At 40.3% G+C, this 72,089-nt stretch overlaps 1 protein-coding gene across 4 annotated transcripts; it reads left to right on the top strand.

The window, feature by feature from the left end:
- Nucleotides 1–13,421: 13,421 nt before the first annotated feature.
- On the top strand, nucleotides 13,422–66,910 carry MAK (male germ cell associated kinase). Of its 4 annotated transcripts, none has more exons than XM_039231817.1 (15): nucleotides 13,422–13,470; nucleotides 19,968–20,294; nucleotides 27,663–27,717; nucleotides 28,396–28,517; nucleotides 32,742–32,821; nucleotides 35,568–35,700; nucleotides 38,855–39,026; nucleotides 40,232–40,399; nucleotides 44,820–45,134; nucleotides 49,775–49,947; nucleotides 52,853–53,001; nucleotides 57,838–57,969; nucleotides 62,629–62,748; nucleotides 64,075–64,104; nucleotides 66,500–66,910. In XM_039231817.1, exons 2-15 carry the CDS (start codon nucleotides 20,194–20,196, stop codon nucleotides 66,652–66,654), a joined length of 1,905 nt encoding a protein of 634 aa, XP_039087748.1. In that variant the 5' UTR covers nucleotides 13,422–13,470; nucleotides 19,968–20,193; the 3' UTR covers nucleotides 66,655–66,910. The 4 variants fall into 4 exon arrangements, with proteins under 4 accessions (XP_039087748.1, XP_039087750.1, XP_039087751.1 ...); XM_039231818.1 differs by lacking the exon at nucleotides 13,422–13,470 and adding an exon at nucleotides 13,553–13,632; XM_039231819.1 differs by lacking the exon at nucleotides 64,075–64,104.
- The last annotated feature ends 5,179 nt before the right edge of the window (nucleotides 66,911–72,089 follow it).

Below are 72,089 nucleotides of genomic sequence, written 5' to 3'. Positions count from 1 at the left end.
AAAGATAACAAGGAAATATTATGAACAACCGAAAGCCAGGAAATTAGACAACTGGAATGAAATGAGAAAATTCCTTGGATAACAAACTGACCGAAACTAATGCAAAGGGAAATAATATTTATGAATCCCTCTGTGTTTATTAAAGAAGATGAACTTGTAATTAGAAACCTTCCCATAAAGAAAACTCCAGGCCTTGGTGATTTCATTGATGAAGGCTAACAAACTTCTAAACAAGAAATAAAACAAGTCTATTCCAATGCTTTCAGGAAATAAAAGAGGAGGGAACACTCCCTGGCTGTCTTCATGAGTCCAGTATGGCCACAATATGGTAATCTGACAACACACTGCAAGAAAAAAAATTTCAGGCCAATATTCCTCATGATGGTAACAGAAAAACCCTCCCCCAAATATTATTAAATTGAATCCAGCAATGTATAAAAAGCATAACACATCACTTTCAAGTAAAGCACATCACAGTTTAATTTTGATTTACATTTAAAAAATTGACATACACTGGATATCCACTTTGGGAAAAAAATGAACTCCAACCCTACATTACCCTCTATACAAATATTCATTTGTGATGTGGTAGAGACATATATGTAAGAGCTAAAACAATAAAGCTTCAAGAAGAAAACATAAGAAAATGTCTTTGTGATTTTGTAGTAGGTAAATATTTCTTAGAACACAAAAAGCACTAGCTGTCAAAGAAAACAGTGATAAATAGGGCATCATCAAAATCTAAAACCTCAGCTCATCAAAGGACACTGTTAAGAAAATGAAAAAGCCAGCCACAAAGAGAAAAATATCTGCAAAATGTGCATCTGACAAAGAACCTGTATGTAGAATATGTAAAGAACTCAAGTTGAGCAGTAACAAGACAACACAATTTAAAAAATTGCCAAAAAGCTAGAATGAGTGTTTCACAAAAGAAAACATATGAATGGCCAATATATACATGAAAAGGCGTATTGGTTGTCAGGGAAATGTAAATTAAACTAAATGAAAGATTTTGCAGTCAGCAGAATGGCCATTTTTTGTTGTTTTGTTTTTTAGTGGAGAATGCCAAATGTTCAAGGATGTGGAGCATCTTAAAATTCTCATGCGTTGCATGTAGAATCATTAGATGGTACAATGACTTTGGAAATCTATTTGGCAGTTTCTTTTGAAGTTTAACATACACCTCCCTTATGATGCAGCAATCCCCCTCCTAGGTATCTATCCCAAAGAAACAAAAACATATTTCCACAAAAGAGATTTGTGCAAGAATTATTGTAGCAGCTTTATTTATGTGAATGTCCATCAACAAGAAGATAAATAAATAAATTACAGTGAATTTGTACAATGGAATACTATCCCATAATTTCTAAATTGAAGAAACCACAGTAAATTTCAAAACATTCTTTTGAGTGCAAGCAGAACACAAAAGAGTATATTCTCTATGATTCCATCTACATGAAGTTCAAGAGCAGGCAAAACTAATCTAAAATAACAGATATCAGGGGCGCCTGGGTGGCTTAGTCGGTTGAGCGTCCGACTTTCGCTTAGCTCATGATCTCGAGGTTCGTCGGTTCGAGCCCCGCGTCAGGCTCTGTGCTGACTGCCAGTTCAGAGCCTGGAGTCTGTTTCGGTCTGTGACTCCCTCTCTCTCTGACCCTCCCCTGCTCACACTGTCTCCCTCTCTCTCTCTCTCCTAGAAATAAATAAAACATTTTTTAAAAAGTTTAAAAATAAATGGAAATCTTACCTCAAATTTTTAAAAAGTGAATTTTTTTTGGATTTCCCAGATTAAAATAGTAGCCTGCATATGTATATATCTCTAGAAATGAAATAACTTCAGAAAAAGGAGACTAATTTAAAGTAAGTCCTTTATTCCTAGTGAAAGTAAATTGGTGAAAAACTGCTATATTCTTTTTTTAATGTTTATTTATTTATTTTGAGAGAGAGCAAGATAGCACAAGCTGAGAAGAGGAGCAGAGAGAGAGGGAGAGAGTCCCAAGCAGGCTCCATGCTCAGTGCAGAGCCTGATGCTGGGCTCAATCTCACGACAGTGAGACCATGTGACCTAAGCTGAAATCAAGTCAGACACTTAACTGACTTTGTCAAGAAAAACTGCCATATTCTTGAAGATGTATATCCATTAGGGGTAACTCAAATATACTTTTAAATTTTTTTAGGTTTATAGAAGGAATATTGATTAGGCTTACACACTGTGGATCACTCGATGTCCCACTGCAGAGAGAAATATGTAGAGGTCCTGCACATTTAGATGCTACAACTTTCTCTTAAAATGATTGTTTTAAAAGGGGCACCCGAGTGGCTCAGTTGGTTGAGCATCCAACTCTTGATTTCAGCTCAAGCCATGATCACAGGGTCGTGGAATTGAGCCTTACATCACACTCCACTCTAAGCATGAAGCCTGCTTAAGATTCTCTCCTCTGTCTCTTCCCCCCCTTTGCACGCTCTCTCTAAAAAAGTAAAAAACAAAGGGGGGAGGAGGGGGCTCCTGGGTGGCTCAGTCGGTTGAGCGTCCGACTTTGGCTCAGGTCATGATCTCACGGTTCATGGGTTCAAGCCCAGCATTGGGCTCTGTGCTGACAGGTAACTCATAGCCTGGAGCCTGCTTCAGATTCTGTATCTCCCTCTCTCTCTGACCCTGCCCTGCTCACACTGTCTCTCTCTCTCTCAGAAATAAATAAAAACATTTTTTAAAAATATAAAAAAAATTTTTTAATGATCTTTATAAGGCAAGTGAAACCCATTGATCATACTCAATGATATTCCTCCCCCAGAACTTCCCATTTGGCTTCAAGCATAAATTAAATCCATATTTACAAAGTGAATGTAGAGATGAAGCCATTGTTGATATAACTGAAGTGGCCCCAAATTAAAAATCTGGAACTGTGTTTGTCAAGGTGGGGAAGCAGGGAGCTGTTGAATCGTTTACTCTCTTCAATTCTAATAAAAACAAAAGCAACACATTTTCCAAATGTTGTTTCTCGCAAGTAAATATTTGTGGGTCACCTTTGCTTTATTGTATAATTATCTTTAGCTTGGCTCAGCTACAGGGACAGGGTAGGCTCAGGTTAGGCTTGGCTCAGCAGCACATATTTCCAGGGCTCAAATTCTAACCATATTTTAGCTGGCTCTCAGATGGTCCCCTAAGGAGCCAGACAACATAAAGAGTCCCTTAGAGTCAGTATTTTCACATCCTCACTGCAATAAGCAATGTGACAGAAGCCATTACAGTTTGAAAGCTAATTTTATTTCTTTTCTAAAAGTAATTTTTCCTTTATATAGTATATACACAAAATACATATATTTTAAATATATGCATCAAGAGAACATACTATTTTTACTATGTGTATATGTGTATTGTGTTATATATTTTATTTTATGATGTAGAGTAGCTTATATTAAATATTAATATGTTAATATTTTATATATACAATAAGCTTCCCAGTCCCTGGGCCATCCTTCCCAATTTCGGATTCCCACTACCCTGAAGCAACCATTTTCAAATCTTTAAAGCATTTCTTCTGGTGTTACATATTTCTAAACCACAGGTTTATACTGCTGTTTCTTCCTTCTACCATTTTCCTGGGAGTTTTTCCTCTCTCCTGTATTAGATCCTCTTATTCCAAGATCCTATATCTCCTTTTTTTGATTTATCTCTCCTATCGGGAGCTCACATTTTCTTTTTCTTTTTCTTTCTTTTTTTTTATTTATTTCTAGGAGAGAGAGAGACAGGGTGAGCAGGGGAGGGTCAGAGACAGAGGGAGTCACAGACTGAAACAGGCTCCAGGCTCTGAGCTGGCAGTCAGCACAGAGCCCGACGCGGGCTCGAACCCACAAACCGCGAGATCATGACCTGAGCGAAAGTCGGACGCTTAACCGACTAAGCCACCCAGGCGCCCCTGGTAGCTCGCATTTTCAAGCATCCTGAGAAAGGATGCAAAGGAGGGTTCTTTAGGAGAAAGAGCGCACATCTCAAACTGGAGTGTCAACTACAAGGTGGAAATCAACTTTTCCTGAGATTTTGAGGCCATTGTTGTCTTTTGTTTGCTTGGTATTTTCCCAGTTTCCAGCATCAGCTACCGCTGTGATTCCTAATCGTATGTTTGTGACCTCTTTGTTTGTTTGTTTAAATGTTTATTTTGAGAGAGAGAGAGAGAGAGAGAGAGCTCCCGACCAAGTGGAGGAGGGACAGAAAGAAAGAGAATCACAAGCAGGGAGCCTGATGTGGGGCTTGAACCCACAAACCAAGAGATCATGACCTGAGCTGAAGTCAGATGCTTAACTCACTGAGCCACCCAAGTGCCCTGTGACCTGTTTTTGTTTTTGTTTGTTCTGTTGTTGTTGTTGTTTTTTAATCTTTTTGGAAGCTTTTAGAATCTTCCATTTGTCATTAGTTTTTGTTTTGTTTTGTTTTATTGAAATTTCTCTGTGATGTGTCTTCATGCCCCCACTCCCAAATCTTCTACTGGGCATTCGGTGGGCTCTTGCAATGTGAAAACAAGTGTCCTTCAATTTTGTATTATTCTGCATTATTTCTTTGATTTTTGATCCTGTTTCCTCTTCTCTTTCTTCTGCTCATTCAATAGTTAGATGAAAGACTCCACCCTCTTACTTTCTACCCTTTCTCTCCTGCATATTTTATGTTTTAACTATATGTCATTCTGTTCTGATTTCCAGGAGTTTTTCTTAGTGTATCCCCCATATTTTATTAATTTCTGCTTATCCTAGTTTTATTTTCTAACAGTTCTTTTTTGTTTTCTGTTTGTTATTTTTTATAGAATCATCTTCGTTTCATAGATGCATCACTTTCCATTTGTGTCTTGGAGAATATTAGTCATTGTTTTGGTTTGTTTTGCTTGTTTTTGTTTGCTTTGTTTCTTTTTCTTTTTCTTTCTTTCTTTTTTTTATGTTCCCTGTGCTATTTTTCTTTCCTCTGAGTCAGAGAATTCCTTCAGGTTTCTCACATTCCTTAGTTGGGCGGCACTTGTGAATGAGGGGGATTTAACTATCAGGGTCTGCAGGGTTTCTTCTTGTTCCAATCCACTTTCCCAGAGAGTAACGTTCTCCTCTATTACCTATGACACAAGCCACATGCCATCTTTCTGGAAACCAAGCAAAGAAGGTGGCCTAGAGTCTCATCCCTCTAGGGATGCAAGTAACTCTCTTAGTCTGCCTCTTCCAGCAGGTGCAGCGCCCGGCCTTCTACCGTCCGAGGGAGGGGCGGTCTCTGGTTGGGAGCTAGAGAATAAGATCTAAGGATCTTCCTTTTACAGATTTTTTTTTCATTTTTTAAAATGTTATTTATTTTGAGAGACGGAGAGAGAGAATCCCAAGCAGACTCCACACTGTCAGCACAAAGCCCAATACAGGGCTCGAACTCAAGAACCATTAGACCATGACCTGAGCAAAACCCAAGAGCCAGAGGCTTAACCGCCTGTGCCACGCAGGTGCTTCTCCTTTACAAATTTTCAGCCAATCCTCCTTTCTTCAGCCACACCCCAGCCACTCTCTGGGGGCCCTCGAAACATCCGATTGCTACACTTCATCTGAATGTGGCAGCGTGAATCCGCTTTCTGGTGCTTTTACAGTTAGTCTTGGCAGTTACAGTTTTCCCTGGAACGGGTGAACGTTTATCCTCAGGAAAAAGTACTTTACTTTTCTCGATTCACTCAAGATTTAGGGTTTGTGAGATTGTTCACAAGTAAACAAAAAATAAGCATGGGTTGTTAAAATACCAAGTGGATTGGGCTAAATCTAACCTTTAATTTATAATGGAACAAGCTCTTTTCTGTTAAAAAAAAAAAAAACTGTTAAGTCTTGACACTTAAACACACATCTAAATAAATACCTCTAAAATCTCCTTATGAAGCTGATTGAAAACCACACTTACCAATCAAAGACTTGTGTGGTGTTTTTAAAATATGAAGCTTAAATTTACCTCCTGTAACTAAAAAACAAACAACAAACAAACAAACCCTGCGTTGGTTTCTTGACTTCTGTTTTTAAAGATAACCTACCCCCTCTATGTGACCCGAATCAAGAAGTATGCATTTAAAAAAAATTTAAAAAGTTGGGAATTAAATTTGGAATGTCAATTGACACGTGTCTTGATCTTGTCCCGCTGGTATTTTTAAAATTTTACTGCAGAGGTTTTTCAACTTCATATGGGGGCAGGAACTTGATGATATATCATCTTACAATAAAATCTTCTAAGTCAGTGAATAAAAAGTATAAACAAAGTTGCTGGACCTAAAAACATATTGATAAAGATCTGTTCCACAAATCCATTTGACAGAAACAAACATACTTGAAGTGATATAATTTATTGCTTCCTCCGGAGCAGGACAGCCTCTGGACTTATTCGTGAAAGAAACAAAGTGAACTGAATAGTCCGGTTACATGTAATGCAGGGAAGCACCTGCTTCTTGACAGACAGGCCGGATCTCACGTTCCGATTCTTGTCCTCTGGTCCTTCAGGACAGGTAGGGTCATCCACAGGGTGTTTTGTGCCTAAGGCTCCAATCAAGTGTTTTGGGTTTAATGTCTTTTGATCTCCTAGATGTGGGCCCTTCCTGGCAACCTCTGGGACCTCCCTGAGGTGGATGCACTTAGTCAAGTGCACCTGAAGGCACTTAACCAAGATGTTTTGTATATCAGTCAATGACACCAATGTCCTTGCTCTGGTAACACAGGCTGTGAACACTGGTAGAAATCAACACGTCTACACATATTCTTGCTTTAGTGGAAAATCTGCTTACATGGTACTACAGAGTGGTTTTCTTTGTTGTAGTGGCCACTGTTTGCTTGACGAAGTGATACTAGCTTTTATTGTATAATAAGATTTTTGCTCTAAAAATAAAGTGGAAAGAAATCCAGCAAAATACTACACAGTAAAACATGGGAAGATAATACATATTTTCTCCTTTTAAACTTGCCCAAGTTTTCCGATTGGTTTATATTTGAAAAAGTGAAAATAAATGTTATATTTTTAAGATAAAATTTTAAGTGCTTCTATTGCAAAGCAGTTGCTCAGAGAAACAAATCCAAGAAGCAATTTGTTAAGAATCTCTCTATAAAAACATAACTGAATCAAACCCAAAAGATATAGCATTTACCAAACTGTACACTCCTCTGGAAAAATTCAAATTCCTTTTTTAGAACATGAGCTGCTCAAGGACAGAATCTGTATCATTCATTCATTCATTCATTCAACAAATGTTTACTGAGCACATACTCTGTGCCAGGCACACTTCTAGATGTCATAGAAACGACAATGAACAAATCACATAAAATCCCTGCCCTGTGAGGATTATAATCTCATGGGGATGGAGGGAAAAACAAGCAATAAGCACAATGAGTAATTAATTATATCATATATTACAAGGTGACATGTGCTATGAGGAAAAATAAAGCAAGTGGGGTCATTCTTAAAATTATGACCATATAGAATTCGCTTTGACTTTAGTTAAAATTTGACCATAATCTTATATCGTTGATAAATTTCTTTAAAAAATAATTTAATTTAAATCCAAATCATTTGAGGTTGGCTGGATCAGAGTTGGGAGCTGAGAAGAAATCCAAGGAGGACAGTGTGGTAAAAAGTGTATTGAAGCAGGAATGTTCTGATCCCTTTGTCATTCATTGAACTTCAGGGCTACATACTTGGCATTGAGACTGAGGAAGGGGTCAAGTAGGGGCTGGATGACCCTATACTCTGCATTCCAGGGTAACAGGGGAGGTATGGTAAGATGGAGCAGCTAACTTCAAATACTGGCAGGGTCAACATGTGGGAGAAAAAGTAAGTCATTGGGGCGCCTGGGTGGCTTAGTCGGTTGAGCGTCCGACTTTCGCTTAGGTCATGATCTCGCAGTTCGTGGGTTCGAGCCCCGCGTCGGGCTCTGTGCTGACTGCCAGCTCAGAGCCTGGAGCCTGTTTCAATCTGTGACTCCCTCTCTCTCTGACCCTCCTCAGCTCGCACTGTCTCTCTCTCTCTCCTAGAAATAAATAAAAAAAAAAACATAAAAAAAAAGAAAAAAAAGAAAAAGTAAGTCATTAAGGGATACTTTCAACTGAAAATGGAAGTAAAAAATCAATGGAAGTAAAATGGAAGTAAAAATCAAATGACTAAGCAATATGAGGAATTTTCTGGCTCTTGCAGGTGAAAAGACCAAGAATAGATTCAGGAATAGTTTTCTATAGGTGCGCAAATGCTGTTGTTTGGAAAGGGTCTCATTCCATCTCATCTCTGCATTCGACTGTGTTCATCCTCAGCAAGGGCATGCAGCAAAGATGTCCCCCAGCCAGTCTGGGCCTTCATTTTATGCTAAGGACCCCTTGCAGAAAGAGTACCTTTTCCCCAGTATCTCCAAAGCATGTGCCCATCTACATTAGCCAAGCTCTGAGACTGAGGGGCCTCACATGTCATCCCAGAAGCTGAACCACAGAGTCAAAAGGATCAAGGTGTCTCCCCAAGGGAAAATCGGGGGTCACCTGACAAGAGGAGTAAACACTAGGCAGGCAAAACCAAGAAATCCACTGCAGATCGTACAGGGTAAAATTCAGGGTATGGTCAGGAACTACAAAGGGACACGTTGCCATTCAATAAAAGGACGATGTAAACCATCGAAACCATCCCAAGTTGAGACAACGGGAGATAGTTCTGTCATGGGAAGTTCAATCAAAGACTTGCATTTCTAAGTTGCTCAGGTTTCAATCAATCTGCTGAATCCATCAATGGATCACTTTGTGACCGGACACCGCAAAGCCTCCCTGTCTCTACTGCTTTTGTACTTGTCCATTCTACCATCATGTCTTAACCATTCAACGGCAAACTCCTCCTCCTAACTCGCCATTATTCCTACTCCCCGATGGCCCCCCTACAATTCATTCCCTGGAGAGCAGCCAGAGGAAATGCCCATTTATGCACTCAGCAAATATTTATTGAACACCTGCTTAAGGGACAAATCCATTGCTCACCAAATACATGCATCTCTGTCTTCAGGGAGCTTCTGTTCAGTGGGAGAGGCAGAAAGAAAACAACGTGAGCCAGTAGAATATATATAAAATGGTGAGAGCTGCTAAAAAGAAAAAAACTAAAGCAAAGTGCATGGAGTATTTAGCAGTGGGGTAGGTAGTTGGGATGGTCAAGGAGCACTTTGTGGAGAAAGTGATTTAAAAAATTTTTTTAAATATTTATTTATTTTGAAAGAAAGAGAGAGAGAATGATGATGATGATGATGTTAATTGTAAGGGCCATATAGATATTAAGGACTGACTAATATGAGCTGGGCAATATTCAAGTTCCTTTAACTATTCAAAATTATGCATCATTAGCCCATTTCACAGAAAAGAACATGGAGTATCAGAGATACTATGTACTTTGCCCAGAGAAAAATAATAACCATTGTCAGTAAGAGGTGGTAGAGGGATTAAATCAAAAGTCTACATACTTTCAACCAAACCAGCTTTCTCCCCTGAAATATTTATCCCTGAGGCCACCAGCAAATTCTAAATAACGATTCCAGTGAACACATTTTATTCCATTAGCAAGATGTAGCCTAAAGTATCAGAGAAGCCTAACTAAGAATAGTTATTTTTTTCGTCTGGGAATGCTTAAAAATTTTGTGGTATAAATTAATGGTAATTGTGTCTTTGCTTATCCCATTTTGGCTTACAAAACTTTTCATAGGAACACTCTCCTTTTGTATAGCAGGGGAAATTTGTATTGTGGTTTATATTTTCAACTCCAAAAATTATTACTGATTACTAATTATTAATAATTATTATTTTATACTGAGAATACTTTTACATTTATATATGTGTCAGTTTCTTTGCTCATATTATCTTTTTGCAGTTCAGCCCTTCCTCCTGGGATTATGCTCTTTCTTCCTTAAAGTACATTTTCTATTAGTTCTTTTAGAGTAGGTCTGTTATAAAATGTCTCATTTTTTGAAATCTGAAAATGTGTCTATTTGCTGTGGCTCTTGAAATATAATTTTGTTGGGTACAATTCTAGTTTGACAGTTATTTCTTCTCATTACTTTGAAGTTCATTGTTTTCATTTTCATATGATGGGAAAGCTTCATTTCATCTTCTAGTGTTCATTTTTATCACGACAGATCTGCTGTCAGTCTAACTGATCTTCCTAGGTCATTTCACTTTTCTCCCTGGCTGCTTTTAAGTTTGCTTTGTCTTTGACATTCTATGCTTTTGTCACTTTGTATCTTGATGTGAATATCTCTTACGTAACTTGCCCTGCTTGGCATTCTTTGTGCCTTCTTTAATTGTGGATTCATATTTTTTTTATTTTTATTTATTTCTAGGAGAGAGAGAGAGAGAGAGAGAGAGACAGCATGAGCAGGGGAGGGTCAGAGAGAGAGAGAGTCACAGACTGAAACAGGCTCCAGGCTCCAAGCTGGCAGTCAGCACAGAGCCCGACGCGGGGCTCGAACCCACGAACCGCGAGATCATGACCCAAGCGAAAGTCGGACGCTTAACTGACTAAGCCACCCAGGCGCCCCTGTGGATTCATATTTTTAATCGGTTGTAGAAATACTCCGCCATGATTTTGCAAAAATTGCCTCGCCTCCAATCTCTTTATTCTCTACTTCTTGGACTCTAGTTAGATATATATTAGACTTTCTTGCCTTTCCATATCTCTTAGTCTGTCATTAACATGTCCTTTTTCATCTCTTTGTGCTACATTCTAAGTGGTTTCTGCAGATTTTGTACCAGTTCCCTAATTTTTTGTTTCTAACATGCTGTTTACCTCACTTGTTTTTTTAAATATCTTGATAATTAGGGGCACCTGGGTGGCTCAGTCAGTTAAGTGTCAGACTTGGGCTCAGGTCATGATCTTGCAGTATGTGAGTCCAAGTCCGGCATCGGGCTCTGTGTTGACAACTCAGAGCCTGGAACCTGCTTTGGATTCTGTGTTTCCCTCTCTGTCTACATCTCGCCCTCTCACGCTCTGTCTCTCTCTCTCTCTCTCAAAAATAAATAAACATTTAAAAATAAAAAAATAAATATGTTGATAATTATTATGTTCATTTTAAACTATTTTTTCTCTAATATTTCTGGTCAAATTTTTGTCCATTTTTGTGATTCTGTATTCTTTCCTGTATACTTTTCCTACATAGCTATTGTATATTCAAGCTGATATCTCGGATTTCTGAAATCCTCAAAAGTCTAAATATATTACTGCTTTTTTTGCTAATGTGCATTTGCAGAGCTCCATTTTTCATGCGGTTATTGGCTGTTGTGAAAACCCTGGGCACTTAAACTGAAGATGCTTTCTCCAGAGAAGGTTTGTGTTTGTTTCTTCTGGGATTTGGATGATGCTACCGCCCACTTTGGCCCCTTCCCAGTTTCTCAGGTTAATTTTTTAGTCTCTGGTTCAGCTCAGCCCCATGGCCACTGGTTCAGGGCTCCGTCTTTTTCTTGCTGTATAGATGGTGGATCTGTCTTTGGGCCAGTTTTGTCTTTCACACATGTTTATTGTTCCTAGTCGAGTATCAGGTACCTCTTAGAAGGAGTTGGGAGTGCTTGGCGATCTTCTATTCTTCCTATTGCAACGATGAGATAAAAGTTGTTTCTTAAGCACGATGGAGTTGTTTCAAACAAGAGGGCTCTTCAGAGGATCTAGTCTACCATCCTTCCCTCTTCTTGTTTTCTGCCTTGCTTCTTTTTTTTTTTTTTAACCTACCTTTTAAACTTCTGAAATACCTTTTTTTTCGGGGATCTGCTACTTCTCTGAGTTTTCTTTTTCAGTCCTTCTCACTCCCTCACCTCCATTTTTCTTCCCCACTCTTTCAAATATGGAGTTTTCCAGAATGCCAGCTCTTCTTTCTTCTCAGTTGATCTCATCCACATGCTTGGACTTCAGCTGTACTTCTAGCTCAGACATAACCCTAAATTATACAACTATATTTCGAATTACCCTCTTGTAACCCCCATTTGGATTTTCCTCAAACTCAAAAATTTCAAAACTGGCTTTATGATCTTCCCCATATTCTGCCTACAAATCTGCTTCTCTTCCAACATTTCTCAACTCCGTTTTGGATACCACTATCCACCGCTCACCTAAGCCAGATGGTCCTGTCAATTTTAACTCCTAAATATCCCTTAAATTCTTTCTCCTTCCTCCTCTGTTTCCATCATCACTGCTGTAGTTGGATCTTCATTACTTCTGCCTGAGCAGTTGCAATTGCTTTCTTTTCTTTCTTACCTCCAGACTCACTGATGAAATGTGCCCTACCCAATGCTGCTTTCGTGATCTTTCTGCGATGCAGATATGAATGTGTCACTCGTCTGTGGAAAATTCCTCATCTGTTCCCCCATTAATGCATGGTTAAGTCTTAGGCTTCATAACTGGGCATGTAAGGCCTCCATGATCTAACTCAAAAAACTTAACTTTTCTGCCTATCTTTCTTTAAGCTGCAAAGAGGGCCATGAGAAATCTGTCTTGTTGACTTTGGCTAGTGCCAAGCCCAGAGCTGATACTTAATAGATAATTATTAAATGAGTACATCACTGCCCTATCTCAATCCACCTGATTCATAAACCCCTTTTCCTAGCCAATTGGGACATTTTTTGCTGTAACACAAGTTTGCCCTCCTCGCTCAACTGTAGGCTAGTTACTATTTACTCATTTATTCACACTTTCATTAGTTTATCTTGGAATTACCACTAAGACTGTAACCGGTACTTAGAAGGTTCTCTGAATGAATAAATGAAAACAAACTTAGAAGTGTGGCCTAGGAGGTCATAGTACATGAAGAATTGACTACTATAGGGGCGCCTGGGTGGCTTAGTCGGTTAAGCGTCCGACTTTCACTTAGGTCATGATCTCGCGGTTCGTGGGTTCGAGCCCCGCGTCGGGCTCTGTGCTGACTGCCAGCTCAGAGCCTGGAGCCTGTTTCAGTCTGTGACTCCCTCTCTCTCTGACCCTCCCCTGCTCACGCTGTCTCTCCCTCTATCTCCTAGAAATAAATAAAATATATATAAAAAAAAAAAAGAATTGACTACTATAAAGGACTGCACTCCAAGAGCAATTTTTCCCCCACGTGGTTTATGCATAAACAAATAGAAGTACAGGCAACCTGTATCTTTCTCCTGCCCTTTCCAAATCTGAGAACCAGATATAATGAATCAAGTTCTTCTGTAGAATGAATCCAAACAAAACCAAAACAAAGGGCAAACCAACCTCCTACAAAACACTGAAAAGGTAATCAAGACTTTCCCAAGCACTAGCTCAATAGGCGCCCAGGTGTAACGGAAGCCCCGCCCCTAGGGAGGCGGGGCTTGAATGGCGGGGCGGGGGTTGTCCGGATCGACCACGCCCTCTGTGGGCGGGGTGTAAGCCGGCGGGCCGCGCAGACGCCCGCGCACCCCCGCGGTTTCCTAGGAGACCGAACACACAGGACGCCAGAGCTTCACACGGGAGCTAACGAGGTAAGAGGCCGGTGCGGACAGGTAATCCCAAGCGGGCCGCGGGGCTGCCGCCCTCTGTCCGAGCCAGCCCGAGCCTGTCCTGCGAGGCCCGCCCGGCATGTCCCCTCGGCGCCCTGTCCTACTAGGGCCGAGCTCCGCCGAGAGAAGGGGGCCTGGACCCTGGTACGGGGAAGGACCGGAGGGAGGCGGATCCGGCGGCGGGGGGTGGGGCGGGAGGGGGCCCTTCTGCGCCTGCTGCGATCCGCGTCCCCCCAGGCCCCCGGGACCACTTCTGCGCGCTCCCAGACGGCGGGGTGGGCTCGGGCTGGGAGGGTGACGGCGGGCTTTCATCAGTCTGAGGGCCCCCGGCCCCCGAACCTCTCCCTTAGGATCCCCCCTACTTCCCCCTTCCACCTCCCCCGTCTTCCCCCTTATTTCTGCGGCTGGGCCCGGAGGGGAGACTACTTTTAGGAGTGAGAAGCGGGATCGGGTCTCGGGGAGGCAGCGGAATTGAGTTCAGAATGACTACAAAATTTAAAAAAGGAAGTAGAGAGAAACTGGATCTAAATTCCATCCCCATTCGTGCATCCCAAATGACTCCCAGGTAAAAGCGGGATCCCGGCTTAGGGCCCTGGGACGACCCCTTTCCCGCACGCCCGCAGGACCCCGGCCCCAGGAGTCTTTAAGGCCCCAGTTTGCGAAAAAGGAGGAGAGTCGGTTTAATGAAAACTTTCTTACTGCAGATAATATTTTTAAATTTAGGGACAGAGTCGGGGGCGGGGAAGTGGGGAGCGATAAAACTGATTTTAGAGGCTTGTAATATCAATTCTAAAAGAGATTATATTAATCATTATATTATATAATCATTATGTTAAATAATCATCTTAAATGAGCAGACATCTGTCCTGATGACAACGAAATTCTCACAGAGTCAAAGTTATCGGACTTCCTTTATTCAGAAAACAACTCATTTAGGGGCGCCTTGGTGGCTTAGTCGGTTGAGCGTCCGACTTTCGCTTAGGTCATGATCTCGCGGTTCGTGGGTTCGAGCCCCGCGTCGGGCTCTGTGCTGACTGCCAGCTCAGAGCCTGGAGCCTGTTTCAGTGTGTGACTCCCTCTCTCTCTGACCCTCCCCTGCTCACGCTGTCTCTCTCTCTCTCTCCTAGAAATAAATAAAACAATAAAAAAAAAAAAGAAAGAAAGAACACAACTCATTTAGTCAAAGCAGTGGTGGAGGTGCAAGTTCGGCTTTCCTTTACGTTCCCATCCCCCAGTTCACCGCGGCAACTGGGGAAGGGAGAAACTACCTGCTTCTCCTCCACCCCAAGGCGGCCACTTAACTGCCGTTGCGGAGCTGGCCTTGGGCAAGGATGCTTGATTTCCCCGTTGGGGTGGTTTTGGGTTTTGTTTAGTTTTAGGATAATTTGTGATATTAGCACACAGCACAATTTCTTTTTTAAACCTGGAAGCTTTGTTGTCCCGTTGTAAAACTCTCCTTTTAATTTCTGCAAATACATATCTTGGTAACTTTTGAGGTCTTTTTTTTTTTTTTCTGTTTTGCTCTTCAAACAACTTGGTGTTTTTAAGACATTATTATTTTTTTTAAATATACACAATGCCAGCCTTAGAGTGATATAATTACAGTAGGTTCTACAAAGACAAGTTGAAGACTTCCAAAGGCTATCTGTTCAGTAATTGGCAGACAGAAGTTTTACCCTCCATTTGTCCTCTATGTTAATCTTCTTTAATCCTATCTAAATCCCTTTTAGCTGGCAGAAGCCATTGAGCTTAAGTTTACACTAATTGTACACTCAAATAACAATACAAAAACTATAATAGGAGAGAAATTATAAGGGTGTTTATTTAATGTAGGTCTATAATTGAGCCTCTAAATCTTTTTCCTTTAAATCAAAATCTAAGGTTTGTTTAGCCATAGGAAAGTCACTAAATATTGTAGCCTGATTGTAAACAATTCCAAGTTCATAACAGTTCTGTTAAATAAGGATCATAGTTGTATTACATTTACTTGTGTTCTGCCTTGTTGCATATACATACATATATATGGAAATAAATATACAATTTGACCCTTGAACAACATAGGGATTAGGGGTGTGAGTGCCCAACAGTCGAAAATTCTAGTATAACTTTTGAATCCCCAAAAAATTAGTAGTCCACTGTTGACCAGAAACCTTACTGGTAACATAAAGAGTTAATCAGCACATATTTTATATGTTTTATGTATTGTGTGCTCTATTCTTCCAATAAAGTAAACTAAAGAAAGCAAAACATTAAGAAAATCATAAAGAAAATACATTTACAGCACTATATGGTATTGATCGGGAAAAAATCAGCATATAAGTAGACATGTACAGTTCAAACCTATGTTGTTCAAGAGTCAACTGTAGAGATGGAAATAAATACATAAGAAGTCATGTTGATAACATCTCTATCTTGCAGAATTAGTCTTCTATAGATGAACAGAGAAGAATAAATGTAGCCTATAGAGAAATATTATTGTGTGTGAACTGGGGACCCATAGGCAATCTATGTTTTCTTAAATTACATCTATTGCTTTTGACTAGTAATTCATTTAGGGCCTTACTATGCTACACTGATGAAAGTAGTCGTTTATGTGCTATAGTGAGTAGATACATGGGGGAAATTATTTTTAAAAAACCACAACAACCACCTTTCACCTTGATATCTATGCCTCTTTACATTAAGCCATTGTCTTTATATGTTCAGGGGGGATTAGGGGACAGTTGAAATGGTCAGCTTCTAACTCTGGAGAACTATTTATTTTGTCATTAAAATGGCTCAAAGAGGCCTTTCTAAAGTTTTACTTAAAGGCTAGGTAGGGTTTAAACTGGACAGATTCTCTTGAGAGCCACAAATCAGACCTTTTTAAAAATCTTTGTGATACCCATAATCTTCATCACTCCACCCCTTAAATGAAAGGAGGTGGGAAAGGCCCATGTTCCGTGTTTACTCTACCCTGAATATAAGTAGACCCTATGTGATAGCCACCCTCACTTGAAATAAACTGTTTCCAGGGCCACGTGGGTGGTTCAGTCGGTTAAGCGTCTGACTCTTGATTTCTGCTCAGGTCATGACCTCACAGTCGGTGGGATCGAGCCCCATGTCAGGCTCCACACTGATAGCATGGAGCCTGCTTGGGCTTCTCTCTCTCTCTGCCCCTCATCCTGCGTGCATGTGCATGTTTTCTGTCTCTCAAAAATAACCCAAAAAACGGAAAACAAAACGGTGTTTCTAGTGTTTATTTGGAAAGCGGTTGGTTAGGCTTGGAATGCATTTTCTACAGTTTCCATTGCAAAAATGGTTGGGTTTCCAGGCCAATGCAGAAAGTCATCAATGAGTGAATGATCTGAAAAGCTAATCCTACTGGTGATGGTGGTGGTTGATGGTGTTAATAGTGGAAGAAGAAGGAAAATAAAGATTAATTCCACTTTTGGAAGTTAAGTCACCGAGAGGTAGAATTTTGACTATTGTTTTCTTGCACACACTCACCTCTGCATTTCTGTTCCCACCCTGGCAGCTCCCTCTTTCATTCCCTTCTCAAGCAATATGTTCTTTTCCCAGAATTGCCTACATTCCTTCCTGCCTATCAGACCTTCCGTGCTTGTCCCCAATGAGGTCCTAACATGAAAGAAAAGATGATGCTATCATCCCACTGAAGTTAATTAAGAAATTAATTTTCATAAGGGAGCCCAGTTAGACTCTCTTCCTCCTGTGCTCCTAGTTTCTTTCCCTCCACTGTTTCTGGCCTGTATTTTACGGTGTCCTGGGCACTGGGCCAGATGCAGCCTCAGGGTCTAATAGGGTAGAGAGCACTGCTTGCAATTTCCATTCAGTCAGTAGCGTCTTGGTGGTTTAGGGTAAGGAATTGGGTTAAGAATCTGCAGGTGGAGGTGGGAGTGAGCAGCTTTCATAGTGGGGCAGAGTCTGCATGGTTTGGAGGCAAAGAGGGGGTGGGTCCTTGAGCTGCAACTGTGATTGTAAAAGCCAGTATGAATGGGTTGGTTTGAAGTTGGGGACTACCCTACAAAAAAAACCCAAGCAGCTTCAAGCCTAATGCAGGTACTAGACTGAGGCCATCATTGATTCTGAGTGATTACAGATACATTATTTTATAGATTAGAATCCTACTGATACAATGAATATATTCTCTGTATTGTTACTTAACCACAAGGGATCAGTAAACCCATAGAGAGCGCTTTTCCTTAAAAAGGAGAGAAGTGTATGTCTTCTTTTTTTAAAATTTTTTTTAATGTTTTTACTTATTTCTGAGAGAGAGAGAGATAGCTTGAGCAGGGGAGGGTCAGAGAGAGAGGGAGACACAGAATCTGACACAGGCTCCAGGCTCTGAGCTAGCTGTCAGCACAGAGCCTGACGCGGGGCTCGAACCCACGAATCTTGAGGTCATGATCTGAGCTAAAGTTGGATGCTTAACTGACTGAGCTACCCTGGCACCCCTGTCTTCTTAAATAAGGTAACTAGAAAATGTGTCAAGCAACGTAACACGTTGCTAATAAACTGCAAAATGCTGATTTAATTAAATTCTAAATGATAAGAATAAATACATTTTAGTCCATGTTTTGCTTAATCATAGCACATGGTACAAAACAACCAACCCAGGGGCTCCTGGCTGGCTTAGTCAGAAGAGCATGTGACTCTTGATCTTGGGATTGTGAGTTCAAGCCCCACGTTGGGTATAGAGATTGCTTAAAAATAAAATTTTAAAAAAATCTTTCAAAAATATATTTCCTTATACAGATAAAGGAAAAATTAAGAAAAGCAAATACATGTTTTGAATTGTGCAGAAGGTATGTTCACTCTATATTAATGCCATAATATTTTCTTTTTTATTTGAGAGAGAGAAAGAGAGAGAGGGAGAGAGAGAGAGAATCTCAAGTAGGCTCCACACTCAGCACAGAGCCTGAGGTGGGACTCGACCCCATGACCCTGGGGTCATGAGCTGCCAAAATCAAGAGTTGGATACCCAACCAACTGAACCACCCAGGCGCCATTAATGCCTTAATATTTTGAATCCATGTATATGTATGATGTAAAGACTACTTACAAAAAACTTCATTTTTAGGCAAATGGGGAATCATTTGTTGGCATCCATTAAGCCCATTAGCTCAGACTGAAGCTGAGAAAGAACTAAGTAGATGGAGAATCTACTACCGTGATCTCTTTTTTAAGATCCTGGCTACAGAGTTAGCACAACCTAAATTAATTCGCATGTGACTTTGAAGGGGTTATGATCTACATGAAGAAAAATAAATGATAAACTAATACACACTCCCTGTTATTTAAAAGCCCCACAGGGTTCTTCCCACATTTCCTGTGGACAAATACATTCCTGTCATAGGAAACAACACTGTTTTATGTCCTTCCCTGCACATGTTTGTTTTTTTCTCCAGAAAGTCTGCTTTTGGAAGCATCAGGTACTTTGCCAACTATAGCATAACTTTGTGGGTCCTAAACTTCTGCATATAATAGAGAAATGATTCCTATGATTTTTTTTTTTGTGTTAATGAAACAGTGCTACAGTGAAAGAAAAGTAATCTTTGAAGGAAGCACCAAATTATAACAGGCATTTTAAAACCAACTATTTTAATGGTGCCAAGCATTTTGCTATTATCTGCAACTAAGCGTAAAGCTGTATAACAGAATGACAGAGATTTTTAAAAATCTTTATTTATTTATTTTGAGAGAGAGAAAGAGCACAGGTGGGGGAGGGCCAGAGGGAGACAGAGAATCCCAAGCAGGCCTTATGCTGTCAGCAAAGAGCCCTACACGGGGCTCCAACCCACAAACTGGAAGATCGTGACCTAAGCTGAAATCAAAAGTCAGATGCTTAACCAACTGAGCCACTCAGGTACCCCCAAAATGAAAACTTTTTAAATTAATCTGTACAAATTTGCAACAACATTAATGCCATTACAGCCTTCATTTATTTTCATGGGTGTACTTTTCATATATTTTTCTGCAGCTATATTAAGATGCTGTTTGGGAGATGTTACATATGGTATATTCACCATATGACTTTTCTAAAATGTGCAGATTCCTGGATTCTGAGCACATCTGGCCCAGAAGTTTCACATAAGGGATCATGGGCCACATAAATGTAATGCAAAAACTGATTCAAAGAATGGATGTAGAATAGATGCCTGATTTTCCGGTGCCTGATTTGGAATAATGTAGGTTATATGCAGTATACAAGAAATTATACAAATAATTACTCCAGTATTTACTGAATATTCAGGGGTTAAGTAATACAGTACCATGTAAGTGAAGCCTCCATAAATGAATATTACTGGTGTGTTATACATAAACTCCATTCCACATAGCACAAAGGACTTACTAACAAATGTTTAGCACATGGTATATATATTATAATTCTTCCCTGTGCTTAGGTTACCAGTAAATGTTTTGAAGAGATTCTTTAATGAAAATTCTTTTTATTCTTGTCCTTTTTTTTTTTCCTATAGGGTGTTCACAAGAATGGAAGCACTGTTTCCTTGCCAGATTCCTTATTGCTACATTTCATGAATCTACATAATCTTGGGGAAGAGCCTGCATTCAATGATGACACACCTGTCACCAGTAGAACAACCACAGTCCCAGGGAAAAAGATAAAAATAAAGAAGTCTTTACATTTATATTCAACAAAGGAGTCATTTCCATCAACAACTTCTGCTGCGTTATTTTTCCAAGATGAACCGATACACGACCATGAAACAGTTGGGGGATGGCACATATGGCAGCGTGCTGATGGGCAAGAGTAACGAATCCGGGGAGCTGGTGGCCATCAAAAGGTACCGTGTGCGACGTGGCCAAGGGTGAAAGTTGGATCTTTCTTTTCCTTTTCTTCCGAGAGAGGTCTAGCTTAGACCCCATTGCTTGCCTGGCTAATGTGGACGGCCATTCTGGAGAAACATTGCCAAAAAGGATTCCCCATGTACACAGTTTGTTTTCTGGTTTGTCCAGCTACATTGATAAATCAGAAAAATAGAAGTGCTCTGCTTTTAATGCATAAGAAATATGAACTGAAACTGAAGGCAATGTTTGGAAAGTTTTTTGCATTTCCTTAGTCTTTAAAAATTTTTTATAGTTTATTTATTTTTGAGACAGAGAGAGAGCACAAGTAGGGGAGGGGCAGAGAGAGAGGGAGACACAGAATCCAAAACAGGCTCTAGGCTCTGAGCTGTCAGCACAGAGCCCAACGTGGGGCTTGAACCCACGAACCACAAGATCATGACCTGAGCCAAAGTTGGACGCTTAGCCGACTGAGCCCTCCAGGTGCTCTGGAAAGTTTTTAGAATTTAAAGTTGAGTGCAGAGTGGAACATATTATTTCCTTAAAACAACAGACCTCGAAAGATGGTATTCATAATATCAATGGAATTCTGAATGGTATTTTCCTAAGCTTACCAATGAAATAGAATTAATTATTAGTAACTAATAATTAGTTAGCAGAGAGAGAATCCCAATCAGGCTTTGTGCGCTGTCAGCACACAGCGCTGTGGGGCTCGAACCCATGAACTGTGAGATCATGGCCTCAGCTGAAATCAAGAGTCGGATACTCAACTGACTGAGTCACCCAGGTACCCCAACTTACTTCTTAATTTACAGCATTTCTTATCTATTATTCATTAAAAAAAAAAAGTTACTCCAAAGCACAGTGATTTAAAATAAGAACAAACCTTTATTACTTCACACTTTGTGTGGGTCAGGAACTTCAGAGGAGCTTATTAGCTGGACGGTTCTGGCTCCAGGTCTCTCATGAGGCGCGGTCATCTGAAGGCTCGACTGGGACCGGCCGTCCACTTCAAAGGTGGCTCACTGGATGAGATTCCTAGGGCTGCTATAAAGAAGTCGCACACACTGGGTGGCTGAAACAGCACATTGCTTTCCTCACAGCTCTGGAGGCTGGAAGTCAGACATGAAGGTGTCAGCCGAGCTGGTTTCTTCCGTGGCCTCTCTCCTTAGCTTGCGATGGCTGTGTTCTCCCTGTGTCCTCTCACGGTGTCCTAATCTTCTTCTTATAAGGACACTAGTAGTATCAGATTAGGACCCAGCCTAAAGTCCTTATTTAACCTTACTTAATTCTTTCAAGTCTGTCTTCTAAATACAATCACACTCAGATACTGGGAGTTAGAACTTCAACATGGATTTGGTGGGGGGAAATTTAGCCGATAACAGGCTGCTGTAACAAAGTCGAGGCCACAGATTGTGCAGCTGATATAAGAGAAATGTACAATTTACAATTCTAGAGGCTGGAAGTCTAAAATCAAGGTGTCAGCAGGCTTGGCTCCGTCTGAGGGCCATTTAGGAAGGATCTGTCCTCGGTCCCTCTCCTTGGCCTGTAGATGGCATTTTCTCCCTGTCTCTCTTCCACATGATCTTCCCTGTGTGCATATCTCTGTGTGCAAATTTCCTCTTTTTGTAAGAACACCAGCCATATTGGATTAAGTTCCACCCATATAACTTCATTTTAACTTCACAACCTCTGTAAAGGCCCGTCTCCAAATCAAGTCACATTCTGAGGTACTGGGGATTAGGACTTCAGCATCTGAATTTGTGTGTGGTGGGCGGCGCAGATTAGCCCACAATACTCACTCACATGGCTGACAAGTGGCCTCTTCACATGGGCCTCTACAGAGGGTTGCTTGAGTATTCTTAGGACATGGCCATCGGCTTCTACCAGAATGAGTCATGGGGGCCAGTTACCAAATCAGCCAAGGGATGGCAATCTAAACTTTAAATGCTTTAACAAATGCTTATCACATGTTAAAAACTTTAAAATATCATGATCTAAAACATTACACCTTTAAGGAAATAATTTTATAAAATATTGCCAGTAGCCATTATTATTAAATAAATGTACAATTGTACAGTAACTGAAATGAAATATTTACTGAGTGGGCTTAGTAAAAGTCAATACCCATTCATGACTGGGGGGAATAAAAAACCTCTTAGCCAATAGGAATAAGAAGAAACTTCCCTAACTGAATAAGACCTATATGATGCATCATCTTTATGGCAAAATATTACAAGTACTGGTTTTAAGACCAGACTTCCAGCTATTATCCCTACTAATTAAGATTGCATTGGTGACCAAATTTATGCAATAAGAGAAAAAGAAAGGATGGATAAGTATTAGCCAAAATGAGATGAAATCATCCTTATGTATAGATTAAATAATTGTATAAACTCACGCAAATACTTTAATATACATAAATTTCTATATAAAATGTTTTTAAAGACTTTGGAAAGCAATACATTCAATTCATGAAAGCTGTGGCTTCTGAGAAGTGGGTAGAAAATGAGAACTGAGATCGGGTCTGGTGGAATCATGCAACATTATACATTGTTCTGTTTCATTTAACAAAATGCTCAGTGTTCCTTGTGAATGGCAAAGTCACCTGTGTGTTTTACTGTTCCATTTCATAAAATAGGGAACGAAGCCTCACCTGCATAGATCTAAGTAAAGCCTTGAAAGAATTGAGGGGTCTAAAAATGTAAGAAGTCAAATACAATGAGGGCTGAGAAGAGGCCATAAGCATACAATTTAGGAATGCATTGGTGTATGAAATTAAAAACCTAACCAAATAAATAAGGTTTTAACTTAATTTAACAAGTAACTTAAATAGGGATTTATTTTTCTCATGTAATAAAACGTCCTGAGGTAGGCAGCCCAGGGCTGGTACCTTGTGCATGCTATTATCACAGACCTAAGTTCTGTCTTCAGAAAATAGTTTCCTCACCCCTATCCAGAAGACCCCTGATTACTTCTCATTGGCTGGAAGTGTGTCACAGAGCACACCTGGCTCTACGGGAGGCTGGGAAGCTGAGTTCTTCACGGAGCACTTTGTACCCCTGTAGAAAAGCTGAGCTGTGTTAGTAAAGAGGAAGAAAAGAGTGGCTTTTGGATAGTCAACTCACAGTGTCTGCCACATTGGGTATCTACTATGTGCTAGACCGTATCCCTGTAAAGACACAATAAAAATCAATGAGGAGGAGGAGGAGTCATGTGGAAGGCTTGAAAAAAAGTTAAATATCCATTCAACACATAATTGTTAAGCTCCTACTACACAGGTGCTCAGGCCAAAATGGGGATGAGATAGATGAGTTAAAATGTAGTGAGGAAGACCAACAAATTAGACAAATTACAACATAAAATATGGTAAGTCCTATGGTGGGGGAATAACGAGTCCTAGGGGAGCACAGAGAAGTGATACTGGAGAAGTATGCTGGAAGCTTCCCTTGGGAAATGAGATCTCAAGAGGGAGGAAAAAAAATATCAAGAAAAAGGGAAGGGAGAAGAATGCTCTAAGCAGCAAGTATGATGGCCTGGAGGCAAGAGAATGTGAAGGCTTGCCTGGGCTGCACAGCTGAAAGAAGAAGGGTAGGTGGCCAGAGTATAGGTTCTGAGTACAGCAGAGGAGGGATATGAGGCTAAGGGTGAGGTCATAAAGCCAGGTTCACATATAGCTTGACTAGAAGGTGATGAAGGATTTTAACCAGGAAAGTCGATATGATCAAGTATTGCTTTATAATGGTCCCTTTAGCAAAAGAGTGGATACTTGATCAAAGAGGTCAAAACTGGACATGAGGTGACCAGTAAGGAGACTTGACGTAGTTTTGGGGCACCTGGGTGGCTCAGTCAGTTAAGCGTCTGGCTTCGGCTCAGGTCATGATCTCGCAGTTTGTGGGTTTGAGCCCCGCGTCGGGCTCTGTGCTGACAGCTAGCTCAGAGCCTGGAGCCTGTTTCAGATTCTGTGTCTCCCTCTCTCTCTGACCCTCCCCTGCTCACGCTGTCTCTCTCTGTCTCTCTCTCTCTCTCTCTCTCAGAAATATATAAATCATTAAAAAAAAAAAAAAGGAGACTGACGTAGTCATCTTGGTTAGAGGTGGTGGTGATCTGATCTAGGATGATAGCATTAGGTATGGACAGAAGTGGAAGCACTCAAGAGACATTTAGGACCTAGGTTCTGTAGAAACTGGTAAGTGGGCATGAGGGAAAGGAGGAAAGCATGTGAAAGAGTCTGGGCTAACTCCTGGGATTCTTGTTTAAATGCCTAGTCGTGGTGCCATTTGCCATGACAGGGGAAATCACAGGCTTAGGAGTAAACCTGGGTTCACTTGTGGGCATAATAACTTTAAGATGCCTATAGGTAACTGAATATTTTCATTCAAAACAGGTTTGGGCTAGGGGCACCTGGGTGGCTCAGTCAGTTGAGCGTCTGACTTCAGCTCAGGTCGTGATCTCATGGTTTGTGAGTTTGAGCCCCGCATGGGGCTCTGTGCTGACATCTCAGAACCTGAAGCCTGCTTCAGATTCTGTGTCTCCCTCCCTCACTCTCTCTGACCCTCCTCTGCTCATGCATTGTCTCTCTCACTCTCAAAAATAAATAAACATTAAAAAGAAAACAGGTCTGGGCTGGCAATTTGGGAATTGTTAGTCTTCAGATGATATTTGAAGCCATATAGAAGGAAAAGAGGTCTTCATTTAGAGGAATCCCAGCAGATAAAGGATGGGTCCTCGAAGAGGTTCTCACAAAGACTGAAAAGGAGCCACCAGAGAAGTAGGGAGAAAACTGAGAGAGGGTAGAAAGTATATGGACACGAGGGAAATACATAAAGAAGTACTCAATTAAAAGACAGCTAAAAACTAGTGGCCAAAAATCATTTAGGTTAGTTAGGAATGTTTCTTGCTGTACGTAACAAATATAGAAATTAATAGCAAATAACAGAACCAATGGCTTAAATAAATAGATTGTTTTTCTTCCATATTAGGAAATCTGAATTTTGATGGTTCCCAATGCTCTTTCAAGGGCCCAGCTGTGAACTGAATCTAGGCCTTTTTTTATCTTCTTCGTATTGAGCTGTTAGCATTTGTTTGTCCTCCACCGTGTCACTTAATGGGCCACATTATGACTACTTGATATCCAAGCGTTACCTCTCTGGTTTAGGATGGCAAGAAGGGAGGATAATGCCAGCAAACTCCTCTCTCAAATCCGAAGTAAATTTGTTTCCCAGAAACCCCCAAGTGACTTCCCTTTACATCGTATTGACTAGAAATGGATCACAGTGGTCTCCATTATCAACAGGGAGGTTGAAAAGTGAGAATTTACTCTTCCAGCATAAGGGAGGGAGCTAGAAATGGCTTTTTGGTATCCGAACAATATTATCTAGCAGGGTGTTCTCTGGATTTGGAGAACATGACGTAATTAGTGGGTGTGGTGAGAGTTGGTCTAGGGGAATAGGAGATACACCAGATTGCAGGAGGGCAAGGAGTAGTCAAAAGTGGGGTAAGTAGAGGCATTAAACTTTGAATAGTCATGAAGTACATGTCACTGAGTTGCTAAAAAACAAAAAGTTCTAGAAGGCTTGCCAAGTATCAGTAAGAACCCACCTGCGATTACTTGGGGTGAGTATTAAAGTGGAGCTACTGGAGGCATTTATGTGACTACCCCCTCCCACCCCCCACACCAGTCTGTACACAGCAGAGGCTGGGGGATGGCAGGGTGGGAGTGGTGGAATGCTGGGAAGGGGGACATCAGAATATGTACATGCTCTTGAGGGGACAGTGGTGGAAAGGCTGATCATGGGATCCAGGGTGGATGAGGGTGCAAGCAAAGCCAAGGTTGGACAAGCGGACACACATATAGCACGTCCAATGGTAACGATGGTAAAAGGATCGCAGGTTGTGATCACAGTCTGAAGTTTTAAGGGCTGAGATCTTAGAGAGTAGAACCATTCTTCATGATAACAGGGTGCTTAGGAGTGACCCTGGCATCACAGAAATGAACATCTCTTTAAGAACTGTGGAGCCAGGCTACTGGCAGGGTTATCAATATGAATGTTCACTCTAGCCATTACTCCTAAAATTCTGGACAAGACATAATCTTAGGAGAATTTTTGACCGTACTTTGCCTGCCAGAGCCATACAGAAGCCTATGCCATTTCTCTCAAGCCTTATGCAAAGGAAAAAAACTTGGCTTAAGATATTAGACCCCTTATTCTCATTTTCAATGTATCCCTCTTCATTACCAAAACAACCTACATTCCATTAATACCCAATCAGGACCATCATCTTCTGCTTCGTGGCATAAAATACCATATGACTTAGGAATTCCATTACAGGGCATTAACCCCCCCAAAATGAAAAATACTAATTTGAAAAGATATATGTACCCCTACGTTTACCACAATATCATTTATAATAATCAAGATAGGAAAGCAACCCGTGTCCCTTGATAGATGAATGGATAAAGAAGATGAGGTATATATACATACATGTTTATACACACACACACACACACACACACACACACACACACACAGGAATATTACTCAGCCATAAAAAAGAATGAAATCTTGTCATTCGCAACAACATGGATGGAGCTAGAGAGTATTATGCTAAGTGAAATAAGTCAGAGAAAGACAAATACCATATGATTTCACGGATGTGGAATTTTTTTAAAGTACAGCAAAGGGAATGTAGTCAATAATACTGTAGTTATGTTGTATGGTGACAGATGGGGACTACACTTATCATGGTGAGCATTTCATAATGTACATGAGTGTTGAATCACTACATTACATACCTGAAACCAAAAAACACTGTATGTCAACTCTACTTCAATAATAAAAATTAGGAACAAAATCTTTTTAAAAAGAAAGCTATTTCTAAGGTGTAGTTACTTTTGAATTTTTGTTGACTTGAATCACTTAACTCTGTTGGCTTGTTTAAAGCTGGGGTAATGATACAGAAGTTGTCAGATCAAATTATTTTATATTTGCTACCAAAATTGGTGATTTCCTTCCCCTGTCCACCTCAGTGTTTCATATTTATCTGTCAAAAAGAGAAGATTTGGAAGGGGCCCTTTTAGAAAAGCACAATTAACTGGTTAGAGATATATGAGAATTCCCCCAGAAAGGAAGATTAATGGTAATACCTTCACCGTTGTGTTTAAAGCAGAATTTCAGATATGACATAATTGTGAACCTGTACCAAACAGCCTTGAGATATACAGAAGAGCGGTGACTCCCTTGTAAGGAGTTGGAAGAGAGAGAGCACAGCTTGTCCAACGTGGAGACTAGAGTAAGAAAGCCAGCAGTGTTACTTGTGTTGGAAATCCTGTCTCTGTACAGTAAACTTGTCTCATTTTATTTCAGGATGAAGAGAAAGTTCTATTCTTGGGATGAATGTATGAACTTGAGAGAAGTTAAGGTAAAAAATCCTACAGATGGAAAGAACCCAAGGAGGCCTTACCTCTGCCTCATCCTGTCTCATTTCTAAAGATGGCCGCTAACGGGATTGTTCTGTTCTTTGTAGGAAGCGGTCCAATGATCATTGTATTTCTTATGTTTTTTTCTTTAGCTTCCTAAGTAAAGTAACTTCTCATTCCTCATCCAAATGTCAGTGGAGAACAGAAAATAACTCTACCCTCTATTTAAAAGTATATACTCTCACTTTTAAAAGAGCATTTTCATTCATGCTATCAAAGGAAAGACAACGTTTAACAACTACATACCATTTCTTTCTGTGTTATGCTCTATGACTTGGAGAAGACATTTGTATGGAATGTCACACAGTTAAGTCAGAAAAAAATAAATTAAGCCTACTGAATAGACCAAGACAAAAGTGACAGATTGAAATGTCGGGCAGGTGATTTTGACCTCGTTGATTTTTGCTCTTCCATTCATTATTTAAAACAATTACTGCTTACTTTAAATTGGTGTTCTAAGATGTTCTTAGTCATGTAAAATATTATAGAACCTGAAACCTAATTCATTAACGAATTGAGAAGATCACTTAAGGTAATTATCATAGGTAGCATTGATGATATTTTGCCAACTTCTACATCAGTGGCTTTAAGAATTTTATTGCATATTTGCTGTGCTGTAGTCGCTAAAGAAGCTGAACCACGCCAACGTGATCAAACTAAAAGAAGTTATCAGAGAAAATGACCATCTCTATTTTATATTTGAATATATGAAAGAAAACCTCTATCAATTAATGAAAGACAGGTATGTCTTTATTTTACAAAATCTGTACTTTTTCCCATCACCTCCTCTCTGGGTTCCTTGGATCCCTTCATTATGTCACACTCTACAGCATCCAGGGTTTGTCACTCCCAGAGTGAATCTAAACTAATTAGCTGTTATCTTTATAACTTGAAGAAGAACCATCTATGACAGAGTCACCATTTCTCTGGTGTAATCTCTTAAAAGTCAAGAGAGGGGTGCCTGGGTGGCTCAGTCAGTGAAGCATCTGACTCTTAATTTCGGTTCAGGTCATGGTCTCATGGTTCATGAGATTGAACCCTGTGCTGGGCTCTGCACTGACAGCCCGGAGCCTGCTTGGGATTCTCTCTCTCCCTCTCTCTCTGCCCCTCCCTGACTCGTACGTGTGTTCTCTCTCTTTTTAAAATAAGTAAACAGATTAAAACCTCTTTAAAAGCAGGTAAAATGGACATGAATCTCCCACATGTGACCAGTAGCTACCACCAAAATATTAACTTTCCCAAGCTCATGGCACATGACTGAAGCTCTCCCTCTTCATAGGGTTAGAAATTAAAATGAGAATGTCTTTGGAATTGGTAACACCATAAGTTTTATCATTCACTTAAATATTCTAATAAATGAACTTATTAAATCCCTCCATGAAAACTACTTCCTTCCTTCCTTTTATTAACCTTTCACAAAGTGCTTGAGACAGTAATGAAGCAATGAAAATTTTCTCAATTTCGTCCGACCAGTTTTATTACTGACTATTAAACTATAGACAGGTTCTGTTTCAAAGAGTATAGATAGATAGTGTGTGTTTATATGAAATATATATCTTGACTTTTTTTAAAGTTTATTTATTTGCTGTGCTGACAGTGCAGAGCCCACACAAAGCTCAATCTCACCAACCATGAGATCATGACCTGAACCGAAATCAAGAGCCAGATGCTTAAGCAACTGAGCCACCCATGCGCCCCCATTTTACCTGCTTTTAAACCCAGAATTGCTCAGCAAAAGATCCTAAAATACTTTATAAATACATTTCCCAGTGGAATGCTTTCTCTGCATTTCTTTCATACACACATATATACTCACTCAAAGTAATCCTTAAGGATGGTGAGTGAATTTTCCTTCAATCATATTTTTCCTTCTTTCAAAAAATACTTATTGAATGACTGTTATGTTCCACAGGCTAATGTCATTATAACACTGATAGCAGTTAAAATAAAGGTAAAGAAAATTTCAACCACTCAAATCAGTGTTTCTTTCTCTTTTTCTTTTTTTTTTAATTTTTAAAAATATTTTATTTATTTCTGAGAGAGAGAGAGAGAGAGAGAGAGAGACAGTGTGAGCAGGGGAGGGTCAGAGATAGAAGGAGACACAGAATCCGAAACAGGCTCCAGGCTCTGAGCTGGCTGTCAGTACAGATCCTGATGCGGGGCTCGAACCCACGAACTGTGAAATCATGACCTGAGCCAAAGTCTGATGCTTAAGCGACTGAGCCACCCAGGCACCCCTGGTGTTTATTCTTCTACAGTTCCTTCTAGCCCACAGAAACAGGCATGCTTTTTTTTTTTTTTTTTTACTTAGTTTCAATTTTAGTGGTGATAACTTTTTTATTTGATTGACTCACTTAGTAGCATTTTGTTTTGCTGTATATAATCTTCACAGTTACTATTGTTATTATGTTCTGTTAAATGACTATACCATGCTTCACTCCTCTCTTTAAACTATTTAAAAGAAATAACTATCAATGGGTGAAGAGGTTGGTAATTTTACTGTGTAACATTGATGGGATTATTTTGTTGCCATTAAAAGTGATAATTATAAAGAACATGAAAATGCCTATCAGTGGATACAAAACAAATCAAAATTGTAATTATGTAACATAGAAACCTAATATAAAAGTTATACACGTAAATGGATTAGTATTGGACTAGAATACTGAAAAATCTAGTTTCTTAATCAGATGATGATGGATAGTCCTAAATTTTTGGCTTCTATTATACTCTTTAAAATATCTGAAATGAGGGGCGCCTGGGTGGCTTAGTCGGTTAAGCGTCCGACTTTCGCTTAGGTCATGATCTTGCGGTTCGTGGGTTCGAGCCCCGCGTCGGGCTCTGTGCTGACGGCCAGCTCAGAGCCTGGAGCCTGTTTCAGTCTGTGACTCCCTCTCTCTCTGACCCTCCCCTGCTCACGCTGTCTCTCTCTCTCTCCTAGAAATAAATAAAACATTAAAAATTTAAAAAAATAAATAAATAAATAAATAAATAAATAAAATAAAATATCTGAAATAATAAACATATGCCTGATATGTTGAGATATAGTTGTTGAACAAAAAGGTATTAAGTAAATATGAATATTTAAAATGTTAAACTTTCATCGGATTTTAAAAATATATATAAATCTGTGATAAGTGGATAGTGCAATAGCAAGTGAACAATAAAAAGAATCAAGTTTGGAATTTCATGATTTCTGGATTTCTAAATTAAGTGTATATAAAAATGGTATTGTTTGAATATTATTCAATGTCAAAGGGATAAATTTAACAATTAACAATTGTACATGGTAAAGAGCTATTTGAGGTTAAGTGGCTTTTTTACACTTTGTTTTTAGTAGCTTAACTTCCTGAAACATTATTTTGAGAATCAAGATGAATTTAAAAGCCTTTTTTATTTATGTAATCTTTGTTTCTATTTTAACTGAAAACCAATATATATACACCTTTGCTCCGATGCTCTAACTGTACCTTTAATTGATAGCATTCGTTATATAAATTTACATTGTTGGCAAGGATAAATATATTTTGTTTCTTCTGAAATTTATTTTATAATTTATGAAAGTGACTTTTAAGAAATATTTCAATAATATGGGACTGGCTCCATTGGAAGAACATGTGACTCTTGATCTCAGGGTCATGGGTTCGATTCCCATGTTGGGTGTACAGATTACTAAAATAAATAAATAACTTAAAAAATATTTCAATAATGTATGATCAATAGTATTTTCAAGCTTCATATAAGACCAGTGTTTATCTTTCTCTGTCTATTGTGTGTTTTTAGCCCATTTGAAGAGATATTTTAGAACATTACATAATAATATAAAAACAGTCCATTTTCCATATGTTGAGAGCATTCTGGATAAACGTCCTAATCCAAGGGCACCTGGGTGGCTCAGTCAAACGTTAAGCATCAGCTCAGGTCATGATCTCATGGTTTGTGAGTTGAGCCCAACATCCGGTTCTGTGCTGACAGCTCAGGGCCTGGAGCCTGCTTCAGATTCTGTGTCTCACCCACTTGTTCTCCATCTCTCTGTCTCTAAAAAAGAAATAAACATTAAAAAAAACCCACTCTAATCCAATCAATCATGCTGTGATAAAGATGTTAGAAAATGTTGAAATTATGATGAGCCTTAAAAGCTTAAAATGATTATTTCTAAAGCATTGCTTGGTCTCAGGGTCAAAGAAGAGTTAATTCATGTTAACAATTAATATGTTTCAGTCTTAATTTAGTCTTTATTAGGGTCTTGATGTAAATACCATATAAAGTTACACCGTCTAGTACTGTAGCTACTAGTCACATGTGGCTCTTGAAATGTGGCTAGTCTGGACTGAGATGTGCTTTAAAGGTAAAATAAAAATACATACCAACTTTGAAAACTTGGGACAAAAAAAGTGAATTCACTAATAATTTTTATATTGATTACATGGTGAAAAAACATCTGGTATATATTGAAAAAAACATTGTTAAAAAATAATTTCAGCTGTTTCATTTGTTTTTATGTGGCTACTAGAAAAAAATAACACTTAAGTGTTTCTCATTTGTGGCTCTTAATATATTTTTGCACTGGACATTACCAGTAGACAATATAGAACTGAAGCAGTTTTGCCCCTAAACCTCTCAAAGCCTGTAGGAGACAGATTTGTACCCCGGGCTTACTTGATTATTAGTTTTCCAATTTACTTTGCTCCTCTTGGGACAGTTGAAAATGTAGCTATTGAATATTTGTGTCATGCATTCATGATTAGATTTGAGTTTTTTGATGTCCCAAATGTCAAAACAAACAAAAATCCTAATTGTCATGTTGTAAATTTACAACGTTTAAAAACTGTAAAGGTACAAATTACACCTTTAACCAATATCATGAGGCTAACAGGGGCCCCAAGGGAGAAGAACATCTCCTTTCTTGGTTTGATTGGTTGGTTAACGGAATTACATGACTGTTTATTTGTTCCTGTCTTCACAGAAACAAGCTGTTCCCTGAATCAGTCATAAGAAATATTATGTATCAAATATTACAAGGACTGGCATTCATCCATAAACATGGTAGGTTTAAATTTCATTTCCTGCCTCTTTAGATTATTGTCAAGGTCATGAGGTCACACACAGGAATTGGATATAAACTGTGAAATAATGTTCTACTGAATAACTACAAATGTGGAGTATGTGCCTGCACACACTGACATTTTTATTTTAAAAACTTAGAATTTCTATATTGTATATATAAAGTAGTATTTCTGTAATCTATAACTATCTGCCTCTAGAGCAGAATTTGTTAACACTTTTATCATCAGCCTTTAGTCCCAGTTATAATAAAGCCATCCTATAATCTCCTGCCCTGATTTTAGCTTGGAAATGAGAACAAAACAGAATGCCCTTCTTTCGGAAAAAGATTGGAATGCCCTGGTCACATGACCACTTATTAATGTTTACATAAGTAAGTAAGTTTAAAGTGCCCGTGCTTGGTGTTTTATAGTTTTCCTTAGTACTGACGTTTAGTTGTTTCCATTCTTTGTCTTTGTTATTGTTGCTGTTTTTGTTCTTTGAATGAAATTAAGGAAGGTGCTTGTTCTTATTTTTATGTCTTTCTCATTTATGTAGTCTTCATTTATAGTCTTTTATATACCTATCAGATCAGAATAATTAGTCCAAAAAGTTAACATTATTACAAAAATGTTTAGCAAATATTTGTTTAGAATCACTAGATGTTCCAATATTAAATTCGAAGAGTGCCAGACCACTGCTGCGTTCTGAACAGCATTAGGAAATCACCATCATTAGTCTCCTTTCTTGTTTCATCCCATATTTTATATGAGAAAATATGAAAGGAGCAACTTTCCCCTTTAAGTGTTACAGGAAATAATTTAATTTCTAAAAATGCTACTTAAGGGCACCTGGGGAGCTCAGTCAGTTAAGCATCTGACTCTTGATTTCAGCTCAGGTCACTATCTCATGGTTCATGAGATCAAGCCTCACATCAGGATCTGTGCTGATAGCGCAGAGCCTGTTTGGGATTTCCTCTCTCCCTCTCTCTCTGCCCCTCTCCCACTCACGTGAGCACACAATTTCTATCAAAATAAATAAACATTTAAATAAATAAATAAAAATGCTACTTATCATTTATTCTGACAATGTAAGCATTGTCAGAACATTCCTGAATGCCACTTTTCGGTCCATTAAAAGTCTAAAGCGTGTGATAATATACGACAATCCACTGGTAAAGGTCAGTCATTTATTAATTACATAGAAATAAAGGATATATGCTACTTTCATTGTTCATAATGGATTTTCCATCTTCACCCCATTCTTTAACACTCACCAGCATGGTAACTCATGATATTTGCCTGAGTTAGTTTACGCCAATAGAAACAAGTGCAGTGTGGTAAAATCAAAAGCATTATGAATTATTTGGTTTTTGGAAAGACTTTTGTGATTTACTGATATTTTTTAGGTTAGGAATAAAATTGGTTTAGAGTCCTTGGGTATAGAGGAACTCCCAGCAACGTCAAAGCATAAGTGATTGAAGCAAGAAGTTGGCTTGGGGGTTGAAAATTGCTGCTAAAAGTAAAGAACACAAATAAGATACAGTTGGTTACACAACTGATGACAGTGACTTAGGACACGAGACTCGAAGAACAAGAGCTATTTTTACAGAAGCTACACTATTCTTGCTGTAGTGGATAAGCATGTAATACTTTGAGCAAATATTTTTAAAATCTTGGCTGCCCCAAAATAAGACTAATATTTTAGTTAAAACAGGACCAGGTTACTAATATCCTTACATCAGTGAGAATGGGAAAACCTCAACCGTACAAATATATAATTGGTTTGATTCTCTACAATTTATTGTGTCAGTTTACACACCACCGTCTGTGTTCCTGTTCTAGTCCCCAGGGTATGAAAGTGCAGTGTATCTCCCTTGGAAGTTCGTGAAATGGATCCCAACAACTATTTTGAGTAAGAAGTGCCAGATGACACTGAGTACAAAACCGTTGTAATATCACAAGTGAAGCGCCCACCCTGGCTTAGAAGGAATTAGAAAAGCTTATAGGCTTAACATCTGGCTTAAAAAGTTCAGGCTGAAGCTAGGTGGCCCCCCTTCCCCCCCCTCAATGATCCCTACAACAGATGACCAGCCCATCTTGACTCTCCCACCTTGCAAGGTCATTAGAAAACAGGCCACCTACCTGCGTGATCTCCCTTAGAAATGTGCGAAGAGGGCTTTTGTGTCCTTCTTCCTGAGTTTTCCGCCTCATTTTCATTGACCTGCCTTTCAGCTTCAGTAACCATTTATTTTACACACTGAATTGGTAAGTAACCATTACAATTATTGAGTTTTTCAATAAAGCAGCTACCAGGGGAGAACTGGGCTGATAAATGAAATAATTGTAAATGAAAGAATTGGCTAAAATGTGTGGAGTTCTGTTTTTGTTTAATGGACTTTTCAAAGAAGTGACATAAACCTGAATATGCGGCTTTCCTCGGGCTTTGCTTAGGCTCCTTCTCTTCTGCACTGCACCTTCTCATCTGCTGCACAATAATGACTATAATACGTCCTTAAGGTTGTTGAGCAAATGGGCATTTTTAATGACCTTATATATGGTGAGAACTTCTTGCCAATTTATTTTGAAAGCGGGGTGCTGCCTCTATCATTTTTTAGACAATAGTTATGGTTTATTTTTTCCTAAGTTCACATTCCTAATTACAACAGAGAAGTTCAATTATATTTTGTTTAGGTTTCAAATATGTTTACACATGATGATCAATTATTGTTCTTCCTCTCTGTTACCAGGATTTTTTCATAGGGATATGAAACCAGAAAACTTGCTTTGTATGGGTCCAGAACTTGTGAAAATTGCTGACTTTGGACTTGCAAGAGAATTAAGATCACAGCCACCATACACTGATTATGTATCTACCAGATGGTGAGTAGTTTTATGCAATTCTGTAGAGGTTTATGTCTGTGTTGAAGTTTTACTACAAAAGATCATTACATCACTTTCTGGAGGTTCCATATCGAATATTTAAAACAAAATATAAAATTGACTTTGCTTTCTGTGGAGAAAGAAGGATTGGGTCATGACTATTCTGAAGGAGAAAGGATTTCATTAACTGATTGACTGACTCATTCGACAAACATTTATGAACATGTACCATGTGCTCGATTTTATTTCAGGCACGGGGAACACAGAGGTGAACTGAACAGAAAAAAAAAATCTGTCTCATGCGGCTTACATGACATCCAATATACAAATAACAAGTTAAAAACATCATGGAGGGGTGCTTGGGTGGCTCAGTTGGTTAAGCATCCAACTTTGGGTTACATCATGATCTCACAGTTTGTGAGTTTGAGCCCCACGTTGGGCTCTGTGCTGACAGCTTGGAGCCTGGAGTCTGCTCCAGGATTCCGTGTCTCCCTCTCTTTCTCTGTCCTTCCCCACTCACACTGTCTCTGTCTCTCTCCAAAATAAACTTAAAAAAAAAAAACCCAAAAAACAAAAAACATCATGCGTTACCAACAGAAAGACATGCACATGCTCATCAAAAGACACGTAACAGTCCCAAACTGCAAACTACCCAAACATCCATCATGAGCAGCAGAATATATTCACCCAGTAGAATGCTTTATGGCAATGAGAATGAAAAGTCTACAGCTACACACAATTGCCTGAGTCTCACGGAAATAATGCTGAGAGCAAGAGGCCAAACAGGAAAAAAGTACATATGGTAGAGGATTCCATTTATACATAAAGTGAAAACTAACCTATGCTGTCAGCAGTCAGGGTAGCAGTTATGTGAACAGTGGCGGCGCGTGTGGGAGAGGGACCTCCTGGGATGCGGATAACACTCAGTTTCTTGAACTTGGTGCTGCGTCAATGGATGTGTTCTATTTGTGAAAATTCACCAAGCTGCCCTCTTACAATAAGTGTGCTTTCCTGCGTGTGTTACATATTAGTTAAAACAAGAATATTTGTAGATCGGGTGGTGACACGTTATTATGGAGAAAATAAAATATGGAGAGGGACAGGGAGTTGGGTCGTTAGGGGAAGGCAAGGGCACGTTGCTATTGTAAAGAGAGGGTCTTGCTGAGGAGGAGATGCCAGGGCAGGAAGGAGCTTTCGGGCAGAGAAAATGCTGGGTGTGAAGGCCTAGAGACAGGGAGGTCATGTGTGAGTTCTGCAAAGAGCGGAATAGAGAGGGACAGCTGTAGGTGGAAATGAGGCTAGAGAGTTAATGGAGTGGCCAGATCTCACGGGTCCTTACAGGTCATTGTAAGGACTGTGGTGGCTTGTTAATCCGCGTGAACTGGGAGCCCCAGAGGGTGTTGAGAAGAGGTGTGATATGATCTGACATGTTTCAAAGATATCACTCTCACTGCTGCATTAAAAATAGATTTTGGACAAGCAAGGGAAGAAGCAGGGAAATGAGGTAGGAGGCTGTTACAATAATTCTGGCAGGAAATGATAAGGACTTGGATCTGGTGGCCATGGCGGTGGTATTTTTAAAGTAGCGCAACCATGACTTCCTGGTGAATCAGATGGGTGTCAGATTGAGCAGCTGGAAGAATGGAGTCAGCACTAATGGATACGGGGGGAGCACGGTTCTGTTTTAGGATGAGTATCTATTTTCAACGGTGTAAATTTAGACTCTGTGCTGAAATAGGATAAAATTGGGAAGACTTGTTTTCAACATCCAAACTTGGCAAAACCTCCAAAACAATGAATTTTATCTCACAAAAACATCAAAGCATAGTGACAAGTATTGGCGAGGACGTGGGGAAACCGGATCCTTCACACATTACTGGTGTGAGCCTAAAATGGTGCAAAGTAGCTGATAGCTCCTCAGTGGTTAAACATCCAGTTACCACGTGATCCAGCAATTCCACACGCATTTCTCTGGTATATACCCCAGAGAAATGAAAACACGCATTCACACAGAAACTTACGCATGAATGTTCATAACAGCACTACTTATAATAGCCAAAAGTTGGAAACAACCCAAGTGCCCATCCACTGATGCATGGATAAATAAAGTATGGGGCCATATAACAGAACAGGATTCAGCAGGAAGAAGAATGAAGTACTGATGCATGCCACAACATGGACGAATCTTGACGACATGCTAAGTGAAAGAAGCCAGTCACCAAGGACCGAATAGTGTATGGTTCCGCTAGTATGAAGTACATGCCATAGGCAAATCTGCAGACAGAGAGTAGGCTACAGTGGCACTGGGAATAGAGGGTTTTTGGAGAGGTGTGGGGTTTCTTCTGGGGGCAATGAAAATGGTAAAAATTGATTGTGATGATGGACTACACATTCCGTGAATATACTTAAAGCCCCTGAGTCATACACTTTCCAATGGATGAGTTGTATATTATGATATTATGCAAATTATATCTCAATCAACCTGTCAAAGAAAGGTACTGAGAATAGAAGCAAAAAGATAATACTATGAAACTTTCGGGCTGAAAAATCTACACATTTCAATATGGAAAAAAGAAGTTAGAAGTGAGAATATTTCCTACCAGGTACCTTTGCTCTCATGAATAGGGTATTTTGCTCCATGAAAGTTATTGTCAGTTGAGGGAACAGAATCAACTGAAGAAATCAGCACTTTCAAACTGATAAGTAAAAAGAAGGGAAAAAAACACACTACTTAGGGATAATCTTTGTTCATCTTTTGTTTTCTGTCCTTCATATAAATATATCATGGATACAATGCTTGGTAAAATTATACAGCTGTTCTCATTCAGAATATATCTGCTTCTGTTCAGAGCTCCCCCCCCTTCCCCCACTGTGTCTTATAGCACTTATTTCCATATTTATTCATTTGAGTTTCTATCTTAGGCCACATGGACACATCATTTAAATTTGTCTCCAGCTCCCCCAACTGCTTGTGGTCAGGGAAAAGAAGTCACATTCAACATAACCCCAACACACTGTACAAATGCCGGATGCACAGAAGGCCCTTCATACCAATCCCTTGATTGAAATGCATGACCAAACAGAACCTTACTGCCGCTCCATCTTTGAAACCACAGTCAAAATGGCCTATTTTCTTTTGTTTCTATTTTCATAGGTATCGTGCTCCTGAAGTTTTATTAAGATCTTCAGTTTACAGCTCTCCCATTGACGTGTGGGCTGTAGGGAGTATAATGGCCGAACTATATACATTAAGACCACTTTTCCCAGGGACAAGTGAGGTCGATGAGATCTTTAAGATTTGCCAAGTTTTAGGGACCCCCAAAAAAGTGAGTACTCTTGTCCTTAAGTTGTTATAACTTTTGATTATTTATAACTTTTACCTGGCTATTGATACCTTTTGTTTTCAAATAGGCTGATGTTTTAATGGGTTTTTTTTTTCTTATAATCTTTTTTTTCTTAATTGGGTGAAATGAGAAGCCAGAGTCCCCACCAGACTGAAGAAAAAAAAGGTTCTTGCCTTTAAGAACTTAAGGGAATACTCTGTATTTAGCCTTCTGTGTATTTAGTTTTGGGTTGATGGCCAGCTGCTGACTGCATAGACATCCTTGCTTAGATTTTCCTTCTTGCTCTGTGAATGTTCATTAATCCCAGGTGTCCTGGACCTTTTTCACTTTTTCCTGTTTCTTTTTATGTACCTCTGCCATGGATATCTGATTTCTTGAGCTGAGTGCTCTTCAGCTAACTATTGCATTCAGCTAGACCTTTACTTTCTGATATGTACTTCATAACTTTAAGTATGTATCATCATTACATTCTAATTGTATTCATATGTGCCTTGCAGTTAACATCAGACAAGTAAACAGTTATTAGAGCTTTACTGAAATTTGTCATCTCCCAGCTATGTGCAGTTTTTAACACTGGATGTGATGTACAACATATAATGAGGATCTTTGTAATGGTCAGCCACTTTATCAGTTGTCCTTATTTATTCAAAGTCACCTGGATGTCATCATCAAGGTCCAAAAACTAGACAAGAGTTGAATATTCTGAAATTTATAAAAGTGCTTTCTCGGGGTGCCTAGGTGGCTTAGTCGGTTAAGCGTCCGACTTTCGCTTAGGTCATGATCTCGCGGTTGGTGGGTTCGAGCCCCGCGTCGGGCTCTGTGCTGACTGCCAGCTTAGAGCCTGGAGCCTATTTTGGAGTCTGTGTGTCCCTCTCTTTCTGACCCTCCCCTGCTCACGCTGTCTCTCTCTCTGTCTCTCTCTCCTAGAAATAAATTAAAAAATATTTTTTAAAAAAGTGCTTTCTCATTTTTCCCTAACAGTTCTATATTCCTTCTATACTGTCTGTAGCACTGAATTGTATATGAGGTCTGGCCTTTCATTCTCTCATTTATTTATAGTAGTCAACACCAGTGATTTTTATATCATTTCTATGTTTTCAAATTGATTACTAAAAACCATTTTTCTTTTTTATCTTTTTTTTTTTTTTTCCTCTCCTACCCCACCCACTTCTATATCCCCTAAACAGAGTGACTGGCCAGAAGGACACCAGCTTGCATCCTCTATGAATTTCCGCTTTCCCCAGTGTGTTCCTATAAACTTAAAAACTCTTATTCCCAATGCCAGTCATGAAGCTATTCAGCTAATGACTGAAATGTTAAGTTGGGATCCAAAGAAGCGGCCGACAGCAAGCCAGGTAAGGTGAATCCCTCTGGTGCAGTGTTTTTTCCTTTCCTTCCCTTCCCATCCCTTTCTCTTTCCCTTTTAGTTTTGAGAGTTTACAATACCAGGAATACTTTCATTTACAAAGACAAGTCTCTTCTCACCCAGGGTTTTACTAACAGAAGTAAGCCCGAAACCCGAAGGCATCCAGTATGTCATGAATTAATTTCCAGGCCGACGAGACCCCTGGGAGAATTGAGAAGACAGCCACACCAAAGATTTTCTGTGTCCTGTGGTTCAAATGAAGTTGAGGCTGAAAGGAATCAACTTCCCTAATGACAAGAATTCAGGCATGTGACAGCAAATTAGGAAGAAGCTCGTCACTGGTAGTAGAAAGGCATCTCTTCAGTTAGGAAACAGAGTAGATTTTCTGTGCTCTCCTGTGGTTTACAGGTGGGTTCTTGGTCACGGCACACAACAGTGTCGTCCCTCCACGGGACTGGGACACTGTTCAGTCTGCAGCCCCCCTGCCACCAGCCCTTCTACATCTTCCAGTCTTTAAAATGCCGTGGTTGTGTTTGCAAAGGGCTTAGAATTAAAAAGTCATAATAGACTTTATTGCATACTTACTGTTCTTTAAACATAAATTCAGTATTAAAATTGCCAAAACAGGGGCACCTGGATGGCTCAGTCGATTGAGCCGTCCGCCTCTTGATTTTGGCCCAGGTCGTGTTCCCAGGGTCATGGGGTTGAGCCCCGCTTCAGGCTCTACACTGAACATGGAGCCTGCTTAAGATTCTTTCTCTCTCCTTCTCTCTCCCTCTGTCCCCTCCCTGGCTTGCACTCTCTCTCTCTCAAATAAAAAAAAATTTTTTTAATTACCAAAACATTATTTAAGAAATAGTGTTGAGAAATGTTCTCGAAAGGTGAACTGGAAGAACAAATGAGAAAGAATAGTCAAGGCGGGTTTGAATAAGAGTCAGTAATGGGACGACAGTGGTGGGGCAGACCGCGTGCCCTAGCACATATTAAAGCAATCTGTAAAGTGATAGTAATTACAGCAGGGAAGGCGCTAGCCTAAGAATGGACACGTAGCTCAGAGCTGCAGAAGCTGTAAGTCAGCAGAAGGTAAACATGACATCACAAACTGGCGGGGGGGAGGGGTACTGGCATTGGGACGATTAGTTACTTCTTTGGGAAAAAAAAAGTAAATTTAGGTTCTTTTCCCTTTTTAAAAACATTTTTTAATGTTCGTTTATTTTTGAGAGACAGAGCACAGGCAGGGCAGGGGTGGCGAGAGCTGGAGACACAGAACCGGAAGCAGGCTCCAGGCTCCAAGCTGCCTCCACAGAGCTTGACGCGCGACTCAAACCCACAAGCAGGGAGATCATGCCTGAGCCGAAGTTGGACGCTCAACCGACTAAGCCACGCAGGCCTCCCATAAATTTAGGGTCTTATTGGGGCGCCTGGGTGGCTTAGTCGGTTAAGCGTCCGACTTTTGCTCAGGTCATGATCTCGCGGTTCGTGGGTTCGAGCCCCGCGTCGGGCTCTGTGCTGACTGCCAGCTCAGAGCCTGGAGCCTGTTTCAGTCTGTGACTCCCTCTCTCTCTGACCCTCCCCTGCTCATGCTGTCTCTCTCTCTCTCCTAGAAATAAATAAAAATATTTAAAAAAAATTTAGGGTCTTATTTCTCACCAAACTTTTCAATTTTTCAAATAAATCACAGAAAGCTTAAATAAGAACAGACTAAACTACTAAAACTGAAGAAATTATAGGTGAGTAATTGATCTCAGGCTAAGAAATAGAGGAGTATAAAAGTAATAGAAGAAGCCACAAAGGGAAAACTCAGATTTTTTTTTTCATCATGATAAATGCATAAATCCTTAATCCCCTTCACTGATTTCCCCCTATTTCCTCTCTCCCCTCTGGGTGACCATCAGTTTATTCTCTGTATGGAAAAGTCAGATTTGATCACATAAAATTAAAATTTTTCTCATAAAATCTTAAGGCAAATAGCAACTATTCTTTTTAACAAACGGTGGCAGTGTATTTTCTAGTGTTTCTAAATATTGGTTACTTTTGTAATAAAAATAGAATAAAAGTCTTTAAAGAAGACTAAAAAAACAATGGGCATGACACATTTTGGAAAGTCACAGAAAGGGGCTCCTGGGTGACTCAGTCAGTTAAGTGTCCAACTCTTGGTTTTGGCTCAGGTCATGATCTCACAGTTGGTGAGTTCGAGCCCTACATGGGGCTCTGTGCTGACAGCTCAGAGCCTGGAGCCTGCTTCAGATTCTGGGTCTCCCTCTCTCTCTGCCCTTCCCATGCTCATACTCTCTCTCTCAAAAATAAATAAAAATTTTTTTTAAATAACAAAAAAAATAAAAGGCTAGCATATTATAACATGATCTTATTTAAACACACACACACACATATTACATGAGTAGGAAATACTGGGGAAAAAACCCATCACAATGTGAGTAGTATTGTTCTGGTACTGGCATTAGAGAGGATTTTAATTTCTTCTTGAGAACTTTCTATACATCCTTTTTAAATCATTCTTTTTTTGTTCTTGGTCATTTTTTTAATTTGAGAGAGAGAGAGAGAGGGAGCAAGCAGGTGAGGGACAGAGAGAGAGGGAGAGGGAGAGAAAGAGAGAGAGAAGCCCAAGAAGGCTCTGAGCTGTCAGCCTGGAGCCTGATGTGGGACTCAAACTCCCAAACCATGAGATCATGACCTGACTGGAAACCAAGAGTCGACACTTAACTGACTGAGCCACTCGGGCGCCCCTCTGTATATCCTTACTCTGTGCAATAATCAAATATTCCCTGCATAAGGAGCAAAAAATAAATTTTTTCTTAAAGACTCTCCTCTTCTGGAAGGATGATAGCTGATATCTTAAAGCGGAAAAATTGTTACAGATGAAGCCTTGAAATTACGAAACACATTTATAAAGGTTCTAGTTCCAAGATATAGTTGATTTTAAACTTAGGAGTGTTGACATACTAATTAATATGATGACTTAATTAATTCGGAATTTGAGTGCCTTCTGTATGTCGGGTACTGATGTATTTAAATTGTATTTGCAGAGCTCCACTTAATGGTGTCGGTGTAATTAACAGGTACATCGGCTGTGGTGGGGGACATCTCAGAATTAAAAACTCTTTCTGTCTCTGCCGAAATACGCCTCCCTGCCCTTAACCTCTTTCTCGTCCACTGTTTCCTAGCCCTGCTTTTTAGTGGAGGCAGGGAGACCTAGTCAGGAAGAGGTGAAGTTACAGGATACAGGGGCCATGTGCAGAGCTACTTCTGTCCCTCAAAAACTGCCCTTGCAGGCCTGAGAAGACGCTAACTGTGGGCCACGGCTGTGCTCACACACAGGTGGGGGGGGACTGGCTTCCGGCCTTGGGCAGGATGGGCTACCTCAAGGACTCTCCCCACCTCCTCTCCCCCCTCCAATCACAAACAGCAGAACTGGGAGCTTTCCTCCTTCATCCAGGTACATGCTTACTGGTAAGGGGTCAGCATCCACAGCTGAGCTGCACAGAAGGCTTCGGACGTTCTCTAGGTTAATTTCCATCAACCTTGGCACTCCTGACACTTGGGTCAGATCATCTTTGTTGCAGGGCAGTCGTGTTGTTATGCTCGATGCCAGTAGCACCTCCCACCCCCAAATTGTGACAATAAAAAAATGTCTCCAAAGGGGACAATCGCCCCCAGTTGAGAACCTCTACTGTAGACCATGTCACCAGACAGTCGTGAGGGGTCCCCTCCCCTCCACCCACCACCTCCATGCAGCAGCAGCAACTGGTTGACTGGTCAGGTTAAAACTCAGACAGTGATCATTTTTTTATTATTTTTATATTTTCTTCCCATAAATATCTTCTCTTTGCTGGCATGGTGCTGAATACACTCTAGCTCATATGCATTTATCATCTTTCTTAGAATTTTTAAAATTGCTAGTAGGTATGTAATTATCCTTAGGCTAAGAGTAGGCCTGAGTTTTATATAATGTGATCGTTCATCGTTGAAAATGAACTACATAGAAGGTTTTCTTCACTCATTTCCTAACGCCTGTGGACCATGATCAGTATCTAGCATTTCAGTTTGAGTTAATTACATCAAATTTAGCCAGTGTTTATAAGCTAGACTTTGTTTTCATACAGAATCTTTCAACACAACGGTTGCTTTGCCTGGATATTAAAAAATCACATGTGAGTTTGACATTCTTCCTACTCTGTTGTACTTTGTTTTTTAAGTGAAATTTACCTCCCAAATCATTATTTCCCAGTCCTCTTTTTGAAGGTGTCACACAAGGGGAAAACGATGCTTTCTAATCCGTGGCGCATCTCTTGGCTAGTGCTCGATGTTGAGCTGGCCACCGGTCAGTAAGTGTATGTGCAATACTTTTAGGTGAGACCATTTTCCATTGCTTTTTTCCATTCTTTTTCTAGGCACTGAAACACCCATATTTTCAAGTTGGTCAAGTATTAGGCCCTTCCTCACATCATCTGGAATCAAAACAATCTTTAAATAGCAAGCAGGTGGAGCCACCAGAATCGAAGCCATCCTTGGTTGATCCAGAGTCTAAGCCTCTGCCAGACATAAATGATCTGACTGTCAGACAGCCCCCGCCGAAAAACAGACACCAGCCGCTGCAGTCCATCCAGCTGCCACAGGACACGGGTGACCTACAAGCACCAAGGCAACAGGGTCAGCAGAATCCGCCGCAAACGCTGTTTCCGAGCATCGTCAAGAACATACCAGCCGTAAGTAGCCGGTGATGACACTCGAGATGCAGTCGTTTGGTTCAGTTAGGGTTTTGTTTCCTAGGCATTCCTATAAATGCTGGGCAAGATGTTAAAGATGATTCGGGGCGCCTGGGTGGCTCAGTCGGTTAAGCATCTGACTTCAGCTCAGGTCATGGTCTTGTGGCTCATGAGTTCGAGCCCCACATCGGGCTCTGAGCTGACAGCACAGAACCTGCTTTGGATCCTGTGTCTCCCTCTCTCTCTCTGCCCCTTCCTGGCTTGCTCTTTCTTTCTCTCTCTCTCAAAAATAAACATTAAAAAATTTCAAGATATAAAATAAGATTCTGTGTTGAAGTCCCTGCTTCCTCTGGCAGGGCCTTAGCATGAGATAACTTAAAATTCTAATATGGTTTATGCAAAGAAAAACTACCAAAACTAGTGAAATAAGGTCTTGATGCTACAGACTTTCTTTGTTACTTAGATACAGAGGAACTCAAAGCATTTAATAGAATATAGGACTCAAAAGAGCCGACCCTAAATCTTCAGGATTTTAACAGTAATTTTATACTGTTTTTAAATACCAATGAATATGAACAGAGTTTTTTTTAAGTGTCAAGCATAGTATAAAAACTTCCTCTTCCTACTTCTGTTGTTCAGTTCAGGGAGCTCGTCACATGCCATAGTAGCCGTCTCCTCAATGTGTATACTCCCAAATGCACTTCGTTACGGGCATTTTAGGACAGAGAGATCTCAAAGAATACTAACTCCTTATCCATTCCTGCCATCCTTGTATAAGCAAGCCCTGCTCACAAAGCCCTAACCGTATTCTAACATACGATTAATTACCTGTATCTTATGTGTATTGTTTGTTAGCTGGCTCTTCCTACTAGAATATAAGCTTCATGAGGTCAGGGATGTTTGTCTGTTTTGTTTATCAATACAGGCCCCAAACCCAGAATGGCACCTGGCATATGGTAAATTCTCAGCAAATATCTGTTCAAATATCAAATATTCATTCAAATATCTGTTGAACAAATGAATGAATAATTGTCCACATTATTTCTGAGCCACTCCCAGGGTCCTGAGGAGTCCACATCATCTTTGGGGGCATTTCTGACTATTAGAAAGTTCTTCCTTATACTGAGCTAAACTCTGGTCTTCTTTAGCTTTTAATAAAAGTTCATCACTCTTTGAGAAAGGCAGCCATTCAGATATTTGAAAATCGCCCTTAGATTGCCTGCCCTGCTCTCTAAGAGAAATACCTGTGGTTCCCTCACGTGTTCCACACACGACATCATTCACCAAGGACTGAGTGATCCTTGGTTCCTGTGTAGGAAGGAGCCGTCGGGTCCCCTCCCCATCCTGCTTCCCTGTTAGAATGAGGCTGCCAGGACCAGAGGGGAGTATAAGCCACGGTGAATCCCCTCCAACATCCCAGAGCCATGGGTCCGCTCATGCCATCAAAGATTACATTGTTGTTTTTTTCTTGGAAGGCACATCAAATGTTGACTCATACTGAGAGGAAAAGAAATTAATATTTACTGAGTATCTACGAAGTGCCATGCACTATACTCAGTCCTTGTATGCACTGGCTAAGTTAAAGTACCCAATACCCTAGCCCTACATTTTTAGATAGCCAATATAGGTTTCAGAGTTGGGACTGATCATTCTGTCAGCTAAAAGTCCTAAGTTTGTTTTTTACAAGTGCTTCTGCTAAATCGCATATCCTTTACTTCTTGCTTGCTGTGTATTTGATCTCTGGGATTCAAAACATTGTAAGACCTTACTTTTACTTCCCAAATTTCTAAAGTATTTTGTCTCCTCAGTTTAACCATTTTGCCCAGCATGTCACCAGCTATGCATTGGTTTGGTTGTTCATTTGTTTTTTGTCTCCTGTACCTTCATGATGAACAGAATGGCAGTGGTGAGCCCTTGTTCAGGCCACTAGAACTTTCTTCTAGATGGACACTGATCCATTAGCAGGACTCTTGGTCAGACTACTGAACTATAACAAATATAGTTATTTGCTGCTATAACAAAATACCATAAACTGGGTGGCTCTAAGCAGAAATTCACTTTATCACAATTCTAGATGCTGGGAAGTTCGAGATCAGAGCGCTGGCCACTTTGATTCCTAGTGAGGGCCTTCTTCCTGGTTGTGGATGTCACCTTCTTGCTTGGTCCTCAAATGGCAGAGAGAGAAAGCAAGCTCTCTGGAGTCTCTTTCATAAGGGCACTAATCCCCGGTTACCTCCCAAAGGCCACTTGTCCAAATACCATCACATTAGACGTGGGGTCTAAATGGGGGGATGGGGGGTGGGCAGCAGTACTGGCCGTGCTTTGTTGTCCTTTTGTTGCGTCACTGATAGCATCAAAGCCCCTGTCACCCACCTTGTTGAAGGCCACACAGACTACATACATGCACTGTTTGCTTTTTATAAAAAATGGTGGCCTATATGATCTACCACTCCTTTCCCTCAGTGCTCAAAAACTTCCTCTTTAATAACTGATTTTAGACTCTTTGCCCTCATCCTATGCCAAACGTATTACAGTGGAGTTTTCAAAACTCCACCTTCTACTTTATAAAATACTATGTACATTTGCTCCTTTCCAGTCTTCTCAGGCATCCTACTTGATATTACTGACACTGTTCAGAAGCATATAGCCTCAGAGCCCTAAAAAGTAAGCGTCTCAAACTCAGCTAAGTATAACCTTTGATTAATCTTCTTATCTGGGACCTTAGAGCTTTTTATTCTCCTTAGTCTAGAGCTCATTTTCCCTGGCAAAGAAAGCAGTACTCTAACGGAAGGTGGCAAATACTGTTTTTGTCATCAGCTGTCACTGTGACACCACGAGCTCCAAGCTATAGTATATCCGTTCTTTAAACATCTTCTTGCTCCAAAGATAACTGTATTTGCTGATCTCGCTTTCAAATTCCCTAATTTTCAATTGCCTTTTGGATTTCTCAGTTTACAAGCCCCAAGACCACCCCAAATAAATTTGAAGAAAACCACTGTCCAATCCAAGCCGAGTCTTTGTCCTCATTCTTTATTTTTGTTGACAGAGCCACCATCCTGAAATGATTCCTGCCTTTCCTTCTCTGCATCCATTAGGATTACAGTCAGTGACTCAGGATGGAAACCTGACCACTGAGGCCCCAACAGTAATGGGTGGTTTTCTCACATGACAAGAAGTCAGTGGTGGGCCAAACCTGGGCTGGGGCAGCGTGTAGGAGGAACCAGGCGGCTTCTGCCTTCCTGTTCTACCACCCTTAGCAGGTGGTGTTCCTTCCTGTGGCCACAAGATGGCCGCTGCTCCTTTGGGATTGCATCTGCATTCTAGAAGAGGGAAGCGTGATGTGGGCGCCTGGGTGGCTCAGTGGGTTAAGTGTCTGACTTTGGCTCAGGTCATGACCTCATAGTTCCTGAGTTTGAGCCTTACATCGGGCTCTGTGCTGACAGCTCAGAACCGGAGTCGGCTTCGGATTCTGTGTCTCCCTCTCTCTCTCTGTCCCCTCCTCACTTGTGCTCTTTCAAAAACAAATAAATGTTAAAAAAAAAAAAAAAAAAAAAAAACACTGACATGTCTTGCTAGCTCCCCAGAAGTCCCTCCAGTAGATTCCCACTGACAACTCTTTGGCTAGATTGTGTCACATGGCTACATGTAGCTGCAAAGGCAGCTGGGACTTCAGGTATTTAAGTAAGCATATTGCTGCACTGAGTGCTGCCACACTCTTCTCTCACCTCTGTTCAGATAGATGCAAAGTCTAGGCCTTTTATTACTTGTTAAAAGCAAATGTGTTCTTTCCCGAGCATTCCAACCAGTAGGAATCTGTTGCCCTTGCCACCAAATGCCAGTATAACTGCAAAGGCCTCCTATCTGAAGAGCCTGACTTTCTAGAACGCTGCCTTTATCTCATCACTTTTTAGCTCAAAAACATCCAGTGTTCTCCACTGCCCACAGGAGAGCTGCAGCTCGTTAGGCAGACACTTGAAGGCCTTCAGACTCCAGCATCAGTCTGTCTTTGCGGCCCTGCCTTCCTCTACTTCCAGCACCAACCATCTTCTTTGATAAGCACCAACCACCTTTCCTTCCCAGAACACATTCTGGCACTTTTCCATTAAAAAGACATACTCTATATATTTCCTCTTCCAAACTCTGCAACAACAACAATAACAGTAATAATCACAACCGTACCACCTAACTCAGTGATTCTTCTTCTGTGTTAGGCCCTAACCTAAGGACTTGCAACGTATTTTACTATTCAGTTCAGAAGCACTACTTAGATCAGTACTGCATATCACCATGTGAGGAGGAGGAAGCCAGGGCTTTGAGAAGTCAAGTCACTTGCCCAGAGAGACACAACCACACGTGGCAGTTCTCCAAATTATACAGCAATGAGGAGTCAGTTCTGATCCTTAAGTACTTGAGTCCTCCCCCAATCCAAATTCAGAGATCTCTCCTCCCTCTGAATGCCTATCCTATTTTTAGTCCATGCTACCTATTTTTCTTAATACTTTTCATTGTGTGTATGTGTTATCTTAACTATATGGCAGAACCCTTGAGAACGGGTACTCTTAGTATAAAGTAAAGTAGCTTGTGCATAAAAGGCATTCAGCAAATGAGAAGAGATGATGATGACTGATTTTCCACCACAGAAGCCAAATGGCACACTGGCTCACAAAAGTGCTAGGAGGCGTTGGGGTCAGATGGTGTTCAAGTCTGGAGACAGCTGGGCAGAACTCGAGGACTATGATCTTGGAGCCTCCCATTCCAAGAAGCCAAGCATGGGTGTATTCAAAGAAAAGAGGAAAAAAGATTCTCCGTTCCGGTAAGATTTCAAATCCCTCAGGAAAATCTATTTTTATCACATATCAACTTTATGTTACTCAGTACATACAAATGAATGAAGATATTAAAGGCAATAAGTAGCTTAATAGTATTCTCTTCCACAAACCCCAAATCTCTACGCATGGCTCTGGGAAGGTAAGAATCTTGACTTCTCACAGTAATGTTTCTCAGTATTAATGGCTGAGTGGTGTGTGTGTGTGTGGTGGGAAGGCTTCTTGTGAAGTTTTTAGCATACTCTGCTGAAATACGATCACTATGATTCCCATCTGGAATCCGCATGCCTATTTGAAGAAAGCAAAGCACAATCTACAAAGGCAATGATTTCTTCCGATGGTGTTCAGATTCCCTTATTTGTTTGCTTGCTATTCTAAACTTTTTTGATCATTTCCTAAACTTCTTCTGGAAATTTAATATCTCTTGCAGTCCCTTGTCTTTTTCTAAGTCAAGTCATCATTAGTGCACTATTCAGCCTTGAAGTGAGGGTGGGTTAAATGTTGTGAACAAAAGTTTGGGAAAATATTCTTTTTTTCTCTCTCTCTCTCTTTGGACTAAAAGAATAGGGAGGAAAAAATATTGGCAAGAGGCAGGTAATTTTATCTAATAGTTATCTGGCATTCATGTTGCGGTCCACATATCTCTGAAGGTACATGGAGATTCTGTGAGAGGGGATCTATGCATGGATAATCCTTGGTCAATAGGTTTCTAGATCCTCAAGTTCCAGAGGTACTCTTCCCTAAAATACATGAACTTGAGAGTAAGCCTGCATAATCCCCCTCCCAGTTTATGGCAGAAAGTCACATCTCTTAAGCATTTTCAAACTTGAGTGCCATGAAGGCTGAACAACCTTTGAGATGCTAAACAAAGGGAGAAGTCAGAAGGCCAACACATTCAACTCAGAAGGTGTTGTCCTGTAGTATTTCTCTTAAGGGGAAAAGCCCACAATAGAAATAGGGTATTTTAGCCTTATGTTGGAAAGCATGGAGATTCAGAACCACTAAAGCACCAGAACCCAGTGATGCTTGTTCTTTTAAGTGTACTAGAATGTTCTGTGAAACTGTCTGCTTTTCCAAAACCTATGGATATACGCTGTACATAATTTTTTGAGGATTCAGAGTATTTATGGACTAAGGGTAGTTAAGACTTTATTTTATCAAGTCATACCATGAAATACTCCAATTATAATCATTCCTCATAATATTCCACTTTATAAATTATTTATTGTTTTCTACCTACTGTTAACAAGAAATAAAATTATTTAATTTATGATGAGAAATTATAGATGTCAGCTTAAAGATGACAACACCTTAAAGATGTGTAGAGAGCTACATAGTTCCTTTTTGTAAAAATAATTCTTTGCATCTGCATTGGTGTACTATGTAGGTGACCTGAAAACTTTTTTTTTTTTTTAACCCACGTCATTCTAATTCCAGCTGAATTTTATCATGTATTTTAGGAGTAGAAGAGATTTGAATCAAAACCTATAGTTAAGATCAAGTTTGTAGTCCATATACTTAATTCTGGCAAGGGAATGATTGACAAATTTCAATATCAGTTATTCCTTTTCTCTTGAAGTTCTTTAGAAAAACTGTGACAATTTTTCATGTATATTTCTTCCATTTTTTCTTTTTTGGTATCTTCAAATGGCTTTATATGATTTAGACATAATAACAGTAATTATTAATACAATTCCATTTATTAAGCGCCTACCTAAATTTTAATTTATAATCTTCATACTCCAATAAAAATATCTACAGAATAGGATATTGAGAGTCAGATAGGTTGAATGAATAGGTTGCATAAAGTCGGATGAGGCCTAATTCAAAACCAAATCTCTCTCTGTCCTGCACCACACAATTCCTTAAGCAGTAGGAGCTCAAATACTTGGCGCACTGAATGGACTCCGCCATTCTCTGCTCAGTTCCTCAGCCAGTCTAGGCTTCCTCACAGAGAATACAAAAGACCAAATACTCAAGTGTGAAATGTTTACTTATTAGGTTATCTCTTTTAAAGTCAAGAAAAGCAAGGTATTTATACTTGTATGCACGCTCGGTGGACACTCCCTAAATACCTCAATGGTGTTAAGCCACGGTAGGAACAGGATGGAGTCTGTCTGCACCCATCAAATGTACAGCAGCAGAAATGAGACCTTCAAGTCAGCCTAACACCAGGGCAGAGCATTATGAAGTGCTGCTAATGAAGGAGCTACAAGGAGCTCAGGAGTCCTGAGTCTGGGCAGACCGCTTTGAGGAGGAGAGGAAAGTTCTTTTGAGCAGTTCTGTTCTTTTGAGCAGTTTTGAAAATGGGTAGAATCTCAGCAGTTGGTATGACTACAAGTGAGCTGAGTCAAAAGGAAAAAGAAGCCAGAAATGGGTGGGGCTGTTTCTAATGAAAGGGTCCTTCTCCCTGTGTTGAGGGCTACCCCTGCGCGAGTGAGGGTAGCCAGCAGCTCAAAGGGCCAACCAGGCCAGTGTCAGTCTCCGAGGGGGTCCCACACAGCCTTCCTGCTCACACATTACGTTGGCAGGCAGTGATGGTGGCTCTGACGGCCTTCCCTTTCAGCAGGCGGTCTTCCCACATGAGAAACCCACAACGGCAGCAGTGGCTGGAAAGCTAGAAACATTATGCACGGGCAGTTCGCTGCTCAGTGATGAAGCTTTCTGTCACATCATGGCTGGTACTAGAAATGATTCTATGGGCTGCCTAATATCTCTCAGGGGAGAAGCTGTCACTCAGTGTTCCCGTCAGCAAAAGGACTCTGACAGAAACCGTGTTAAGTGGGGTGGCCCTGCCTGACTTGAAAAGACATGCAGGGGGCGGGTGAGGACATAGTAGCTGTCGTCTTCTCACTTGTCACATCCTGACGCTACCTTTTGTGGTCTTTCAAGGCTTCCAGAGTCGGTGCGCTCAGGCTCCCACCACTCAGCAGGGGAAAACAAGAGCTTACCCGCTGCTGTTTCCCTGAAATCAGATTCGGAACTGTCAACTGCTTCCACCGCTAAGCAATACTACTTGAAGCAATCAAGATACCTTCCAGGTGAGTAGAGAACATACAATGTTAATGCCAACTAGAGTAGGGGTCAGGCTCAAGTGTCCTGGGATTTTTGCAGAAAGGGCACCAGTAAAACAGCCTGGTCATCCTTGTTCCCAAGTACTTTTCTGGGTCTCCTGCCTCTGGGAAATCTGCTCGAGAAATGGCTAGCAGTGGAAAATCAAGATGAGAGTATCCTTAAAAAAAAAAAAGCCTCTCTCTCCTGCCAAAGCTATGCCTTTAGTAAGTGCTAAATTTTATTAAAATAATTCTGCACCTCTGCTATACCATTTTATAAAATGTAGGATTTTATGCTGTTTCCTAAGTGATCGGGGTTGTGTGTTTGAAAGATCATTGTGGGTAGAGCATAGGGGCTCAAGAGGCCATTGCACGTGTCTAGAACGAGAGGGTAGTGGCTTGCTCCAAGGTGGTGAACGTGGACACAGAAATGGGTAAGATCTCCACGTATTTCAGTAGGGGAAAGATACGACTTGCTGACAGATTGGCATGGGTGATGGTAACTAATGAGGAATGACTATTGGCCCCTGGGTGGGCGATGGTGACCTCACCTGAGAAAGGGAAGATCAGGAGGAGACAGGAATACAGAAGTAGGGAATCTCGGGAGTTGGGGTTGGTGTGTCTAATAGACGACTATCTAGTAGATGACTGAATATATAAATCTGGAGCTTAGAAGAAAGATCTAGACAGATGGTGGGTAGTTTCTGTCATGGCTGCAGGTAGCATTTTCTCCCCAAAATCCGGTTTAAAAAGAAAAGTTTAAACCCAATCTAGCCTAAAAGGGAATTGATTTTTAAGTGGCCATATATCTATACAGATATGTCTTTAGTCCCAAACGAGGAAAAGATCAAGAGCTGAGAAAAGATGTTTTAGGTAGAGGGGAAAACACTGGCTTCTCTGAATAGAATAGGCTGCACACTTGGAGTTTAAGGGAGCTCAGGGGAGAATGAGGAGAGGTGAGGTAGGGAGAGCCAGCAGGGGTCAGGTGAGACAGCACCTTGAGGGCAGGGGAAGGAATTTGGGGTTTGTTCCAGCTCGGAAGGAGGCCTTTGGGGGGAACCTTGCGAGGTGAGTGGCGACCTGACACATGTGATAAAAAGACTGTGTAAATGATGGCTCGCACAGGGCAAGACCAGACGCAGGGAGGCCAGGTGGAAGCCACTGTAGTCCTCCCGGGACAAGATGATGACGACGACTGAGCGGGAGCTGGGCTCCTCAAATATTTTGGAGATGGTCTTGCTGATGGATGCTGTAGGAAATAAGGGAAAAGCGAATTTGTGGCTTGAATCCTAGGTGGCCGGTGGTGCCATGCTCTGAGATGGGGAAGGCTGAGGAGAAACAGGATTGGGAGGGAAAGAGGTGGTCAGTCTTGTGTGCGGGCTGGGCCGTTAGAGTTGAGAGGCTTGTGAAACATGCCAGCGTGGAGAGGCCATGCAAGAGGTGGGAGGGAAGAGCCAGAAACACTGAGGAGGGACCTGGGCCAAAGAGAAGGGCGACTCCCAGACAGTATTTAAGTCCATGGATTGAACAGGATCACCCACAGAGACACTGTGAGCGGAACAAGGGTAGTGGGAGAGGAGGGCGAGGGGGACTCAGGAAAGAGGAAAAGAAGGAGCCAGGCAGATGAGGGGGAGGCCATGAACCGGTGGTTTGCAGAGGCTGAGATGGGACAGTTGACCTGGAAGTTTCCTGCTGAGCGGTTAAAAGGAGGGACAGAGCCCGAATAAATTGAACAGTGGGGACGTCCCTGTGACCTTGGTGAGCAGTTTCAGTCTGGAATGGTGAGGGAGAACGAGGCCGGGGTGGGTGGAAAAGCGAAGAGAGGTGAGAAATTCGTGACTGAACAGGTAGACAACTCTTCAGGGCTGTCGGCTGGGAAGGGGAGCTCAGAAACGGAGCCGTCCTGGAGCGGGGCTCAGGGCGCGCTCCGGTCATGGTGATTCCGGGTCTTCGCAGCTCATATACGTGTGGATAGGAATGACCGCTTACAGAGGCTGGGGTAGTTATGCAGGAGAGGAGAGGAATCGATGAGGGACTGAAGTGCTGAGGAAGGTGAGGAAAGATGAGGGAGGCACTTTTGAAAGCAGCAAAGATAACTTGCCTTGTAATCTCTATCTAGATACCCGCAGGTTTGTACACTTTGGTGTTGAAGCTATGAGGAGTTCTGATCCTACTGCAAAAGCAGGGATGTAGCAAAATTCCCAGAACAGATTCATGGGGGATATTTTTCCCTATTTAAAAATCAGTCAATCAATCAATCAATCATATAGCAAATCGGTATTTTCTTATCTATACAAGGGAGCCCTCTGGTGGTAGGAAAGGCAACTGTAAGTTTTTCTCAGGATAAATAGATCCAAAGCACCCTGTTTTCATTCTGCTCCCTAATATGGTTTTCTGGGACATATTTCAGGATATCTGAAACTGGTCTGTCATTTCCTTTTTAACCAGAAAGATCAGATTCTACAAAATACTGTGGGTCAGAAGCATGGCTGTAATTGAGACAATAAGCAGACCTGAAATTAGAACTGCTTGAAATCTAAACCTGTGTCTTCCTGTTCCCCTGTTGGCATTTTTCCCCTTGAAGATGCCCCTCTCGAGCTGGATGAGATTTGAAACTAGAATTGAGCTCAGTTCGGTCACGTGGGCAGACATTTACTGAGCACCTGTCATGAGCCAGGGATGACTGCAGAGGATAGAAACCGAAATAAGAAGCGATGCTTGACATTTATGATCCACAGTTATTTTTTATAATTAAGTGTCTTCAGGAATAAAGAAAAAGCATATCTTTGGGGACCCTCTTTTTTTTTTTTAAACCATAAAGCCAAGCATAAAAGGTCTTCTTAAGCATCAATCTTTAGGATCACAGGAGCTCTAGAAACGTACCATATACTTTCAGGGCAGCATGACATCATTCTACAAGACTTGCAGATCTGTGCCACTGGCCTTCAGGGAGAGAGGCACAGGAGTCCTAATTATTGACCTGCTACTGACTGGCTGTGTACTGGACCAAGACTTTGAGACTCTGTTTTCTGTTATTTACATGGGACTCCACTCACCTCTCGGCTCACCCTGTAATCCTTAGGTACTTAACTATAGCAAGGCGGCCACAAACAGAGTGTGCAATGGAAGCAAAAACCATCGCTCAGAGGTGCCCTCTGGTCTCACCCCCTGCTCTCAGAATAGGACCCTCTGGCACCAACTGATGCCACCGAGCAGGCAGGGAGAGCGGTTCCTTCCACAGCACTTTTGAAACCCTGCTCCTTCTCAAGTCCGTTTATCACTTCTGTCCTTTCCACCCTGTGTATTCAATGTCCTATGTCATTTCTACACTTGCCTCTCTGACTGCATTTGAAATTTCTTAACCTGGCACACAAACTCCTACGTGATCAGACCCCTGCTCCCCTCTCCAGCCTCATTTTGTGCCAGCCCCTGTTCTTTCTTCCTCCATGGAATGTGGCAGGTTCCTTCTCACCTTGGGCCCCAAGTCTACACTGTGGCCCTTCCCAGGAACACAGCTCCCATCCACTCCAGAGTCCCAATCAGATTCACATTTCAGCTTAAAATTACTTTTTTTAAAAAAAAAGAATGACTGGTGGAACTTCTAGAGAAAGTTTCTTCTGTTATTTGCCTGCCTTCTCAGCACCAGATTCCTTTAAACAGTTTATATACCGTTATTTACCCATTTGCAACCATTAATGTTTCCCTTTCCTTAGAGTAGACTGTAAGACCCAAAAGGGTAGAAACTATGGTTTTGGTCACCACTTACTGTCCAATGCCGCATACAATGCCTCGCGCGTGATAGGTGCTCAGTAGGTATTCAGTGATTTACTTTCCTCGGAGGCAAGGGATGATGTATTCATTGCTACCTCTATCAGTGTTTGCTATGTAGAAGGGGCCCAGTAAAAGCCTGTAAACTAATATGTAAATGACTTCACATTCTAGATTGTGTCAATTTCCAAGAAATCTGGAATCTTTAAAAAGGCAGAATTAAAGCAACTGTCTTTGCTAATGGATATATTTACTTAAGGAAAAAAAAAAAAAACTAGGGATATCACCAGGCTAACTGGATTAACAGAACAATTTAAGTACTCAGGGCCCATTCTTTATTGAACTACATTTATGAAAACTGTTCATTGAAGGAGATTATTAGTATCCCTGCCTACCTTGCCTTTTCTTTGGGGGTAAAGGATTTTTTTGTATCGATTTTTTCATGAGTTATTGCTACCCTTTTAGAAAGCGCATTTTCTTTCTGTCTCTCAATAATAAAAATGTTAAAAAATTTTTTTTAATATATTAAGTTAAAAACCACCCTTTAACCACTAGTATACTAAAGTCTAAGGTTGACTCCACATTTCACAGATTTCAGAAAATAATTAACAGTTTAGATTATTGTCTAATATGGAAATAAGGTTCACAGATCTTTACACATCTACGTGCAATCTCTCAATTCTCCTGGCTACACTAAGTGTTCCTCAAGGGTCTGGTGCACAGACATATAATTTTAAGTTATACTTAAAATAAATCAATTTGAAGAAAATTTGTGTACTACCTCAATTTTCATAAGACATCTAGCCAGAAATGTCCCATGTTTAATGATTATTACTTGTATTATAGAAAATACCTTGCGTTTACAAAGCACACTATGAGGATTCTGCATTATTGGAAGCATTCCGGGTTAAAGCAAAGATCTGCCACATTGTAACATAAATTTATTTCCATTCTCCTCCAAGTTATTTCTAGTGTCCATTTGAATGTATTATGTACTTTTCTGTCAAGTTAATGATCACATCTTAACCTCTGAAACAACTATTTTGTTCTTCTAAGGTGTTAATCCCAAGAATGTGTCCTTGGTAGCCAGTGGAAAGGATATAAACCCATATACTTGGAGTAATCAGTTATTTCCTAAGTCACTGGGACCCATGGGGGCAGAACTTGCTTTCAAAAGGAGTAATGCAGGTAAAGCAAAAATCCATTTAAAGTATACCTTTACATTGTTTTCCTTCTGCAGATTTTTACTTTTAACTAGATTGCAGCTGCCTTCTTCCAACTGGGATACCCTTGGGGGCACCCAAAGTTTTCAAACTGGTACTTGAGCACAGGTGGTTTTAAGGGAGTCACACGCCAGATCTCCACTTCCATACGGATTCTTTCCTCAAATGGATCTCCCTGAGCAGTGCGTCTCTAGTCTCCTACTTCACAAAACTAAAGACACATTGTCTTGTTTACTATGGTGTGTTTCCACTTTCCCGAAAGTGTTAAAATATCAACTATACCTGGAGTGCCAGTCCAAGAGACCGTTTCATAAAGTTGGGATCAATGTTGAGAAAGCGAGTAGCGGTGATAATGGGGCAACAGGTCCTGTTGAAGTCAAGTGGTTTCCAGTTCTTAACCTTCACGACATTGAAGAGCCCAATTGAATTATTAGCTGACAGAAAATTAAAGTTCATTTTTAAAGTCACGGTATAACTTTTGGTCTAGAACTGTGAATAGGATTCAGACTGGTGTGACAAAGCTGTAATAAAAAAAACCTTTCATTCCCAACTATCTGTTTTACATTTTAAGCAAGGTTTCTCAGTACTTACATTTCCAAAAAGGAACAAGAAAAAAGGAATGGAGTTGGCCCTGAAACCTGATTTTAGCAATAAGCAATATTCATTTGTGGACACATGGACAGCTTGAATAAGCTGCCATCTTTCTCACTGAGATGAATTTCTCCCCAAATAATGCCTTTTAATGTTTAGCAATCAAAACTTATACTATTCAGCTTTTTTGATTAACTATAAGCAATGAATTGTCATAATTATAACTAACCTAATCCAGAAAAAAAGTATTTTAACATACTTATGGTTATAAGAAACTTTTGAAAGATTTCAATTTATACTTTTTTAAAAAATATGTTTAATGTTCGTTTATTTTTGAGAGAGAGAGAAACAGAGCATGAGCAGGGGAAGGGCAGAGAGAGAGGGAGACACAATCCAAAGCAGGCTCCAGGCTCTGAGCTGTCAGCACAGAGCCCAACATGGGGCTTGAACTCAGAGGTGGTGAAATCATGACCCAAGCTTAAGTCAGATGCTTAACCGACTGAGCCACCCAGATGCCCCTATTTATACATACATTTGAGTGATCAATTTAAAGACTTTTAAGCCTAAAACTATATTTGTTTTTTTTAACCTAAAATAATATTTGGATAAAATTTGGGCTTTGACATGAATGAAAATAAAATTTGAGAGAGAAATGAGATTAAATTGAAATTTCCAACTGTTAAAAAGGAATATTGGTGGGCATAAAATCACCATGGTATTGGGGCGCCTGGGTGGTTCAGTCGATTAAGCCTCTGACTTGGGCTCAGGTCATGATCTCACCATTCATGAGTTCAAGCCCTACACTGGGCTCTGTGCTGACAGCTCAGAGCCTAGAGACTGCTTAGGATTCTGTGTCTCCCTCTCTCTCTGCCCCTCCCCCACTTGCATTCTGTCTCTTTCTCTTGAAAATAAACAAACATTTAAAACATTTTTTCTTTAAATCTCCATGGTACTTAGATTCCACTGGTTATAGTTAAAGGAGAGATATAGCTAAAGGAGAGATTTTTAAAACTATCTTTTAGTTTTAATTTTAAATGTCTATAATTATAGTATGCCACAAAGGACAACTTTTGGAACTTATAAACTAATAAAACTTATGCTGAATAATCTTACATATCAGTTTAAAATGTGTGAAGAAGTAAAGAGCTTTTTTAAAAAAAAAAAAAAAAAGATAGTGTTTTGGTATTAGACACCCAAAACACCTGAGGGTCACTATAGCAGTCTACTGGAATATTCTGATGTGACATTAACACTGTGGACATTTTAAGTGTCAAACACTGCAGCACTGTAGTTTACTCCTTTTTGCCAGTATTTTAAAATAATATCCACTGAACCGACTAGTTAAATACAAATGAGTTATGGTTAAATACAACTTCGGGTCTCAGGGGAATCTATAACTGGCTGGCATCAAATGAAAGCTATGACCACACCTGAGAAGACTTTCTCATGTTAAGGGTGCTTCCTGATCTTTTCATTCATCATCTAATCAATCCTTTTTTCTTTCCCTCTGCTTTTCCTAAAATATTCTTCTTATTCATTCTTTCTTTCTACCTGCCTTCTCTTCAGAGGAAAGCATAATTAAACCAATTGAAAAACTATCATGCAATGAAAGTTTTCCTGAAAACTTAGAGGACCCACAAGGTAATTTCTGGGCATTCTAGATGAGCACAACTTGTTCTTTGAATATCTTGTCCAGTGTTCTTTTCCACATTTGCCCTGAATCGTGTCATACAAGGCCACTATGAAGGCCAAGGTCACTTGCTTTTAGAAGTCAGACCAGGACCAGGAGAAAGAGAAGCATTCTGCAGCATCAGGAACTCCTTTCTTCAGTAGTTGGGATTCTAAGACTAACGTGCTCTCAGAAAGTTTTATGCCTGTCTCCTTAAATTAATTATGACAATTTAAATAAATGAAGCATATCTACTGAAAAGAATTAAAAGATTTCCCAATTTCGTAATCAGTATTCCTGCAAAAATTCTGTTACTTTCTGAAACTCATTTTTTAAGCGTCAACAATCATTTAAAATTAAGAGCTAACCAGGTTAATAGAGACAGTAGATTTCCTAGAGGTTCAAGGTCGCTGATTCAACAGTCCTAACTACTGGCTCCAGCCTAAAACTCTGCAGCTCACCAGGTGCTGCAAAACTAGCCAGAATAATTTAAGAAGAGTTCATTTTCTGTGCATCTTTCCCTAGCAACTTCTTCCTGTAATAGGAAGACGCAGCCTGCTAAGTATTCAGCACACGACTTTTAGAGTCTAATACATCCCCATACTGTCGCTCAGTGGGCCTTGTGATTGTGGACAAGTTACTTAGGTTCCCTGCGTCGGTTTCCCCATCTCCAAAATGGAGGAAATAACATTTATCAACGTATTATTATATAGCCATACCTAGGATTTTTGTCACAGTAAAGCATTTAATAAGTGTCTGCTCTGGTGAGGAGGAGGAGACCAGGGGCGATGTTGTGAAGCTCTACTGAACTTTCTTTCAAAAGTCTTTCACAGTAGAGGGCTGCCGGGGGATTTCGAAGGCGCACACAACTGTGTAAGCGGATAACGCACTCGCTGTGTAAAATCCCATTTCGGTGACGGTGCTGCTGTTTAACATTTGTTAGTTCAAGAGCAGATACTTATTGGGAGCCTACTGTGCGAGCGCTGTGGCAGACTCAGGGACAAAAAGTTCAGAGTCCACACTTGTGGACAAATAACACTGAAAAAATGCTTCAGCCGTCGCTGCCAAGCAAGCAGTTCTTGAAACCACCACCACGGCCAGAGCCCCGCTTCACCCCCAGCTGACAAACTTGTCCCCTTTCCTGCACAGCGAGGCCCCTGAAGGAGGAATTACATCCATTTCTTCCTCTTATTTCCACTTTGCTCTTCAGCTCACTGTAATTTGTCCTCAGATGGCTTCAGGCCACTGAAGCTCCTGCCAGGTGCTGACATCATCCTAGTGGCCAGACGCCAAGGGTGGTGCAAATCCCACCAGACCTCGGCCTCCTCCGCCTGCCTTCCCTCCGCACACTGTGCCCTCTCAGCTATTCAGACCCCGCTCCTCCCAACACCTACCCTCCCTATTCCCTCTCCTCCGCGGGTTCCTTTTCTGTCCTCTCCCTTCATGCTGGTGTTCCCTGGGATTCCATTCTGGGTCTTCGCACACCCACTGTCCCTCTGTGCTGGCTCCTCCAAGCCCATGGCCCGTAACTGCCATACTCGGTGAGTCCATATCTCCAGGCCAGCTCGATACTACAACCCGAATATCCCTTGGCTACCATGTCTTTCTAACAAACCTGACCCTCCTGTATTGCTGTTGTTAGTCACCTAAGATACACACTTAGGGGTTCATATTCCTCTTTCCCTACCGCCCCCCCCCCGCCCCCATACACCCACTCCGTTCTCTTCTCCATTGCCTCTTTGACTCCCGGAGTTCAGACTCTAATACTCGCTCATTTCAGCTACAGCAATGTCGACCTGTGTTCTGCCTCTAGATTCTCCCCCTTCGGCCCATCACTCTACTGCCCCAGTTTGATCATTCACTAATAGCAATGAGGATGAGGATGATGACAGCTGACGTTTACTGAAAACCAGACTCTATGCTAAGTGCTTTGCATACATCTCATTCAATCCCTACAACAACCCTGTGAGTAGGTGGAGTAGATGCAGTCATGATAGTGATTTTACAGAAGGAAGACGAGCAGAGAGCAGTGCAGGGGTGGGGGCTTCCTGGCAGGAAACATCGTCTCAGGTTAAGAGAGTCATAAAAACACTTGGTGTATTCAGGGCAAACAGCCTTGGGTTCATGTGCTAACCTGGTCCCTTACCATGATAATATAGGCAAGTTCTAAGGGCCACAAGGTGTGGATAAAATATACATCTAAAAGGGTTGTTATATGGACTGAATAGGATGGTCTATAAAGCCATAGTGCAGTGCTTGAAATAGCATCTAGAATTAGCAGGGATGGTGGTTCGTATTCAAGATACTCTCGGGTGCTTTAAAATGTTCACCTTCTGACCATGAAACTTTATGATACGTCACTAGGAAATCTTGGAAGTTATGCTACTTACAATCAGTCAGGATATATCCCTTCCTTTCTCAAAAAAGAAGTGGGGTCCGCTGGCCAGAGGATACACTTAGCACCTCTCGGTGCAACACCTTCAGGTAAGAACAGCTTTAGAGTTTTTAAGATTTCTGATCAGAAAGGAGCTTCTTCTAAGTTTATACACTTTGCCCACGCGCAGACTTGTAAATCAGCCTCACCTTTTTAACGCAATTCTAATTATTTTTGGCAAAATGACCCTTCTTCTTCTGAAGATGTGGTTTGAGAGTCTGTTGTAAGAGCTGCCTTTAATGAAGTGGTGACTCTCTGCCAGGCACACGGATTATGCTACTGAATCTTCACAAGACTGGGTGAGGCAGACCTTTCACAGATGAGGAACCTGACAGGAGGTAATTTACTGAGGGTCACGCAGCTCCTACATGGCGGAGCTGCGAGAGGAACCAGTTTGTGGAATTCCAGAGAACATGCTGTGCGACCCAACGGGATGTAAAGAAGGTGCATTTTTCAGAGCTGCGCACCCAGTACCTGGCACAAAGTGGGGGCTTCTTAAATACAGGGATGCTGTTCGTGGACCCCTCCACGGTGGTTCCTCTGCCGAGTGCAGAAGTGAGCCGTGGCAGAACTCTCCCACCCGGGCTCCTGCTCTGTCCCTGGGGCAGATGGTGGCCGGTCTGCTTGCTTCTCCGCCCTCCAGTTATGACCCAGTCGGGTGCCGGCCCTGAAGCGGCATGGCACCACAGCCACATTCGGGGTGGTGATTCTCTACTTGAACTTGTACTTGCCTGACTGTGAAGGTCCTCAAAACCACACTAAAATAGAGGTCCTCGTGAAGGCACTTAAAATAAACATCAAGGCAGACAATCAGAAGTTTGGTGTGACAGGCAGTTGAATCAATCCACTCTGAACTTCGAACTCCTGATTAGAGTTCACACTCTAAGGTTCTCTGAAGTTCAACCTCTAAGGTTCACACTGTTGGAGCGAAAGCTGTGAGAAGCACTGGACTTCTGTAATTTATGATTTTGAACCACAGCAGAATTGCTTCAACAGTACTTAGTTACCTTATCTGTGAAAAGCATGGCTTCATTATCTCTGCTGAAATGAAATATGTAAATAAACACTTTATATACAGCAAGTGATTTTTTTTTTAAGCCTCGGGTATTTTAAGCCAGCCTGACAGTGAGTCAGCAGCCATGGCTTCATAGCAGTTTTTAAAAGATGAGCAGAAAATCGTAATGTTTCACATTTAAGTATCTGCTCTTACAAAATGAAAGAGTGGGCATTTTAAAGGAACAATTTTTATAATATGTGAAGGCCTTTGTGTATTAAGTATTATATGTCAGATTAGCGTGCATGTTCCTGTTTTTATTTTTTTTTTAAGGAAATGCTTTCTCATAACTTTTCATCTCTTCATTTCCTCTGCTCATCAGATGTTCCTACAGATGGTGACAGGAGGAAAGGTAAAAAAAAAAAGAAGTAAATATTAATCACTGTCAAGTGGTCAATGCAAATCCTTAGGAAAACACTGTTCTGTAAGAGATGTGTCATCCAGTGCTCCCACTGGTGTGAGTTTCCCACAAGAGAATAAAACCAGGTCATTACCGTATTTACTCAACTATCTGCCCTTCTCGCAAAGCCTTTCTGCTCTTCCTCAGCCTCACCCCCTGCGTTTAGAGAAGAAAAATCGCATTAATTTCTTCCAGCTTGCCCTCCTAACCTCTCATCCTGAACTTCCCCACCCCTCCTCCCTGCCTCCCTGCTGTGTGGTAACAACAAGGACCTTGAGGAGTGACTTCTTCCTTTGCAAGGGCAGGGAGGGTCCTGTTTTAAGAGTGCTACATTCATTAACTCTATTCCAGAAGGTACTATTATTATGGTCTCCATTTTACAGAGGTTTTATTTCTTGCTGAAGGGTACATAATCGTGGCACTGATTACGGGCAAACATCATTCCTTTAGCAAATATTTTCTGCAAGAAGTTAAATGCTCTTCATAGGACACGTGCTGTTTTTAAAATAAATACACAGCAAGGGTCAGAGGGCTGACTGCCCCACTAAGGAGGTGCGGGGCAAGGTCCAGCTAAGACACAAGAGCGTTTCTTGCCTTGCCATGAGATCTCGGCCTCTCTGTCAGCTACTGAGTTCTTCACCAAGGGTGCCTGAGACCTAAAATTATGATTTTTCAGAAAAGAATCCTAAATGTCCACACTACAGCCTCCTTGGCAGAATGACTCCCTCTTCAAAGGTTTTAGAAATGATTTCCTGGACATGGTTTCCCTCAAATGCCTTCAGGACTTGACACGGCTAGGTCATGAGCTGGGAAAAAGTCCACTATCACTCCCCAAATCCCTCATTTTGCAACCCAAGAGCCTCACCCAGCTGTTAGCTGAAGACTGCATCCCCTCCCCCATCACCCCCCAGGGGACTCCCTCCCTCTCTCTCTCTCTCTCTCTCTCTCTCCCTTGCTCCACTCCCTCCCTCACCCCCTCCCTCAGATCTGCAGCCCTCACAGACTGGTGTGTGTCTGCACTCCCCTGGGTTAGAACAAAGGGGCTGCTCCCAGAAAACTTGGTTAACTGTTTAACCAGTCCTTCCTTCACGGTTCAGGGTTAACTGGCTCTTCTGAACACTTCGTCCCCACCTTGTTAGGTAGCTTTTTATTGGTTTGAACCTGGAGAATTTTAAACCTGGTAAGTGTAGGATGACCAGACAGGGTGACTCTCCCCAGGGCAGTTCCTCACTTAATGCTTTGTTCCCATCACGCTGAGGTCGGCAGCACCCTGGGCCCATGTGCTCCCATAATTTCCCCTCAACTCCTGGTTTCACAGAGAAAGTTTAGGGAAAAACAAAACAAAACAGGGAAACCACGTGAGTGAATACGGTATGGTTCGTGTTAGGTGTACAAAATGGTCAGACTTGTCTCAAAATTGACACTTGGTTTAATCCAAGAGTGACAGCCAGCACACAGTGTGAAATGATACTTAAATCCCAAATTGAAGGATCAAACACCCCTCTTCAGACAGGGCACCTGGGACACTCAGCTGTAAATGTGAAGTGAGGGTGAGTGAGGGAAGGACTGGAGAAGAGATTAAAGTTCTCTGTAAAATGATTTACTGTTTTGTCATTTGATGTTTAAGCAATTTTAGCTTGTAAACTGTTCCATAACAAATACTTAACAAATTAAAATTTCACAAATATCTAATCAGCCAAAGTTATGAATAAAGCAAACCTTATGACAAACGGTTCGGGATCTTAGGACTAGCTCACCTTTTAAAGGAATTGTTATTGCCCTTCATTTTCCCAATTAAAAAAGTGAAGTTTCTGGCTTCCAAAAACCACATTTTCATGTTTAAAAGAAATCTACTATGGGATCCCATCTATGTAGCTCCACAAAGGCAGAACTTTATAGGGTTAACAAGTACAAATGAAGTTTCTGCAGTAGGTATTATGCTTGAATATTATTCATATGTAAACACTGTGTGATTTTACAAAGTCACTCACACTGTGGGTATTGCCTGTTCAACAGGAACCAAGAATTTTCTTGGTCATCCTAATTGACGTTGCCTTCCCAAATGTGATAGGCATCGGAGAGAACCCAAAAAATCAGCAGCAAGAGTATCAGAACTGTAAACCAGAAATACTGGCTCTTAGCAACTGAGAATTCTGTATCAACATAACACTAAACTAGAATTTTGAGTTTTACTATTAAAAGGAAAAAACACCTTAGGGACCACTGAACTAATCTTTTAAAAATAAATTCAAAACTTCCCCATGGAATGAAAAGATTTAGATTGCCTTATTTTAAATTTGAGAATCAAATGAATAAAGTTGTAACTTCCAATTCTGATTTCTTCCAGAATATACCTGGAACACAAAACCCAGTCGGGGGCAGTTTTCAGGACCTACTTACAATGCTACGGCCAAGAATCTCAATATTGTGAACCGCGCGCAGCCTGTTCCCTCAGTGCACGGGAGGACAGACTGGGTGGCCAAGTATGGCGGCCACCGGTAGGAGTCTGGTGCAAAGTCCCACAGCATTGCTCCATAGAGTCCCTGCAAGTCCCCTGACCCTGGGAAATGTCTACAGATGTCTATTTCTACAGAGTTCTGGAAGAAATATGCAGCAGTGGGTACTCTGAAGAGCAAAAATCATCTCCTATTTTATTTCTCTCCTAGAAATGAAATCCAATTTCTTAGCATCAGTTGCTCACAGTGCTGATATACGGGTAGGACTTTACAAAGTATTGAATAAACTATTTGCCAAAGTATCAAGTATTTGATCTACAAATTACTAGTTACTAAGTATGGTAAGACACATTTTTACAAAGGCTTCCATAAGTAAGTGTTTAGAATGTTTTTGGTTTCATCTGTTATTTGCCTAAATTAACTAATATTTTGATTGGCCTCAGAGGTGGGTTGTTTTTTTTTTTTTTTTTTTTGTAAATAGCAATCCTCTGTGGTCTGTCAGTTACAGCTCTATTGGGCTAAGGCTCTACCTTAACCAGTTTGGCAATGGCAGACGATGTTCCTTTATCATCTGTTTTTCTACTTTGAATTATGGAAGCAATGGTAATTCCAATATTGAGCAGGGTGTCTTTCTTAGGAATAAATTTAACTTTAACATAAAGATTTCAAAATTATGACACCTGATTTTAGTGGAGAAAAGAGTCTGCTGTTTAATTTTGACCAACACAGCTCCTGTGAATTCATGGTGACTATCAAACTCAATGGCTTGATGACTCCCAGATCAACCAAGTCAAGGTTCTCATCTTCACATCATTAAGAGAGTCCTTGAAACTGTGATGTTTGTTCATCAGACTTTCAAAATATCTTGTTTCCATGTTCCTACCAGACACAGATGAGGTGTGCCAGTTTGTCCCCCAAAGCAAACTCTTGCTGCGCTGCAGATCACTGACCTGGCTCTGACCTTGACATTTACTCTGAAGAGCAAATGTAATTCAGTTACTATAGCAGTGATTCACTTAGTATAAATTTTTTTTTTCTTAGTTCTGTTTCTAAACTGGTACTTAAAATAGACATCTTGAACTTGGGACTATATTTAAATTTGCCATTTTACGGACTGAACATTAATACTGTATATTTTTTTTAAAGAATAATACTGTTATCAACTGCTATTTTAATGTATTTTATGACTTTGTAACAAATGCTAATGTAACTGGCATCATCTTGTGGACATTTTCCAAAGATATCATAAAATAATAGTAATATGGTATTTTTGTATAGAAGATTCAGCTCACCTCGCTGAAAAATGTTAAAATCTGAAGAGTAATTTATGTTGATGGTAATGGCTATATATATTTGTACAGTTTTAATTAATGTCTCAAAGCTAAAAAATTATTTTGTGTTGCTGGAAGCTCTTACACTTCTTGACAGATATTAAAATTAATATGGTTAACTGGTGTGTTGTCCTTATACTTTTAAACAGGTTGTGAGATCAGTCCTGCACTGGGCTTGCGCTGGACATGGAACCTGCTTAAGTTTCTAGCTCTCGCTCTCCCTCTACCCCTCCCCGACTCACGCATGCATGGGTATGCTCTCTCTCAAACAAACAAACAAACAAACAAATCAGAGTAAGAGGCTTATTTCTCAACTGACCTAGAAGCCAAAGTAAGTAAATGAATATTTGGATAATGCAAAAAACAAAATTTATCTGATAGAGCTTCAACCAATAAGGAAAAAATTCATGTACTTCACAAATATATATAGCATTCATAAAAAGTTGACCTTATATTACATCACAAAGAAAATTACAATCTCCCAAATAAAGGAAATACATAAGCCACATTTTCCCCCACATTTTAACAAAACTAGACTATCACAATAATAAAAGGGTATACGCCCCCAAATTTTGTCCACTTAAAAATATGTTAAAAATATCGTTCTAAACAATGATTCAAAAAGGAAAAATAAAAACACTATTTAGAAACGAACAATATGCCTCTGTATTAAAACTTGCAAAATTCAGCCAAAACAGGTCTCAGAGAAAAAAGTATACAATTGATCCATTTGTGGAAATAAAAAAAAAGCTAGGAGCAGTGAAGATATGCTGAATTTGAGCATTTAACTTAAGAAATTAGAAAAAAATAACAAGTTTAAAATAAAAAAAGGATTAAAGATATAATTACAATATAACCAAATAAAATATTTCAGCCCAGGGGCAATAAGCATCTCTAGCATCCTGATCTTGATTTCTAATTCCATTGTCCAGTAAAAGGAACAAGGGCTTTCCGGAGAAATGGCTGATTCTAGTGCTGAGCATGAAACAGATGACACTGGAGAATCTTACACTGCTAGAAAGGAGCGAAGTTATAAAAAAATAAAAGCAAAGGCAATCAAGCAAAAAAAGCCTATGCTGATGGGCTGTGTCAAAGGGACATAAGAGTCAAATGAAAGAGCGCCCAGTGGCCAAAACTGCAACCATTTGAGAAAGAAAATTAATAAATGTTGTATTCCCAAAGTGGGAAATACATATCCTTGAGTCCATACTGATATAAATAAATGAATAATTAAGTAGGAGAGAAGAGACAAATCTCCTGTACAGAATCTCAAATAATTTGTGTAGATACTCTGCCCTCAAGGAGGCAGCATACAACTCCCCAGTCCTTATGTGTGTGAGATCATGACCTGAGCCAAAGTTGGATGCTTAACTGACTGAGCCACCTAAGTGCCTCATATTATTTTTATAATATGGTAGCTAATAAATGGTAGCTAATAAAAACCTAAGGCAGGTAATATTTGAGTGAATCAACAGAAGCATTTATAGTACTGTCAATTCATTTTGTTCAGATTGCTACCTAATTTTAAAGAGTTAACCATTTGCCATAACTATACAATATCCTACAATAATCTTAATAGAAATACAAAGAACTAAATAAACATACCTCTAAAATATGAAGACGTTTAAAAAACTACATTCACAACCAGAAAACAATGAACAAAATGGCAATAAGTCCACATCTATCAATAATTTCTTTAAATGTAAATGGCCTAAATGCTCTAATCAAAAGACATAGTGGCTGAATGGATAAAAAAAACAAGACCCATCTATATGCTGCCTACAAGAGACTCATTTCAGATCTAAAGAAACACACAGACTGAAAGTGAAGAAATGGAAAAGATCTTCCATGCAAATGGAAACAAAAAGCTAGAGTAGCAATATTCATCAGACAAAACTGACTTCTAGGGGCTTCTGGGTGGCTCAGTCAAGTGTCCAACTCTTGATTTCAGCTCAGGTCATGATCTCATGGATTGTGAGATTGAATGAGCCCCGTGTTAGGCTCTGCGCTAATGGCATGGAGCCTGGTTAGGATTCTCTCTCTCCCTTCCTCTCTGACCCTCCTTCCCCGCCCACCCCCCCCAGCTTGTGTGTGCAAGTGTGCTCTCTCTCTCAAAATAAATAAGCATTAAAAAAAAAATGACTTCTAAGACAAAGACTGCGTTGTGGGGATGAGCACTGGGTGTTATATGGAAACCAACTTGGCAATAAACTATTTGTAAAAATAAATAAATAAATAAATAAATAAATAAATAAATAAATAAATAAAACAAAGACTGCAACAAAAGACACAGACATTACAAAATGCTAAAAGGGTCAATTCAAGAAGATAAAGCATTTGCAAATATCTGCATACCCAACACAGGAGTACCTAAATTTATAAAAGAAATATTAACAGACATAAAGAGGGAATTGACAATAATACAGTAATAACAGGAGACTTTAATACCCCACTTACATTAATGGGCAGATTATTGAGACAAAAAAATCAGTAAAGAAACACTGGCCTTAAACGACACAGCAAACCAGACAGATTTATTAGATAATATACACAATGTTTCATCCCCAAAATGCAGAATACACCCTTTTCAAATGCACAGTGAACATTTTCCAGGATCACACTAGGCCACAAAATAAGTCTCAACAAATTTAAGAAGACAAATCATATCAAGCATCTTTTTCCAAACACAACAGTATGAAACTAGAAATCAATGACAAGAGTAAAACTGAAAAAAAAAAAAAACTCAATACATGGAGACTAAACAATATGCTACTAAACAACCAATGAGTCAACAAAAAACTCAAAGAGAAAACTCAAAAAATACCTTGAGATAAGTTAAAATAGAAATAAGACTTTCCAAAATCTATGGGACACAGTGAAAGCAATTCTAGGAGAAAAGCCCAGAGTTAGTGAAAGGAGGGAAATAATGAAGATCGGGATGGAAATAAATGAAATGGAGACCAAAAAGAAAGGACCAATGAAACCAAAAGCTGGTTCTTTGAAAAGATAAACATAATCAATAAATCTCTAGCCTGATTCATCAAGAAAATATGAGAGAGGGACCAAATTAAATCAGAAATGGAAAAGAAATGACAACGGACACTACAGAAACACAAAGGATGGTAAGAGATGCTACAGTTACACACCAACAAACTGGAAAGCCTAGAAAAAAAATTAATTACCAGAACCACATAACCTTCCAAGACTGATACTGAATAAAGAGAAAATATGAAAAGATCAATTACAAATAATGAAACCAAAACAATTAAAAAACCACCCAAAACAAAAAAATCCAGGACCAGACAGCTTCACAGATGAATCCTGCCAAACATTTAAAGAGTTAGTAACTATCCTTATCAAATTATCCCAAAACACTAAAGAGGAAGGAACATTTCCAAACTCATTTTATGAGGCTAGCCTAAACCAGACAAAAACATTACAAAAAAAGAAACCGTAGGCTAATAGCCCAGATGAACAAAGATAAAAAAAAGTTCTCAAAAATTATCATCAAACCAAATTCAGTAATACATCATGATCACATACCATGATCAGGTGGGATTAATGCCAGGGATGCAAGGATGGTTCAACATCCTCAAATGAATCAACATGATACACCACGTTAATAAAACAAAGGATAAAAACCATATGATCATCTCAATAGATAACAGAAAAACCATCTGACAAAATTCAACATCCATTCGTGAAAAACACTCTCAATAAAGTTGGTACAGAAGGAAGGTATCTCAACATATAAGGTCCACATAAGACATCCCACAGCTAACACCAACATTCAACAGCAAAAAGCTGAAAGCTTCCTCTAAGGTAAGGAACAAGACAAGGATGCCCACTCTTGCCACCTTTATTCAACATCGTTCTGAAAGTACTAACCACAGTCGTTAGGTAAGAAAAACAAATACAAATACAAGAAATTGGAAAGGAAGAAGCAAAACAATCTTTGCAGATGACATGATAACATATATAGAAAACTCTAAAGACTCCGCCAAAAAACTATTAGAATAAATGAATTTCAGTAAAGCTGCAGGATACAAAATTAATGCACAAAAATCAATTATACTTTTATACACTAGTAATGAGTTATTAGAAAAAAAAACTTAAAAAAACAATGCCCTTGGGGCACAAAGTTGGTTAA

The sequence above is a fragment of the Hyaena hyaena genome, unplaced genomic scaffold (genome assembly GCF_003009895.1).
Source record: "Hyaena hyaena isolate Hyena2069 unplaced genomic scaffold, ASM300989v1 scaffold_60, whole genome shotgun sequence".
Classification (NCBI taxonomy): domain Eukaryota; kingdom Metazoa; phylum Chordata; class Mammalia; order Carnivora; family Hyaenidae; genus Hyaena; species Hyaena hyaena.
This window is presented reverse-complemented; position numbering and strand designations above follow the sequence as displayed.

What these genes read in the sequence shown, in the direction of transcription:
- MAK (XM_039231817.1), top strand. Translation starts at nt 20,194, where the DNA reads ATGAACCGATACACGACCATGAAACAGTTGGGGGATGGCACATATGGC. An exon ending in GCAATCAAGATACCTTCCAG is followed by an intron (nt 53,002 to 57,837) that starts GTGAGTAGAGAA and finishes TGTTCTTCTAAG; the next exon opens with GTGTTAATCCCAAGAATGTG. An exon ending in AGATGGTGACAGGAGGAAAG is followed by an intron (nt 64,105 to 66,499) that starts GTAAAAAAAAAA and finishes GATTTCTTCCAG; the next exon opens with AATATACCTGGAACACAAAA.